At 41.6% G+C, this 72089-nt stretch overlaps 1 pseudogene; it reads right to left on the bottom strand.

The window, feature by feature from the left end:
• Nucleotides 1-14705: 14705 nt before the first annotated feature.
• On the bottom strand, nucleotides 14706-34820 carry LOC102240988 (annotated as a pseudogene).
• Between the last annotated feature and the right edge of the window lie 37269 nt (nucleotides 34821-72089).

Here is a 72089-nt window from a genome sequence, read left to right as displayed (position 1 = left end):
ACCACAAAGATGGGATAAATTAAGTATCAAAATGAATAAATGATTGTAATGGATTGAAGCACAGTGAACCTCTAAAAATCTATGAATCCATAAAGATACTACAAACAGAAAGCAAGCAAATAAATCCCATTTATCATTGGAGGTGTCTATCATATCAACTCCTTACTCTGAAAATTGGTAAATTGTATATATTTTAGGGTAGTCAATAAGCCCCAGGTGATGAGATAAGGGATTCTTTATAGATGAGTACTGGTTAGTAAATGTAGAAGAAATGATAAAATTAGAAAAATCACCATTTTGCAATCCCTAAGAAATAATAGATTTAACGAAGGATCATCCATGGGAAATACGGAAAGGTTGATAGGGAATTAGATTTACCTGATATCAAAGTACTACCTCCCCTCACTCCCCACCACCAGATAGGGAAAAGGTGGGGCATCAGGCGATGTGACATAAACCGGGATCAGTCCTAGCACTATACAGGTAGAACAGCCAGACATTATATACCTCTTGATGAAATGCAATATAAAGTACACAACACCACCTCCAAAATATTCTCATCCAAAGTATTTCACCCAAATCTAGTCAAGCTGTTAGGTACTACTTCCACCTTACAGGAAATGTAGGAGGTAGAAAAACAAAATAAATGACATCACAAGCGGGGGGAATCAAACAATTCAACATTTTATGGGACAACTGGTCTTGTACCTCAGTAAAACAATGTCATGAAAATGGAGAGGAAGGAAAGAGATGGATCCTAGCATAGATAATCCACAAGAACTAGAATTATGGAATTCTATCATTTTCTGGAAGCTGACTTTCTTTCTAGAACAGTGCCCAATGCAAGAACTAGGCCACACTGGGCACTCAATACATATTTGTTAAATGAAAGAATAACTAGTAAGTGGATGAATTCTATAGACGAGATTGAAGAGGCACAGAGGGCTCAGTGCTGTGCTCTATGGCAGGCAGCTAGTTGGGAGCAGAGCTAGGACTAAAAATAGATCTATCAGTTCCTAACCTGGTACTGGTTCATAATTCTCTATTTTTGTGATTTTTGTTAAGAGGCATAACAAGCAAATGTAATGTGTGGTTCCTGGTTGGATCCTGGTTTGAATAAACCAGCTGTAAAAGACATTTTGAGAACAACTGAGAAACTGAACAGGGACTGGCTATTAGATGACATTGAGGCATCTCTGACAATTATGTCAGGTGAGATATGGTATTGTGGTTATACAGGAGGCGGTCTGTCCTTACTTTCAAAAGATATATACTAAAAATTTTAGGGGTAAAGTGGTAATTTAAAAAAATACTCAGTGCAAAGAATTTGGTGGAGCATTTATGGTAACATGTTGATAAGTATTAATCTAGAAAATAGGCACATGGATATTTATTAGGCTATCATTTTGTTTAAAAATGTTAATATTAGATAGATAGATAGATAGATAGATATACATACCAATAGATGGACAGACAGATAGAGATCCACCCAGCAAAAGCCTAGAATTCTTTCATTTCTCAATGTTCCTGGTGAAGTGGTCAATTTTACCTAATTAAGACATGAATGTTGTAAAAGAAAAAATTCTCAAACAGCTTTTTTTTAATAGATATACAGACTATAGCAAGTCTTTTTTTAAAAAAAATATAGTTTATTGATTTTTACAGAGAGGAAGGGAAAGGGACAGAGAGTTAGAAACATTGATGAGAGAGAAACATTGATCAGCTGCCTCCTGCACCCCCCCTACTGGGGATCGGGCTGCAACTGAGGTACTTGCCCTTGACCAGAATCGAACCCAGGACCCTTCAGTCCGCAGGCCAACCCTCTATCCACTGAGCCAAACCGGTTAGGGCTCAAACAGCATTTTAAAAGAGCATTGACATTGACTTAATTCTTAGTAGAAATAACTGCATTTTTTAATATTTTTAAACTATATGCATTTGCACAACGTGTTGTGTTGGATAAATAGCTTAGAAACCACTCAAGTGTCCAAAAACCTTTAGAATGCGTTTCTCAAACAGCATGCAGGAAATGTTATTCCTCGTGATGTCCCATTAAGAAAACCAAGGCAGGAGGATGCCAAGGACAAGTGAGCTTCATAAACCCCAGGCCAGAGCAGCCTTCAGCTTTCCGCTGACGGTGAAGCCCAGGAGCAGCACGGGTCCTCAGTTAAAGTACTCTGCCTCACATTTGAATAGCAATTCTAAAAGGGCTAGCAACGTGGCTTCTGCTTCACTTTGCCGACCCTGAAGAATGAAGCTATTTGACGACTTGGTTAGCTGGGGGTGGACACAGAACTCTTCCTTCCTTCCTACCTAGCCTCCCCTGGGTCCACCTCCAGGTTCACCTGAGAAGGGGCAGCAGTCACATCCCACCTGTTTAGTGTTGGGAACTTTCCTAACCTGTGAGAAGAGATCATACATTTGAGCATGAGGGAGCATCCAGGAGACCACTGGTTTAGTTGCTTGAGGTTAAGGAACCAAGTTGTATGTGAGACAACTAAAGCAGGCAGAAGACAGAAAAGAGCACTGTGTTTGAAACTGGCAGACCTGGGTTTTAGCCTCAGTTTTGCCTCTAACTGTCTACCTGTCATCAACACAGGCCTGTCTCTCTACCTCTGTATCTACGTATCTCTCCACTTAGCTATCTATTCTCTCATTCCACAAATGTTTTTTGAGTGCCCAGTATATGCCAGGTACTACACTAGGAAGGCGTGTCTGCTTCCAGAAACACAGACTTCCAAAAGCTGAGTAAACTACTCATGAGTGATCTTTGCTGGGCTCCACTTCCCTCCTTCCCCTCCTTATGTACAGGTAACTGTAGGCACTTTTGAGAAGGCCAGATTTCTGCTAAACCATAAGAAAACTGGTGGGTGAATAGAAATGATCAGCATGAAAACATTGCATCCACTCGCTGACCTAGGATGCATACCTGCAGAGCACAGAGAGCAAGACACAGCCAGGCCACTCTGCTGCATGTGGCTTGCATAGTGCACCTGCTCAGGTGTTTTTCTTATAATAGGGACATTTCCCTCTATATCACTATCTTTATCAAAAGTGGAAAAATCAGGAAGAAGACAGAGGAATAGATGTTTTCGGGAAAATGGTATTGAGCATATATTGGTCCCTGCCCTCTGTTTTGGTTTTTGGATTTGGGGGTTTTTCACACACACACACACACACACACACACACACACACACACGCAATCTGACATCCACAGCTCTTGGGTTTGTGACGCCTCACTCTAGACTGAAGGGCAAGTTTGGTTATCCATACCCTGACTCTCCAAAGGGATGCTGTTCCCCAATGCCAGGGGTTCGGAGTAAAGCAGAAATGGAGGACTAGCAGAGGTGGCCCTCTTTCTGTAACTCCCAGCCACAGCAGAGACAGACCCATCTCCCACTCAGAACCGAGACCCAGTGGGGATGGCCTGGCCCAGTCCTTTCACTTAGTATATGAAGAAATCAAGCCTCAGAGAAGACAAGGGCTTGACTCAAGCCAGGCAGTGGAACCAGAACAGGCTGAACACTAGCGTGTTTCCTCCTTCCCTTTAAGATGCCTCAAGCTCAAGCTCAAGTGAAACTGCAACTTCTATTAAATCATGTTTCTCGTCATTTCTGAGCATCACAACTTTTTACGCACTGTTTCCGCTCCAAGTTGATTGTCTAAGTGAAATCTCTCGTTCTGTCCTGGCATTAGGAACCCAGACAAATGAGCCCACAGGAGCAGGCCCATTAGCAGGATGCTTTGCAAAGCTGCTTTAGTTTGCTAAGAAGCACTCGAGAGCCCCAACTTCATCTCATGTGGCAAGAGAGTGCCCGCTCTCGCGGGAATGTCACGAGTACAAAACAAAGGAGCTTGGGGTGGGCAGGAGAGCTCAGTGTTAAGAACATGGATTTAAGAGTCAAACTAGATCTGGGGAAACTTTTTCTTGACTCAGTTTCCTCTTCTGAAACACTGAGCATTTATTTCATATTGTCATTGGAATTTTTTTTAGAAACATACGAAAGAAGAAAGCCTTTTTATTTATTTATTTTTTAAATTGATTTCAGAGAGGAATGGAGAAGGAGAGAGGGATAGAAACATCAATGATGAGAGAGAATCATTGATCGGCTGCCTCCTGCACGCCCCCTACTGGGGATCGAGCCCACAACCCAGGCACGTGCGCTGGATCAGAATCGAACCTAGGACCCTCAGTCCGCAGGCCCATGCTCTATCCACTAAGCCAAACCGACTAGGGCCTGTCTTTGGAATTTAATAAGCTAATAAATAAGATGATGGCAGACATAGTAAGTACTGAAGAGACGTCAGTTACCATCGTTATAGCTAGGCAAACATTCTGTGCTCGGGCTGCTTTTCACTGTTTTTGTTTTGGAGAGACTAAATAATCATTATTACCTTTCTTTTTTTTTTTTTTTGAATTTTACTTTTAACATTTAGTCTTCTCAACCCCTCATTTTCTTTCTTTTTTTTTTTTTAAATTAAATCTTTATTGTTCAGGTTACATTTGTTCCTCTTTTTTTCCCCCCCATAACTCCCCTCCTCCCAGTTCCCGCCCCACCCTCCGCCCTCACTCCCCACCCACTGTCCTCATCCATAGGTGCACGATTTTTGTCCAGTCTCTTCCCGCATCTCCCATTCCCCTTTCCCCGCCAAGAATAGTCAGTCCATTCCCTTTCTATGTCCCTGATTCATTATAATCACCAGTTCATTCTGTACATCAGATTATTTATTCACTTGATTCTTAGATTCACTTGTTGATAGATGCATGTTTGTTGTTCACAATTTGTATCTTTACCTTTTTCTTCTTCCTCTTCTTAAAGGATACCTTTCAGCATTTCGTATAATACTGGTTTAGTGGTGATGAACTCCTTTAGCTTTTCCTTATCTGTGAAGCTCTTTATCTGACCTTCAATTCTGAATGATAGCTTTGCTGGATAAAGTATTCTTGGTTGTAGGTTCTTGGTATTCAGCACTTTGAATATTTCTTGCCATTCCCTTCTGGCCTGCCAAGTTTCTGTTGAGAAATCAGCTGACAGTCGTATGGGTATTCCCTTGTAGGTAATTGAGTCTCTTTCTCTTGCTGCTTTTAAGATTCTCTCTTTGTCTTTTGCTCTTGGCATTTTAATTATGATGTGTCTTGGTGTGGTCCTCTTTGGATTCCTTTTGTTTGGGGTTCTCTGCGCTTCTTGGACCTGTAAGTCCATTTCTTTCACCAGGTGGGGGAAGTTTTCTGCCATTATTTCTTCAAATAGGTTTTCAATATCTTGCTGTCTCTCATCTTCTGGCACCCCAATTATTCTGATGTTTGTACGCTTGAAGCTGTCCCAGAGGCTCCTTACACTATCTTCGTATTTTCGGATTCTTTTTTCATTTTGCTTTTCCGGTTGGGTGTTTTTTGCTTCTTCGCATTTCAAATCTTTGACTTGATTCTTGCGCTCCTCTGGTCTGCTATTGGGTGTCTGTATAATATTCTTTATTTCAGTCCGTGTATGCTTAATTTCTAGTTGGTTCTTTATCATAGCATCGAGGGTCTCATTAGTTTTCGTGACTCTCTCCTCAAGTTTATTGACAGCTTCTAGCACATTTTTGCAAGCCCTCAAAATTGCGATTTTTAGCTCTATATCCTCCATTTCTGTCATGTTTTTTTGTCTCCGTATGCTTTCATGCTTTCTTGGTGCACCCCCTAGTGGTCTTTGTGCGCAGTCTTGTTCTAGTTGAGCCTTGATTGTTGTATAGAGGGATTGAGGGATTTGACCACCAGGCCGACTGGCTGTGTGAATCAGCTGTGTCTGCCGCGGAAAACTTCTGTCCTCTGGGGAGGTGCTAATCTAGCCTTTGCCTGAGGCGATCCGGCAAATGGCTCTGCGCAGGGCTTGGGCGGGGCGGGCTCAACAGGGCGGGCGGAGGGAGCCGTTATGGTGCCCTCAGTCCTGTTCCCAGAGGCTCTGCTTCTCAGAACCCCAGGAACCGCTGCAAACCTCGGAGAGAAAGCTGCCTTCCAACTGATGCCAGACACTCCCGCTTCTCCCGTTTGGGTCCGAGTCCCCAGCGATTCGCCCGTATCTGGAGCTCAGAGTCTGAGACTCCCCCCTGACCGAAAACGACAACCGCGCTCTCAGCCACCAGCCCGCTTTGCGCGCGCACCTCCGCACCTGAGTTTTTTCCACACTGCGCCTCCTCTGAGCCTCGGTGTGCTGTTATTTTTCCTTCTAGTTGAAGAGTCTCTCCTCAGCCAGCCTTCCTGTGGTTTCTGGGTGTGTCCGTTCCGTCTTTTAGTTGTATTTTTGAAGTGGTTGTTTGCGGCAGCAGTCTGCGGTGTTTACCTATGCCGCCATCTTGGTCGAGCCTCCATTATTACCTTTCAAGAGTCATTTAGAAATTGAAGTTCCAACAGAAGTTTTGGACAATGATTATAATGAAAACATTAAATTTTCCAACATAAATTTATTTTTTTAACTCTTTAAATTTTTTTTTATTGATTTCAGAGAGGAAGGGAAAATACAGAAATATCAATGATGAGAGAGAATCATTCATCAGCTGCCTTCTGCACGCCTCCTATGGGCGATCGAGCCCGCAACCTGGGCATATGCCCTGACTGGAATCGAACTGTGACCTCCTGGTTCATAGGCAGACCCTCAACCACTGAGCCATGCTGGCTGGGCTATTCTTTTTTAAAAATCTTATGGGCCCTCAAGCCAAGTTTATCTCGGGTACCTCCCCTGGTATGCCACACTGGATGTGCTTATCAATGTTGCATGCCTTTCCCTCTGTCATCAGCCCACACAGGCACTGGGAGAACAATGTAGCAATCTCTCCTTCCCAAACTGGTACATTAACTGCATCATTTCATAACAAACTCACCTTCACCAGCGTGAACCCCAGTTTGCTCGTAGCCCCTTCTATTGCCAGCTCTCCCCCTGATGGGTCTGTGTCTGGAAGTTTGGAGCATAGTGGTCCCAGAATGTGGGGAAGCGGGTGCAAACTAGGTGGGGTTTGGGGGAGTTTGGAAGCATTTGGTGATGGAACAGGAGAGCACAGTGGTCTGATCTGGCACATTGATGGCGTGGCCATGTTGTGAGCCGCCTCAAGAACATGAAACAGGAGAAACAGCCCAACGGCAGCTGGGTGTTAACCCCACCCGTGAACTCTGGTATACCGTTACCCTGCCAGGAAGAGTTTGAATTCATCTTTATTAACCTACAAATTCTTGCAGAATGACTTTTCCTTGCAATCCTCCAAAACATTCAGCTCCTGTCAACTGCAGCCTAAGTCACTTTTCTGCCCGAGGCTATTGCTATCTCTGCTTTTGAAAACTGAACAGAAAGGAAGGGGGGAAGCCTAAGCGACACTTTCCTGTGCAAATTTGCAAAAATGCTTCCCAACCCCAGCAGTCCCCAGGCCCCCACAGAAGCGGCAACTGGCAGGCATTGCGAGCAGCCTATTGTTAATCCCTAAGGTTAACAAACTCTCCTGAGAGGGATTGTGAATTGTGGATTATTAGGATGAGTAATCTTCTCAAATGATTTTGTTAGGAGACTTGGCTCCAGAGAAAGCCTAAGGTTTATTCTAAAATCACTCGTTGCGGAAAGTTTTAAAAAAGATTGTAAAAGACTAATAACCAACAGTGGGATATCACTATGAACTCAAGTTAATTATATACATGGATATACCACGAAATGCTTATGGTTAATATTTCCTGGGTAGTGCAATAATGGCTAATTTTTCTTTCACTATTTTTTACCAATAGGTATTTGTTGCTTTTGTTTATAATGACTATGTATTCCTTGTTTAAAGAAAAGAATAAAATCAACTAAAGAAAAACAAATCGAAGCATTCTGGGAGCATAAGCAGGGGGAGGCTGGGCTACTGTAAGCAGAATGACTCTTGTTTTCATTGATGCCTACGAATGGCCCCTTCTCTCAGCCCACCTGCCAAGGAAAACCCCACTAAGACCCCACGGGGGCCTCACATGCTTGGTAGTGATATTTATATGTAGGACAGAGTGAGAGATTTCACTTAGACACTTAGACACGTTATAGTGTAGGTTTTATACTCTCATCTCCCTACATTTACAATATCCTACCACATTTGCTCCTTTCTTTGGTAAAGGGAATTCCCACAAGAAGAGCAAACGCTGAATTTTTAACAGTTAATTCTTTATGATTAGGAATGGAGACAGATTCTCGTTAGTGCTTTGCTGAGTGACATTCTCTCGGCTCTGTGATCTTTTCTCAGGCCACGCTGCCAGACGTGCCCTTTTAAAGGCAGTGGCGGCCAATGTGCTCCACCAACTGGCAAGAGAGTGAGAAGAGAAACCCACCAGAATGTCAAGGGCTAGTTGGTTGGTGAGAAACAGATGAAGCAGGAAGGAGAGGGGTCACCCAGCCTCATAACAATTTGCAGAGTAGGTTTTCAGTGCTCCCTTATATGTTTGCTTAACCTGCACGGATGTTGTAGGCCTTGGCTTCCATGTCACTTTGGGAAGCACACCCTCCGGACTCCTCAGATTCGCTGGTTCCCTGCTGTGCACTATTGCTGCACTTTTATTTTTCACTGTGGCATCGAGCACTGCTGCATCCAAATAACTGTTAGTGTGATTGTTGGTGTAACTGTCTCTCCCACTAGACCAGCGGTTCTCAACCTGTGGGTCGCAACCCCTTTGGTGGTCGAACGACCCTTTCATAGGGGTCGCCTAAGACCATTCTGCATATCAGATATTTACATTATGATTTATAACAGTAGCAACATTACAGTTATGAAGTAGCAACAAAATAATTTTATGGTTGGGGGTCACAACATGAGGAACTGTTTTAAAGGGCCAGAAGGTTGAGAACCACTGCTCTAGACTATGTCTGTCTTTTTGCTGTAATATTCTTAGCACCTCATTCTGGGGCAAGATATAGTTAAACATTTATCAAACAACTGAATGAAGGAATAAATGAATGAGTAAATGAATAAATAAGTAAATGAGATATTTTTCTAGCCTTTTTCTTAACTTCTTTCTGCTTTCCGGCATTCAACTTCATATTAATTGCTTACTGACCTCATGATAATGTAAATTTAAAAATATTTATTGTGCATCTGCCATGCAGTTATTATTGGATATAAATGGTCTTTCACACGTTTTCAGTGCTTTCCAAACCCTGAGGTGATGTGGTTGTTGCTTTCATACTAGATTTGAGGAATAGGAGGCTCAGCAAACTTAGAGTATCCTCTGAAAATGTATATCTATACTTTGAATATTTACAAAGGCAGTGTTTATTAAAGTCTATTTCATTTTCAAAAGTGAGCTATCAGCTGCTGAAGTGTATATACATTTTTGGGGACACCCTGTATTTATCCAGCCAAAGTCACAAAGAGATAGAACCATATGGCAGACGCTTCCCTCAGTACCCACTGACACTTGGGATACGGGGGCCATCTGCAACCGTGAGCACCGACCCCCACTAAGAAGTCTTTCCTCTGCAGAACTGCTGTTCCTGGGCCCCGTCTTCTTCAGAGGTTCATAGCTAGTAGATGTGATCAATGCGTTTAAACTCAGTCTAGGTAGATTAGTATTTTAATAGAGGTCGTTTAGATGATTTTAGGTGACACGAATTTTTATTTTATTTTAATAGTTACAAATTCACTTTAATGGGCATTAGAAAAAAAATTGCAAATAGATACCAAATCTATAATTTCATGAATATCATTGCTTTGGATGATGCTAAGTGTAAAGAAAAGTCCATTTAAAGAAAAATGTCAAGTAAATAGAAAAAAGTGGTTCAGAGATTTGGCAAATATTCCAAAGGAAGTATGTAAATAACTGAGTTTGGAAAACACAATTTTAACCCTAAAAATTGAAGAACTAGAGACATAACAGGTACTCAGTAAGGGTCCATTCTTCTGTTTATTTAGCAAAACCTGATTGAGCTTCTACTATATGTGTTAAGTGCTAGAGAAAGAGTGGTGAGCAACATAGCTAGGACCCTTACCCTCACCCAGCTACAGTCATTCACATGAAGGAAAAGAGGGAGGGAAGGAGAAAGGTATATTAAAGACAGGAATTTAAATGAATATATTAGGGCTAGGAAAGAAAGATTTTGAACTGGGTAATCCCTAATAGGTGCTGAAATCACACCACCTGGTTATATTTCCAATGGAGAGAAACATATAGATCATAAGGATTTACTTATTTCTCTTTGAAGATTCAAAAGAGATAGAACTTTTTCTATCAGTATGTATTGTTTTCTAGCAGTACCTGGATCCATTTGGTAGATATTTATTTTTAATTTATCTTTATTATATTACAGATGTCCCCTTTTTCCCCATTGACCCCTTCTAGTCTACACATTACCACCCCCCCCACCTCCCACATGCCCTCCCCTAGGCCTTCACCACACTATGGTCTGTGCCCATGGGTTATGCATATATGTATACAAGTTCTTTGGTTAATCTCTTTCCACCCCCTTGCCTCCCCACCCCCCTTCCCTCTGAGATTCATTTGGTAGGTATTTTGATGGTCATACCTGGATGTATTAGCCACAAATGTAAGCCAATGATGCCATGAACGACCACAAATGACACTGATAGCCTAGATTCTAGGCCCATGAAACTTTGAGGAATGTGGTGAGAGGGGTCCCAAGAAAGTTTGGATGTTTTCCTTCACGTGAAGGGAGGAAAACCACAGAAGCAAGAATATAGAGACCGTAGGGAGATTTCTAACAAAGACACTTGACTGACTATTAAAAGGAAAGTAAGTGCCTAGACATGCATATTGGAAAAGAAAGGACAAAGCCCTGAATGTCAGCTCAAGTTTTTAAGTCTGAAACTTCACCACTCCACGGGAAATCCACCCTTCCTTTGCAGTAAGCATTTCCCCCAGTTTACCATTGCTTCTTGATGAAGATGGATGGGTCCGCATCTGGCATTCTAATTACATTAGAGAATAATGACCAGTAAGATCTTGGGGAAGAGAGGATAATTTATTACTCACATTACTTCCACTCTACATAAGACGTGTTCAGAAGTAAACTGTCTAATTTCCCCAGAATTCACTTATTACTTGGAAAACAAAACACAGGAAGAGCCTCCCTGCTTTGGCCCTGTTACTGTGGGGTCATGGCAGGAGCCCTTAGCTATTTCCAACCATTTCCATCAACTTTCTACCTGGAGAAGGACGCTATCTGCAGGAGAAGGGGGTGGTTGCAGTAGCTACCATATGTTACAAGTTGACATGTGCTGGGGCTATTTAATTCTCCACATAAGCCTTGGGAGGTAAATGGAATTGTTCTTATTATACAGAAGGATCAAATAGAATATTTAGAAAATAACCTGCCCAATGTCACACCGTTGATACATGATGGAATGAGTTTAAACTCAAGTCTGACTCTGAATCACATGCTCTCTGATGCCCTGCTGCCCTCCTAAGTGACCACTTCCAAATTAGCTCCCATGATACCCAGCAACTATGGCTGGGGCATCACAGTGCCCAGTAGCAATTTGCTAGAGTTCCTTGGTATGCAATAATCATGACAAGTGATAACAACTTGCCCATCACTTTAATTCATTTCAGAGTCAATGCCGGGATTAACTAAAGAAGGGGTGTGGTGGTCTAAAGGCAGAGGGACTGGGGCCCTAGCATGAGAGGTTGGTGCATCCTCCTTTGCACATGTTTGCTCATCTCTTTTGCACAGGCCCTCTAGCTCTAGTCAACTGTGCTTCATGGGGGTGAAGCAGATGCCCTCTGCCATTCTGAGAGTTAAATTGGCCAATAGATTTATATCCTTCCATTTTATCCACCTGCTTGCTCTTTGGTGTTGGGAGCAGAGAAAGGAGGTAGCTTTGATGGGATGAAAACTTGACAACAGTGACTGCACCATTTTTTAGAAGGGGCACTTTGGCCAAATCACTTAACAGCATTACCCTCAGTTTTCTCATCTGTAAAACAGGACTGACGCACAGTACCTACCTCATGGGAAGAATTACATGTGAACGTGTGTGTGATGCACAGTACAGGACAAAGTAGCAGAGAGAACAGAAAAGAAGAAAACTAACATTTATCTGACCCCCCTTAACAGGCTAACCTTTCTATACCATCTCTATATATAAAAAGCCAGCGACTGGAATGCTGTAACAACCAGAATGACCGATCGCTATGACACCCACTGTGGCCAGCAAACTGGCCCGATCGAGGAGTGGGGCCAGCCAGCCAACCTCCTGTAGCCCCTCCCCCTGCCCAGCCCTACCTGTGGCCCCTGCCCCCAGTTGGCCACACCCCTGATGGGCCCCCACCACCCCAATTGGCCCGCCCCTGATCAGCCCCTCTCCCCAGTCAGCTCTGCCCCGATTGGCCCCCCCCACTCCAATCAGGGGCAGGGCCGGCTGGCCAGCCAACATGCTGAAGCCCCTCCCCCTGGCAGGCCCCACCCCTGATGGGCCCCCACCACCCTGATTGGCCCGCGGCCCTTCCCCGCAGCCAGCTTTGCCCCCAATTACCCCGCCCACACCAATCAGGGGTGTGGCTGGCCAACCAACCTTCCACAGCCCCTCTCCCGGCTGCTGACCCCTGATTAGCCCCCCCACCCCATTCAAGGGCGGGGCTGATCAACCCACTGCTCACAGCCCCTCCTCACGGCTGGCCTCACCCCCAATTAGTCCCCCCACCTCAATCGGGGGTGGGGCCCGCTGGCCAATCATTCATGGCCCCTCCCCGCAGCTGGCCTGGCCCTGATCAGGCTTCAATCGGGGAGGGCCAGCCAGCCAAACTCCCACTGTTTCCTCCTCCGGACAGGCCCGGCCCTGATCCACCTCAATTGGGGTTGGGCTGGCCAGACCCCACCCATGCACGAATTAGTGCACAGGGCCTCTAGTGTGTTTATAAACATGTACTAGTATGACTCTGTCTACATGGCTTTGTTTATTTCTGACAACAGTTTGCCTAGGTAGGTATTGTTACTCCCTTTTCAGATGAAACAGGACACAGCAAAGTTAACTGACCTAACCAAGGTTCACAGCTAGTATATAACAGATTTAGATTTGAATTAAGGTGAGTTTGACTTATTTGTCACAGTCCAACACTCCCTCTCAATATAAAAATTGGAGACTCTGTTATGTAAAAGACTGAGCTTTCTCTCACTGGAAATAATCAAATACAGATACTGGGTATAAAGTTGGGATTGATTACTAGTAGCTAGCAAGTGCCTTCAAATGCTAGAATGTGTAATTCTTTGAGTCTAATTTCCATTCATTCGTGGATTTATGCATTCATTTATTCAACACATTTATCAAGTACCTATTATGTATCAGAGCTGCTCTAGATGCCAAAGTGAAAACAAAACAGTACAAAAATAAATAAATAAAGATCATTTCAGAAAGCAAACGTGCTCTGAAGTTGCGTGAACAGGGTCTTAGGATAATGAGTCCCTGCTAGTTGTGGGTGGTCATGGGGAGAGGCCCCTGTAGATGGGGCACGGCAGGGAGGCTCCCTATGGAGGAGGTATCTGAACTGAAGCCCAAAGATGAGGTAAAAAAAAAAAATCAGCCACCTGGAGGTAGCAGGGAAGATCACCCCAAGTGGGAGGAACAATAAATGCAAAGGTTTTTGTTTTAAATACATTTTTATTGATTTCAGAGAGGAAGGGAGAGGGAGAAAGAGAAATAGAAACATCAATGATGAGAGAGAATCATTGATAGGCTGCCTCCTACACTCCGCCCCTCCCCCCACCTTACCAGGGATTGAGCCCGCAACCCAGGCATGTGCCCTTGGCCTAAATTGAACCTGGGACCCTTCAGTCGCAGGTGGACACTCTATCCACTGAGCCAAACCAGCTAGGGCTAAATACAAAGGTTTTGAGGCAAGAACAAACTTGCAAGTTGGAGGAACAGAAAGGAGGTGACTAGTGTGGCTGGAGGGGGCTAAGCATGGAAGGGGACACACGAGGAGCTGAGAGAAGCAGGCAGTAGCTGGGCCTCTTCAGAATTTTATTCTAGTCCTGGGACTCTTTCAAAAGAATCTAAAACTGAGGCTCTTGTCTCTGCTCCCTACCCCAAATGAATCATACAAACTCCTGGTATGTCAGCTTTCCATTTTTTTCACAGAATTGAGAAATTACAGCACTATAAGTTACCTAGGTCTTTGTGGATTTTGACCACATCCTACATAGATCCATACATTTGCATTTGGGCAAGAATGTGAATTCTCTCTGGCGGGCCCTAGCCAGTATCACTGAGAAACCATTGGGCTGTAGATCTGAAGTGTCCTTGTTAGTCACAGGCCCAGAAAGTATTTGCCTGCAAAGCCAATGATGTTGGGCTGTCCCTCACCCCCAGCAGTGGTTGGCACTCACAAGCACTCAAGCCCATGACAACACCCTGGAGAACTTTCCTTTGCACACAAACATACCATCACCTCCTCCAAACCTTTCCCTCCTCAGTAACTTGGAAGAACAAGTTCGGAATCTTGTCGTTGTGGTGTAAACTGGATTTAGACTCAGATACATGGATAATTTAGAATTTTATACTTTGCACGAAAGGAGTTAACCTTTTTGAGCTCAGTTTCCTCATCTACAAAATAGCAGTAGAAAAACAAATCCACAGTACGGTTGCAGAATAAAACATGATGGCATGTGTGAAAGTACCCTGTACAGTGCTGACCATGTATTATGTATTAAAATGTATATCTAAAAAAATTGGAACCGCTAAACCTTGCCACGTGAACCAAGGATCAGATAAGAAACACCACGTGGGAATAGCCGTAAGCCATTTGCATCCTGTATCTGTGGAACAAGAGAAGGGGAGGACAAGAGCAAACTCAAAACATTACTTCAAAATACAAATATCTCCAGTATCGAAGAAAATGTAAAATTTAAATATTAGACTCAGCTAAGCTTGGGAGATAGGAAAATGAATAATAAATGCAGGTAAAAATTTAAAGTTCTGTTTTATGCATACAAGGGGAATAATTAACTAATCTCAAACATGTAAATGAGGGCTTAGAAGCATTTTCAAATTACCACATCCAATTCCAGTTACATATGCGGAATTTGCTACATTATAATAATTAGAGGTTTTTTTTCACAAAAGATTTATTTATTTTGAATAGAAGTATTAAATATTATACTAATTACTGGTTATTTTACTTTGCACCCAGGGAAAAGAAATGAATATTCATTAGCTCCTTAAGCTACTGATCCTCCACCAACTAGACAGATTCCAACATCACCGCGAAGCTGTGGGTGGGTGGAAAATGCTCCCTGTAAAAGCAGGCTTGTGCTACAAATCACAGTGCCATCTATTCTGCTAATGTGCACATGCCTGAATCCCCAAGTGAATTCTGCTAGCACTGTACCCCCAGAGTTCCCAGAGGAGTGGCCAATAAGTGAGAATAACTGTTAACTTGATTGTAAGACAACAGAATTTCTCTGTCTACACAATTCAGTCATCTTGAACAAGATAGTTCTTAAAATATTAAACATGGTTTCACACAATAAAACTGACATCTCCATCTGTCCAAAACATACCTAGTTCATTCCAAAAGAATATTTCAACACACATATTCGGATCATTTTCCAGCTCAGCTTTTGATTCTACTCTAAGGAAAATAACTCCAAAAAAACCAGGCTTGAGATTCTAATTTATGAGGCATTTTCACCATAGCTCAATAGGCAAACAATGTTTTATCTCCAGTGAAAGGAAAATCTAAGTAGGCAATACATTTCTCAAGATACCAGTCTAATTAACTGAGAGAGAGAGAGAGGAAGAATGTGAGAAACACCTACCTGTTGCCTCCCATACATGCCGCAACCTAGGTATGTGACCCAGTTGGGAATCAAACCCGCAACCTTTTTTGGTGTACAGGACACCATTCCAACCAACTGAGCCACCCAGCCAGGACCTGTCTAGTTAACTTTTAGTCCTTGCTCTGTTTAGGGCATCTCTGTATTAGAGTCCATGAGAAGCTAGATTTTTACTTTTTGGTTTGTTAAGTTTTGTGAACCAACTTAGTGCTCCTGCAAATCACTACCCCAGAGTAGGAAAGGGGCTGTGGCTCTGGGGGAAAGCTGGTTTTACATAAAGGGCCTTCCGTTTCCCTCTTGGCTTTGCCTGTGATGTGACCTGCAGCTCCAGTGGGGCATCTTACAGGTGCAGAGACAGGTAACTATGCTACATTGGCCTGGGAGAGGGTGACCAGGTCAGGCTGTGCAAAATGATGTTGGCTATATGAAACTGCGTGAGTAGAACTTTGGGGTGAGGGTGGAAGTAAGTGAAACACAGTAGCTTGATAGACTTAGCTTTCCAGTAAAAATTCCTCACTGTCTAACACAGACATTAAAGAGGAAGCGTGTGCCTCTACAGGAGGCCCACATTTCTGGAGGTTAGGACAGAAAAGGACTCATTCAACAAATATTTATTGAGTCCCAAGCATATGCCATTCACTGCTGATACTTTAAGTGTGGTTCCCCAAACCAGCCACATCCACAGACCTAGAGCTACTTAGAAATGCGAATTCAAGTGTCTACCCCAGACCCTATCGGCATGTTGACACGATTCCTACATTAAACTCTGAAAACCACTGCTAGACACTGTGTTAGGTGTTCATCATTGATCTCCAATTAATGTGTATAAAATGAAAGTCCAGGTTACACATCTGCCAAAACTTGCTTATGGCACAACTTAAGATATAACTCTAATTCATTGCAAGGGATACAGCACAAACATCTACAGTGATGTGAGACAGTCAGGCACCTTTCATAAAGACCTCACATACCAAGGCCAGGAATAGCCTTGCTTCAGGGCAAACAAGCGTGCCTCAAGCCACCTGATGCAGGTAAACTAACCGGACTCCCCTTCCTCACTTCAGGTTGAAAGAATTTCCTATGCAGAAGCTCTAGTCTAGACACTAGAAAGACCTAGAAAATAAAGGCTGGTCTCATCTTGTTTCCAGCTGACAAGGAGAGAGGGCTAGTAGGAAAATTATCCAATTCATTTAGCCAGCTAATTTATTTAGGTCTTTCACTCGTCCATGGCCCTAGCATGGGAGACATCACCGGAGGTAGATAAACATAGGGGAGGGGTTGTCTCCACTGATTTCATTGGGCAGTTGTGTTACATTTTATCTTCATTTTCTGCTCTAATAGATCTGGTAATACTTCTTGACAGGTTGTGTAGAGCCACAGATTTCCAAAGCCAAATGGAAGTGACTTTAAAGATATTGTAGAAATTAATGACCCGTGAGGGTTTTCTATGGACTTATATCTACCCTCCCCGGAGCTTCCTCCATGTCAATCTTTATCAACTTGTCTATTCCCAGCATCTTATTTTTTCACCTTTAAAATTTTTTTAAATTACAAAAGCATTATTAAATTTACATTTTAGAAAAATTGTAAATACAAAAACATACATAGAAAAAGAATAAAAAATCTTTATTCCCCAACCTAAGGGTAATCACAGTTAACATTGGGATGCATTTTCCAGACCTTATTCTATGCATTTATAGGGTTTATGCATATATCCACCTGTAGTCGTTTACATATTTAAGCCACATTATGCTATTATTCTTTTTTCCTTACTTATTTTTTCCTTACTTTATTTTAAAAATATGTTTTTATTGATTTTTTAGGGAGAGAGGAAGGTGGAGGAAGAGAGAAACATCAATGTGAAAGAGAAATATCCATTGATTGCCTCCCGCATGTACCCCAACCGATGATCAAGCCCACAACCTGGGCATGTGCTCTGGCCAGGAATCAAACCAGTGACTTTTCAGTGCATGAGATGACATTCAACCAACTGAGCCACATTGGTTAGGGCCCCACTTTATCTTGGAGATTTTTTTTTCTCTCTCTCTCTATCACTATATACATATTTTTTTTTCTAAAGAGCTGTATCATGTCCTATTAACTAGATTTGCCTTAATTTAATAATTCCTCTATTGATAAAGATTTAGATTATTTCAAATCAATTTTTAACAATTATGACAATTTTCCCAGATTCCAGATATAAGAGCAACATATGAAAATCAAGAACTTCCCATACACTGCTAATAACTCATTAGAAATGCCATTTTTTAAAAAGCTCATTCACAGTGATAGAAAAGAAGAAATGTGCAAGAACAATGTGAAAAAATCTGTAAAATCTATTGGCAGATTTAAAAGAAGATCAGAATAGTAGAGGCATGTATACCTTGCTCCTAGGTGAGACCATACAATATTGTTAACATATCAATTATCTCAGTTATCCTTACAAAAATCAGTGCAATTCTAAAAAAAATGGTATTGGGATAGTTTATACAACTTCACAAACTGAGTGTAGTTATTCTAGAATAGTAAGTGTGAGAAACAACCAAATAAACTTAGGGAAGAGAAAGAAGACAGATACCCTCAATGTTGGGGAGTGAATTTGTTTTATCTTTAATATCACTACAACTTAGGAACCCACAGCCAGCAAAAGTATGTTTTGGACTGGAAAAGGGAAGGAGGCAGGGAGAGGGTGGGAGGGAGGAAGAGGGAGGGAGAGAGAGAGAGAGAGAGATAAAAATCAAATAAAATAAATTTGAAAATCAAAATTCCACAACACTATCACTATAAAAAAAAAAGTTCTTTGTAACTGTCAATTACAGTAAAAGTTTAGGAATTATTTGCAAGGAATAGATGTTCTCTGTTGGCTAAAATAAATAATACATATTCATACTCAAGCTTGTTAATTTCCCCCAAACAAGTACACATTTTCTGGGTTTACATGATATATTGATTCTTGAATGATGTCATCAGCACTTGAGTCTTTCTTCAGTTTAGAGAAATATTATTTTTATAGCCATGATTAATTTCCCATTTTTTCTTGTTTTCCCTGTCTTTATCACATCAGTTGTTATTCTCTCTCCTCTTCTTCCTCTTCCTCCTCCCCCTTCTCCCCCTCCTCCCCTTCTGCTCTTCTATCTCTCTCTTCCTCCACCCCCTCATCTTTTGGCACATTATTATTATTTTTTGTTAACCCTCAACTGAGGATATTTTTCTATTGATTTTCAGAGAGAGTAGAAGGGAAAGGGAGAGAGAAAGAGAGAGAAACATCGATGTGAGAGAGACACATCAATTGGTTGCCTCCCATACATGTCCTGACTGGGACTTGGGATCAAACTTGCAACCCAGGTACAAGCCCTTGACCAGGAATTGACCCTGAAACCCTAACCACTGAGAAAACTGGCCAGGTCTTGGCAAATTATTTTATTTTATTTTTTATTTTTTAATTGTTTTATTGCTTAAAGTTGGCAAATTATTTTAAAGAAAACCCAGACATCATGTAATTTCAGCTCTAAATACTTGAGTGTACATATCTAGAAAATATGATATTCCCTTTCATAACCATATTACCATTTTTACACACATAAGTAAACATAAATTTTCTTGGTATCATATAAAACTTAGACATGTTCAGATTTTCCTAGGTATTTAAAATGCTTTTCCATTTGGTTTTATGGGACCCAAAGAAGGTCCACATATTATATTTAATTATCTAAAGTCTTTCAATTTAGAATTGTCTCTCCTCCCTCCCCTTTATTTTTCCCCCCTTTTTCAGGTAATTGACTTGTGAAGAAATCAAATGTATTGTCCTACAGAAGATCCACAATTTGGGATTTGTCTGTTCACTTCTTTGTAGTGTCAATTGGTTATTCATTAATCGCTCATATCTTCTCCAAATTGAAGTTCGCTTTAAAGATTTTATTAGATTCTGGTTCAGATAATAAACAGTGCTTTATAGATCATAAACAGTACTTTATAGCTGGATGCCTGTCAGGAGGCATGCACTATCTGATGCTAAGATTAATCAATAGGTTTGGGGCATGATAGTCTACTTCTTCCAGTGGAAAGTTTCCAATAAAATGTCATCTAATGGTTTTATCCATTGATGATTATTACCTCAATCTACTGTTAACTAGAGGTTAAAATGCTGAATTTCTAATTATATTATTCTTTATATTTCTATTATGTGGAAATTTTCTGTAAAGAAATCTCACTCATCACCTAGGGTTACTTGATTACCCAATGAACTGTTTGTACATGAAAGACAACCTAAATGCTTAATCTTTCCTTATAATTGACGCTTTTTAGAGTAATAAATTATTCTAATTTCTCTTTTATTGAAACATAGTTGACATACAATATTATATTAGTTTCAGTGTACACATAGTGATTCAACATTTAAATATCATACAAAATGATCACCACACCAAGTCTAGTAACCATCTGTCACCACACATAGTTATCCTATCTAATAAAGGAGTAAATGCAAATTAACCATCACTCTGCAACAAAGATGGTGGCGCCCATAGTGGCTGGGGTGGGTTGCTGGCAGCATCGCCCCAGCAACGCAAGCCCAGTGTCCACTCTTCGGCCGCACGGAGGGTGGGGAGGGGCCTCTGGCCAGAGGCCTGGGTGAGGAATGCTAGGCTTGCATCACCCCCAGTGACACGAGCCCAGCATCTGCACCCTGGCTGCGCGGAGGAAGGGAAGGGGCCTCTGGACAGAAGCTGGGGTGAGGGACATTGGCGTCGTTGCAGGCCAGGCTGAGGAACCACCCCTCCCCTGTGCACAAATTTCGTGCACTGGGTCTCTAGTTACAATAGTAGTGACTATATTCCCTATACTGTACATTCAATCTCCATGACTTATCTATGCTAATAAAAGGGTAATATTCTAATTAGACCAGATCGACCAGACATCTTCTGGTCGTCCTGCCTTCCTTCCGAACAAAGCCACGGTGGTGGGAGCCGAAGCAGAGGCGGTTAGGCACGAGATCAGGCCGGTGCAGGGGAGCAAGCAGTTAGGGGGCGATCAGGCTGGCAGGGGAGTGGTTAGGGGGCGATCAGGCAAGCAGGCAGGCGAGCGGTTAGGAGCCAGTGGTCCTGGATTGTGAGAGGGATGTCTGGCAGTCAGACATCCCCTGAGGGGTCCCAGATTGGAGAGGGTGCAGGCTGGGCTGAGGGCCCACCCCCACCCCCCATGCACGAATTTCATCCATTGGGCCTCTAGTTTATTTTATAAATGGAAGTTTGTACCTCTTAATCCCTTTCACCCATTTTTCCTACCTTCCCAACCCCCTCTCCTCTTGCCACTAGATTTACCCTAATTTAATCATTCTTCTATTGAACAGGGTTTTTTTGTGTATCTATGAGGCTGTTTCTGTTTTGTTTGTTTTGCCTTTCACATTTCACATATACATGAAATCATATGGTATTTGTCTTTCTCTGTCTGACTTATTTTGCTTAAAATAATATCCCAAGTCCATGCATGTTGTTGTAAAAGGCAAAATTCCATGGTTTTTATGGCTGAGTAATATTCCCGAGTGTATGTGCACCACATCTTCTTTATTCATTAATCTATCAATGAACACTTAGGTAGCTTCCCTATCTTGGCTAGCCTATATAATAAAAGGCTAATATGCAAATAGACCAAATGGCAGAACAACTGGAACACTGAACAACCAGTTGCTATGACATGTACTGATTACCAGGGGGTGCGTGTGGAACATGGCAGGTATTGGCCATTGTGGAATGATGGAGCAGGTGAGCGGGGGCTCCAGACCAAGGTGGGGTGCCAGTCTCTGTCATCGGGGGAGCCTCTGGTGGTTACTGAAAATTCTTTGTGCCCACATGCCACGGTCCCACCTGGTGCTCGCACCTTCTGCTGGCACCGGAGCCACCGCTCACACCCACTGCCAGCCCTGGCCCTGTTTGCACCCGCAGTCAGTGCTGGAGCTGCCGCTCGCACCCCCTGCTGGCATCCGGTGCCAGTCCTGATCACTCAGCACCATCAGCAGGTGCGAGCGGCAGCTGCCGGTCCCGATTGCCCCCCAGGGCTTCTCCACCGCCCTCTGCTCCTGAGGGGCAATCAGGGCCAGCAGTCACCTCTTGCTCCCACTGCTGGAGCTGGCCCCAATCGCTCCACACTGTCAGCCAGTGCAAGTGGGGCTGGTGCTGTCAGCATGTGGGAGTGGCAGCGGTGGAAGCGGGGCTGCCGGCAGAGAGGGGACCAGGGGCCAAGGTAGGAGAAACCAGGCAGAGGTGCGGAGGATGGACCAAGACCCACCCCTGTGCCACTGCAGCCTCGCAGCCCACAGTTCCTTTCAAAGTGCACGAATTCATGCACTGAGCCCCTAGTTATAAATAATGCTGCAATGAACATAGGGGTGCATATATTTTTTCAAATTAGTATTTTCATTTTCTTCAGATAAATACCCAAAAGTGGAATTGCTGGGAAATGTGGCAGTTCTGTTCTTAATTTTTTTAGTAACCTCTACACTGTTTTCCATGGTAGCTATGCCAATTTACATTCCCACCAACAATGCACAAAGGTTCTGTTTTCTCCACATCCTTGCCAACATCTGTTATTTGTTGTCCTTGATAATAGCCATTCTGACAGGTGTGAAGTGATATCTCATTGTGGTTGTGATTTGCTTAGTGGTGTTGAGCATCTTTTCATGTGTCTGTTGGTCATCTGTATGTCTTCTTGGGAAAAATGTATATTCAGATACTCTGCCCATTTTTAAATTAAATTGCTTAGAGTATTTTTCATATTGAGTTATATGAGTTCTTTATATATTTTGGATATCATCCCTTATTAGATATATCACTTGCAAATATCTACTCCCATTTAATAGATTGACTTTTTTTAGATAATCCAATCTTTATTTTTTTTTAAAAAAGATATATTTTTATTGACTTCAGAAAAGAAGGGAGTGGGGAGAGAGAGAGAAACATCAATGATGAAAGAGAATCATTGATTGCCAGCCTCCTACATGACCCCTACTGGGGATTGAGCCCACAACCTGGGCATGTGCTCTGATGGGGAATATAACCATGATCTCCTGTTTCATAGGTTGACCCTCAACCACTGAGTCACACCCAATGGCCAGTAGGTTGCCTTTTTTTTTCCTTTTTTAAATCATCACCTGAGGATATTTTTCCATTGATTTTTAGAGAGAGTGAAAGAGAGAGGAAAAGACAGAGAGAATCACATCTATTGGTTGCCTCCTGCAGTAGCCCCAACCAGGGTACGTGCCCTTGACAGGAAGTGAACCTGGGACTCTTTGGTTCACAGGCCCCATGCTCTATCCACTGATCCAAAGCAACTAGGGCCAGTTTGCTAATATTTTGCTAAGGATATTTGCATTCATCTTCATCAGGAATATTGGCCTGTAACTTTTTTGGTAGTATTTTTGTCTGGTTTTAGTATCGAGGTAATACTGGCTCTGTAGAATAAATTTGGAAATGTTCTTCCCTCTTCAATTTTTTTGTAATAGTTTAAGAAGCATAGGCATTAACTCTTCTTTAAATATTTGGTAGAGGATTTATCCAGTGATGTCAGTGGTGTATTAAAGTTCCCAGATGGAAGAACATACCATGTTCATGGATTGGTAGAATCAACATCATCAAAATGTCCATACTACCCAAAGCAATCTATAGATTCAATGCACTCCCCATTAAAATACCAATGGCATATTTCACAGACCTAGAATGAACTTTCCAAAAATTCATCTGGAATAAAAAAAGACCCTGAAGAGCTGTAGCACTCCTGAGAAAGAAGAACAAAGTAGGTGGGATCTCAATACCAGATATCAAGCTGTATTACAAAGCCACTGTTCTCAAAACTGCCTGGTACTGGCACAAGAACAGACATATAGACCAATGGAATAGAATAGAGAACCCAGAAATCAACCCAAACCACTATGTTCAATTAATGTTCAGCACCCCCTGCTGGCATCCGGTGCCAGTCCTGATCACTCAGCACCATCAGCAGGTGCGAGCGGCAGCTGCCGGTCCCGATTGCCCCCCAGGGCTTCTCCACCGCCCTCTGCTCCTGAGGGGCAATCAGGGCCAGCAGTCACCTCTTGCTCCCACTGCTGGAGCTGGCCCCAATCGCTCCACACTGTCAGCCAGTGCAAGTGGGGCTGGTGCTGTCAGCATGTGGGAGTGGCAGCGGTGGAAGCGGGGCTGCCGGCAGAGAGGGGACCAGGGGCCAAGGTAGGAGAAACCAGGCAGAGGTGCGGAGGATGGACCAAGACCCACCCCTGTGCCACTGCAGCCTCGCAGCCCACAGTTCCTTTCAAAGTGCACGAATTCATGCACTGAGCCCCTAGTTATAAATAATGCTGCAATGAACATAGGGGTGCATATATTTTTTCAAATTAGTATTTTCATTTTCTTCAGATAAATACCCAAAAGTGGAATTGCTGGGAAATGTGGCAGTTCTGTTCTTAATTTTTTTAGTAACCTCTACACTGTTTTCCATGGTAGCTATGCCAATTTACATTCCCACCAACAATGCACAAAGGTTCTGTTTTCTCCACATCCTTGCCAACATCTGTTATTTGTTGTCCTTGATAATAGCCATTCTGACAGGTGTGAAGTGATATCTCATTGTGGTTGTGATTTGCTTAGTGGTGTTGAGCATCTTTTCATGTGTCTGTTGGTCATCTGTATGTCTTCTTGGGAAAAATGTATATTCAGATACTCTGCCCATTTTTAAATTAAATTGCTTAGAGTATTTTTCATATTGAGTTATATGAGTTCTTTATATATTTTGGATATCATCCCTTATTAGATATATCACTTGCAAATATCTACTCCCATTTAATAGATTGACTTTTTTTAGATAATCCAATCTTTATTTTTTTTTAAAAAAGATATATTTTTATTGACTTCAGAAAAGAAAAATATCACATGATCTCACTCATTTATGGAATATAATGAACAACATAAACTGATGAACAAAAACAGATCCAGAGAAAGAGAAGCATCGATCAGACCGTCAAACCTCAGAGGGAAGGTAGGGGAGGGGGGAGGTAAAGGGGAGAGATCAACCAAAGGACTTGTATGCATGCATATAGGCCTAACCAATGGACACAGACAACAGAAGGGTGAGGGCATGAGTGGAGGGGTCGGGGGAGTAATGGGGGGATAAGGACACATAAATAATACCTTAATTAATAAAGAAATTTAAAAAAAAACAACTCTTACCAGTTGGGGCCCCTGACAGGGGCTCCAGTGAACACAGTTTGCAGTTCATCCTAGAACAGCGATTTTCAGCCCATGTGCCGCAAGAATTTATAAAACACGCAATACCTGACTATTTTGTCAGGGGCACTGACCTCTTTTCCCTTAGATAGTCAAATAAAAAAATGACAACAGCCAACACAAAATAAATAAATAAATAAATAAATAAATAAATAAATAAATATTTGGTAGAATTCACTTGTGAAGACGTCTGGTCCTGGAGCTTTGTTTGTTGGGAGTTTTTTTGTTTTGTTTTTTTTTTTTTTTTTTTTTTTTTTTACTGATTTAATTTCATTACTAGTAATTAGTCTGTTCAGATTTTCTATCTCCTCCTGATTCAGTCTTGGAAGATTGTATGTTTTTGAAATTAATCAATTTCTTCTAGGGTATCCAATTTGTTTATGTATAATTGTTCATAGTATTCTTTTAAAATCCTTTGTGGTATTGGTTTTAACGTCTCCTATTTTATTTCTGATTTTTTAATTTGGGTCATCTCTCTTTTTTTCTTGATGAGTCTGGCTAAAGGCTATTAATTTTGTTTATCTTTTCAAGAAACCAACTGTTAGCTTCACTAATGTTTTCTGTTGTTTTTTAGTCTCTATTTCATTATTTCCACTCTAATGTTTATTATTTCCTTTATTCTACTAACACTTTTTGTTTGTTCTTCTTCTTCTAGTTCCTTTGTGTGTAAGATTAGATTGTTTATTTGAATTTTTTGTTTATTTCTTAAGGTTGACCTGCATTGCTATAAACTTCTGTTTTACGGTTGCTTTTGCTGCATCCCATAGATTTTGGAATACCGTGTTTCCATTTTTATTTCTCTCAATGTATTTTTTAATTTCCTCTTTGATTTCTTCATTGACCCATTGATTGTTTAGTAGCATGTTTTGTAGTCTCCATATGTTTGTGCTCCATATAATTCATTTCTAGTTTCATACTGTTGTGGTTGGAAAAGTTGCTTAATATTATTTTAATTATCTTAAGTTTATTGAAATTTGTTTTGTGAACTAACATATGACCTATCCTGGAGAATGTGCCATGTACACTTGAAAAGAATGTGTTTCTGCTATTTTGGGATGGAATACTCCATTTATATCTACTAAGTCTATTTGGTCTAATGTATCAGTTAAGGCCAATGTTTCTTTATAGATTTTCTGTTTAGATGATCTATCCATTGATATAAGTAGGGTGCTAAAGTCCCCTATTATTACTGTAATACTGTCAATTTCTCCTTTAGTGTCTGTTAATTTTTTATTTATGTATTTAGGTGTTCCTACATAGGGTGCATAGATATTTATAAGTGTTATATCCTCTTGCCAGATTGATCTCTTTATCATTATGTAATGGCCTTCTGTGCCTTGTTACGGTCTTTGTTTTAAGGTCTTTTTTCTCTGGTAGACAAAAGCTATCCCAGTTTTCTTTTCATTTCCATTTCCATAAAATATCTTTCTCCATCCATTCACTTTCACTGTGCGTATATCTTTAGACCCGAAGTGGGTCTCTTGTAGGGAGTATATATATGAGTCTCATATTTTTATCCATTCAGCCACCCTACGCATTTAGTCCATTTACATTTTAAATAATTATTGATACACTAGAGGCCTGAAGCAAGGAATCCGTGCATGGGTAGGGTCCCTAGGCCTGGCTGGCGATCGGGACTGATCTGCGGGGTGACCGGTGGGGTAATTGGGGGGCCCCGCTGGCACCCGCCTTGGCTGGCCTGGGGCCTGCAGGCAGCTCCTGTGTTGAGCGTCTGCCCCCTGTGGTCAGTGCGCATCATAGCAACCAGTCGTTCTGCTGTTTGGTCGATTTGCATATTAGGCTTTTATTATATAGGATATGTACTTATTGCCATTTTGTTCATTGTTTTCTGGTTGCTTTTGTAGTTATCTGTTCATTTCTTCTTCTCTGCTCTCTTCACGTGTGATGACTTTATTTAGTGTTATGTTTGGATTTCTTTCTCTTCATTTTTTGGTGCATCTAGTATAGGTACTTGATTTGTGGTTACCATCAATTTCACAATAACAACCTATGTATACAGCAATTGGTTGATGGTCACTTAAGTTCAAACACATTCTAAAAACATTACATTTTAACACCAGTATCACCATATTTTATGTTTTTGCCATCATATTTTATAACTTTTTATTTATTTAACTAATTATTGTAGATATAGATGATTTTAATATTTTTACCTTCATACTAGTTTTATAAGTAGTTGATCTATTACCTTTACTATGTTTGCTTTTATCATTGAGTTTTTTTTCTTTCATATATTTTCTTATTTCTAGTGATGGCCTTTTCTTTTCCACTTAAAGAAGTCCCTTTAATATCTCCTGTGAAGCCAGTTTAGTGGTGATGAACTCCTTCAGGTTTTACTTGTCTAGGAAACTCTCTCTTCTTCAATTCTCAATGATAACCCTCTGGGCAGAGTAGTTTTGATTGTAGGCTTTTGGGTTTTTTCTTACAGCACTTTGACCATATTGTGCCACTCCCTTCTGGTCTGAAAATTTTCTGCTAAAAAGTCAGCTGATAGTCTGGTGGTGGTTCCCTTGTACATAACTATTTGCTTTTTTCTCTTGTTGCTTTTAAGATTCCCTCTTTATCTTTAAGTTTTGACATTTTAATTATGCTGTGTCTTTGTGTGGATATCTTTGGTTTCATCTTGTTTGGGAATCTCTGTGCTTCCTAAACCTAAATGTCTATTTCCTTCCACAGGTTAGGGAAGTTTTCAGCTATTATTTCTTCAAATAAGTTTTCTTCTCTCTCTCTCTCTCTCTCTCTCTCTCTCCCCCATATCCTTGTGGGACCCTTAACTATCTTCATTAAATTTTTGTTGTTGTTGTTTTGGTGATTGTCACTACTCTGTCGTCCAGATCACTGATCCATTTTTTTGTCTCATCTAATCTGCTGTTGATTCCCTCTGGTGAATTTCTCATTTCAGTTAGTGTATTGTTCAGCTCTGTTGGTACTTTCTTATATTTTTTATTTCTTTTTTGAAGCTCTTACTGTGTTCATCCATTCTTTTCCCTGAGTTCAGTGAACATCTTCATACCATTACTTTGATCCCTTTATCAGGTAGATTGCTTATTTTCATTTCATTTAGTTCTTTTTCTGAGGCTTTGTTTTATTCTCTTGTTTGGAACATCTTCTGCTGTCTCCCGTATCACCTAACATTCTATGTTCATTTCTCTGTATTAGGTAGATCTCTATACCTCCAGGCCTTGAAGTGGTCTTATGTAGGAGATATCCTCTGGGGCCCAGCAACACACGCGCCTCTGGTCACCAAAGCCAGGTGCTTTAGGGTTGTCCCGTGTTGTCCTTCTGTTGCTGTAAGAGCATCGAGTGGGGCTGACCTCAGTGTAGCTGGCTGACTGAAACATAAGGGTGGGCAGGGCTTTCAGCAGGGCATACCCACTGGCATTAGCAGGATAGAAGGAAGGTCTCAAAATGGCATCCACCAATGCTGGCATCAGCACAGCAGAACTAGATCTCAAAAATGGCTGTTGCCAATGTTTTCTTTCCCAGGGAGAGTCAAGCTGCCTCCTGCCTCTCCAGCAGGTGTTGCAACATTTGTAAGTGGGACTCGTTCACCTGTGTCTATGCACTTTTCTCTCTGGTGTTTTTGCACTGGCTTCTATGTCAGGTGAGTCTGTGTGTGTTTTCCTTTCCCTGCATGCTATATTTTTCCTGGACATATTCCCCATTGGTTTTCAAAACCAGGTGATTTGGGGGGCTCGTGTCTCCTGAGAATGAGCTAAAGTTAGGAGTGCCTGATGTGGAGCTCAAGTCACTCACTCCTTAGGGAAATGTTTGCATTTAATTTGCTCTCCTTATTCCAGTTTCCTAAGGAGGAATCTTAGATGGTTAATTTTTGATCTAGCTTCTTTCCTAATATATGCATTCAATGTTACAAGTTTTCCTCTAATCATTGCTTTTGCTACAGTCCACAAATTTTGATAATTGTTTTCAGTTTCATTTAGTTAAAAATGTTTTAAAATATCTCTTGAGATTTCTTTGACTCATTGTTTATTCATTCAACAAACAATTTATTGAGTTTCTGTACTGTGCTAGGTACTAAGGATACAAAGTTGAATCAAATATTTTTTTCTTTCCTTAAGGAGCTCTATCTAGTAGAGTAGAATGATATGCGAGCCATCTACATTAATAAAGACAAAGATGCTAATTGACCGTACCTTTGCTATGCCCTAAGCCATGCCCACCTGCCAATCAGAGCGACTATATGCAAATTAACCCAACTAAGATGGCGGCCGGCAGCCACTGAGCTGGAGCAAGCAGGAGGCTTGGTTGCCCGGGCAATGGAGGAAGCCAAGCTTCCCGCCAGCCCTGAGCTGGCTGTGGTCTCCGCTTATGGCAACGAAGTTTCAATTATAGAAGACAAATAAATCCCAGATACCTGCTTCCAGCCAGCCTCCACTGGGAGCTTGGGTGGCTGGGGTTTGTGGCCAGCCTGCAAATAGCCATCAACCCCTTACCCAGGCTGGCCACACCCTCATGGGGTGAGGGTCTCCGCTGGGGTCTTAGCCAGCCTGAAAACGGCCCTCAGCCCCTCACCCAGACTGGCCAGGCACTCCTATATAATAAAAGGGTAATATGCAAATTGACCCTAACAGTAGAACGACTGGTAATGACTGGTCACTATGACACACACTGACCACCAGAGGGATGTCTGACTGCCAGCTTAGGCCCAATCCCCCAGGGAGTGGCCCTAAGTCAGCAGGTGGTCATCCCCCAAGGGGTCCCAGACTGTGAGAGGTCACTGGCCAGGCTGAGGGACCCCCGAGTGCACAAATTTTTGTGCACCGGGCCTCTAGTCTATAATAATAAAAGAGTAATACACTAATTAGGCTGGATGTCTTCCGGACATTATTCCGGATGTCCTTCTGACAAAGCCGGGGCTGGAGGGAAGCAGCCCAGGTCCCAGGTGCCTGCCAGTGGTCGGAGGAGGGAAGCCCGGGTCCCGGGTGCCAGAGGGAAGCCAGTGCCGGCAGCCAGGAGAAGGAAGGACTACTCTTGCACAAATTTTCGTGCATCGGGCCTCTCGTTAACTATAATGAAATACAATAATACTTACTAATGGAGATAGGCATACAGTATTCTGGGGAGAGAGATCAAGGAAGATTAAATCTGTTCTGGGGAGTCAGGGAATGCTATTTTAAACTACCCTTATTCAAATGCAACCTCTGTTTCTACAGCCTTTGATGGTTTCTGGCAGGATTAATTTACTTATCAGTATTTCCATACATTTTTAGATAAATCAACAATATCAGTTATAACATTTTACTATAATGACTTGCTTATAATTCTTTCACTTACCAAAAAGATGCCAGTTTCCTGAAAGCATGGCAGAGACCTCATCATCTCTGTATTTCTAGTACCTGAGCATCTGCAATTCAATGAACTCAGTAAATATCTTAATCTATAAGTATATGCACATATGGATAAATGAATAAGGTAGTATGATCAGTATATTCATAAAGAAAGCTGTATTACTTAACAACACAATAATCTGTGCAGGTATTAGAGCTATGATGTGCTGAATATGAAAACAGAGAGCCTTAGTTGAACACATGGGTGAATATCAATATGATATTAAAATTCATAATTTTTTGTTATTTAAAAAACAATTATAGATACTCATTTATCTGTATGTCTTGTAGAAACTTACCCCTATTTGATTAAACATTTTTATCCTGTTCAAAAATGCTCTTTCATACTAAAATGAATGTATAACTACTTTTGTCTCTTGCCTAAATTTTGGGGATCACTTGGTTATCTTGAGGCTAACACAGCCATTCAAGGTGGCCATTGTAACTCCAAGGAGATGAGTTCAGATGCATTTGGAATGACTGCCTTTAAAAACTATCCCTGAGTTGTGCTTAACTATAAGGTGGAGGGAAACTTAGCAAATCTCAAAGGGTAAAAACACCAAAGTCTGAGATTTTAATATTCTACTATACAAAGTATATCTCTAAGAGTCCTAACACATGCCATTTTTATGCTTCTCCTTGGAAATGGAATTAACATTCCTGTACTAACTGGAAATGGTAAATTCTTAAATTGTTAATAGCTTCCTCAGGCTTCTGCTCCTTTGCTGTGCTATCATCTTGGCTCTGAATTATAAAAATATTGCTATGTGTGCTCATCAGCCTACTATCCTAAGGCTGTTTCTACTACTGAAAACAACTTTTGGACAGGGGAATAAACTACAGGGGCCCACTCCTGGGAGGAAGTATTTTAACATAGAAACCATTGCACATTTTGTCCCTATTTTCTTGGATATTGACAGATAATGCATCTGGATTTAGGCTTATCAAATTTATTATGCTAAATAATGTCCTGCTTAGCATATAGTAAACCCTGCCTATTGTCATGGGTTCAGTGCTCAAGGGGGTGAGGGGATGAGTGTTAGTGCCTGCTGGTAACTAGTATGTAACTGGAGGAGGCATTGAATGGGAGAGGAAGAAGTGGAGCTCAAAAATATAAGAAAAAAGGGATCTTGATACAAAAACATAAATGCAACAAGCTTCAAGAAATTAATGAATAAATGTAGGCAGAGGGAAAATAAGGTAAGGAACTATTCAGATGAAGTAAACAGACAAGATGACAGTGGACAAATGAGAGTTCAGATTCCCAACCAGCACTGCACAGAGTTCCACATACATGTTCCATGGTGTCCATGAGAAAAACATGCTCAGCATCACACCCAACACACGTTTCTCACAAATCTCTTCACGAAGAGCCCACTGTATGCAAATGTAGATGTGCTCTATGACACTTAATGGAAACTTTAGACAACCTCCTGAGCAAGATTACATATTGTTTGTAGATACTTGGCCGTGCACTAACAGCACACACAATATGGACAGGAAAGATATATACAAACTCTGGGACAGTGGTTATTTCTAGGGAATCGGGAAGGGAAAGGAGTTGGGGGGGGGGATGGTAAACTGTAATTAAAACATTCTATTTCTTTTTCAAAATGAAACAGATACGGCAAAAAGTAAATGTTTCACGACTACTTTGGGTCTATTACTTTCTGTAAGTTTGAAACATTTTATAAATATAAAGATTGAACGTTTACATGTGTAAAGTAACGGGCAATGTATTCAATAACCCAAAAGCAAAAGTAATAAGTATAAAGTCTTTCAGCCCTTTCTTTTTAATGCTGCCTGATGAAAGCCAGTGGCAAATGGCTGAAAGAAATGCAATTTAGTGTAAGCAACTGGGTGAAAAGGAGAGGTGGCCAAAATGATGCCAACTAAAGTCCTGTTTTTTTGGTGATCTGGTCAACCCCAGTGATACAGAATACTACATTGTGTGGGATTGATGTTCTCTCCTCCAGAAAATACTCCCTAAATGAGATTATTCCTAACTGAGATATTGATAAGCAACAGACAGTCCTGGGTTCAAAGTTTTATTCCCTGCCAAGTGCTTAGTTCTTCTGTTAAATTCAGTGCCTTGGACACTTGGCCAAGCTGGCAGAGGACAGATGTCCCTCTCAGAGCTTTGTGGAACCTGGCTAAGACAAGTGCCTCGATGAAAGGCCCCTGGGGTAAGCAGTGCTGAGGGTACCAGTGGGCAAAGGTCGCTGGGTTCCAGGCCGGGTGGCAGCAAGGCACCAGATCTCTATGCAGAGTCAGATCACTGCCATTTCAGACTTAATTTCTGTTTCAAATGAACAATCTAATCAACCATAACTGTTAGTGTAGTATGTTTTTGTATGAAGTGTCATAAATGCATAAAACAGGGAGAAGTTTGGATAACTACATTCAATATTAAACAACAGAGAATAATAGCTCAAAGTCCTTATTATATTCTTTTTAAAAAACATTGAACATTTTACTCAAGATTTTGAAAGCACGAGTCTGTCTTAACTAGAGTCGTATTACAATGTGACTATTTTTTTCAAAAGAAATCTTAAAAGGATATGTATGTTTCCTTGCAAGCAAAACAGAGAAAAGGGTATTCTTATTGGTACTATGATTATTAAGCCACAGACACGTAAAATCCACAAAATGGGTTGGTGGCTTGGGAAATGCAATATCATGTCAAAGGTGCAGACTGTTTCCAACCGAAGCAAACCTCAACCCCTCCAGCAATGAACTGCCCTGAGATCTTGGTAAAGACAGCAAGGCCTGCTCTGAGGCCGGGAGATCGGGCATCGCGGCTGGCACTACGTGGATCATCCCGCCAGGTCCACAGGGGAGTCTGCGGGGTTTGGACTGCACCCAGTGTGAGGCACGTGCATCAGTGGACCAATTTCTGAATAGGTTTTTATAAATATGTATAAATCAATTACAGGCGCTTGAAATGTCTTCAGCTGGAATAACCTAACATTGTAAGACAATGTATTCACAGAGAGTCCAGGCCCAGGCTGGCGTCAGCAGGCAGTGCTTACGGTTTACTCAGTCTCTCTCAGCCAAAGCCACCTTCTCAGGACAAAATTCAGTGCTCTGACGCAATTGGCTAGGTTTTCCCCTGATAACCAGAGAGCAAAACCTTGTTATCATCATCATGAAGAAGAAGTAACTGGTGTGCGTGAGGTGCAAATTTATTAATCAGGGGTCCTCAAACTTTTTAAACAGGGGGCCAGTTCACTGTCCCTCAGACCGTTGGAGGGCCGGACTATAGTTTAAAAAAAACTATGAACAAATTCCTATGCACACTGCACATATCTTATTTTGAAGTAAAAAAACAAAACAGAAACAAATACAATATTTGTATTTACATGTGGCCCGCGGGCCGTAGTTTGAGGACCCCTGTTATTGATGAACGGTCATCATCTGGAACAATAACTGTAAGCGTGAGATTAAAGTGTGATAGACTTTTCCAATGGCTCCCTTATAACACCAGAAGGGATTGTAATCTTGAGCATATTTTGTGTTGGCATCTCTAGCAGTCAGGAAGATCTGGTACCAGAGCGTGGCATTGCTGTAAGTGTCCGGATCACAGTGCGGTGGCTGTACTGTGACGGGAACAAACCAGGGTTGGCTGTGAGCATCATGCAGGCTGCGAACGCCATCTGCTCACAGTGACTGAAGGGCACAGTCATCCGCATGCCAAGCAGCTGGCAGGGTAAAGGTAATGTTTATCTATCCGTGGGCTTCCCTGTGTGAGTGTCCAATCTGATGCCCTAAGATGGTCGAGTACAGATGGGTGACATTACAAGAGTACCCTCCAAAGGGTGTGAGTGGGTCCAGGGTGAGGGTGATTGCACCTGAGATGTTAACAGGGCCTGAATCCTCCAGTGCCTGTGGGGATGGGTGGACACTTTGCCTGCCCACTGGTCACTGTGATTTCCGGAGTCATGGTGTCATTTGTGAGATGCTTTAATGTTTCATTCTCTGATACACACAAGTCCAAGTCATTAAACAGCAGCAGAAAAGTATTCCCGTCCTCTGCCATTCCCGGTGACTTAATCTCCTTGATTTTGAAGAAATAGCCCAAGGTCAGGAAAGCTATTGCCAGGGCGCTTACACTGGTTATAAAGACCAGCAGGGGAGGCCGACTGATGAAGGCAGCGTCAGGTTCTCCAGGGGTTTGATGTCTGATCATCCACCCCATCCACCCCATGCCGTGGCGGGGGGCGGGGGGGGACCAGCAGTGTGCCCCTGGGCCAAGCCTGTGGCTGCTCTGACCTCACTCAGTAGTGCGACTGGGGCCACTCGGCACCATCCTCCCCACTGCTCCGGGAGCAACGCAGATGCAAGTACCAGAGGCCCTGCTAGTGCTTGCAACCACAGCACGCGTTGGTCGGGGTCTCACAGCCATGGTTTCCCCTTATTATATTCTTTATTGCTGTGTTATTTTAATTGCAACACCTTAGCTAATGAATAAACAAGTTCACGTCTGGGTATTTCTAGGCAATGTAACCAATCTGCCACCTTGATCATCTATGTCAGAGGTTCTCAACCTGTGGGTCGCGACCCCTTTGGGGGTCGAACGACCCTTTCACAGGGGTCGCCTAAGACCATGTCATATCAAATTATTTGTTGTTTCTAAGAGTTATATGAGGTCTTAGGCCAGTGTTTGCCTAAGTATTTGCATTAGTTGACCAGAAAAGTTTTAACCACAGTTCTAAACTAGTATGCTGACAGCAGACTATCTGCTTACTGTTTTCTTTATTGATGAATTCAGCCCTATCTCACCACTCCATACATGGGCTGTTTGCTTACCATCTAGAATATGAATGAGAGTCCTGATGCCTTCTACCTCTTATTGATTCCATGACTTACATTTTTCTGAAGGGCAGTTGCCTGCAACCTACCCTTTGGAACTAGTTTTGTATTACAGGTCTTTGAAAATAACACAAACTGACTCAATCTACATTAAATAGGGAATTTATTGGAAGGACATTAGGTAGTTCACAGGTGTCAAATAGAGAGAAGGATACCTCTGAGGTTCTAGTGATAGAAACTGGTGGACACTCATTGAAAGGTTTTAGCCTCTGGGATGAATCAAATCCAACAGAAGGTGAATGGGTGCTGGACAAGTGTGCACTATACTATCTATATAAGAAAAGCCTAAGTGATCGTTAAAGCGGAACCACCAGTCACTATGATGCACACTGACCACCAGGGGGCAGATGCTCAACACAGGAGCTGCCCCCTGGTGGTCAGTGTGCTCCCACAAGGGAAGTGCCGCTCAGCCAGAAGCCGGGCTCATGGCTGGCGAGGGCAGCAGCGGTGGAGGTAGCCTCAGCAGCCTCCATGGCAGCACTAAGGAGCAGCGACCTGAGTGGTAAGGAGCAGCGAGCAGGCGGGCGGTAAGGAGCGAGGGGTCCTGGACTGCAAGAGGGATGTCCGACTGCCGGCTTAGGCGGACATCCCCCGAGGGGTCCTGGACTTCGAGGACTGCGAGGACTGCAAGGAGAAAGAAAATTAATACCTGGGTGCATTAGAGGGAAACTAAAAAAACAAAACAAAACAAAACAAAAAAACAAAGGCAGAGAACATCTTAAAGTAGTCAGAAGAAAACCAGCAGGCAGACATCCCCCAAGGGGTCCCAAGCTGCAAGAGGGCGCAGGCCAGGCTGAGGGAGCCCCCCTGCAGTGCATGAATTTCAGGCCCTGGGCTTCTAGTTAAAATAGTTATATTGCTAAAAATCTCAGGAAAGCAGCCATAGCTCTGGAGATGTGAATACATACAACCCTCCTACAATGCTGGTCGACCCTGGCTATGGAAGGAAAGGAATGATGTTCCCATTTCTTCCATCTGGTCTTTTCTCGTCCATTTCCAGACTTCCTGTGAAAATGACTTCCACTAATTGCACATCTATAAAAATCACAAGGGATCCACATGCTTTTCCTTGCCCCCTATCCTCAGACTATCCCCAAGAATGACCATAACTGTACAAATTAGCTTTCCTAGGGGGGCCTTTATAAACATTCAAACAAGTGCCTTCATCTTGGTATGTTGTGGGTGTTAAAAACGTCTTGTGATATGAGCCTCCTGGGAGCACCAGGTGTAGTCCCCTCCCCTCAAGTCAGATATTTACCAACACTCCTTCATAGGCCAAAGAACCCTGTGGTATATACAGTGTGTCTGCACCATCAAAAGTTTGTGTCTCTAGTCTAGACCAGTGGTTCTCAAAGTATGATCTCCAGACCACCAGCATTGGCATCCCGTGAGGAACTTGTTAGAAATGCAAATTCCAGCCCTGGCCAGGTAGCTCTGTTGGTTAGAGCATTGCCCCAATATGCCAAGGCTGCAGGTTCAATGCCAGGAAAGGGCACATATAAGAATCAACCAGTGAATGCATAAATAAGTGGAACAACAAATCTCTCTCTCTCTTTCTCTCTTTCTCTCTTCTCTCTCTCTCTCTCCTCTCTCTCTCTCTCTCTCTTCCCATCTTTTTTTTCTCTCTAAAATCAATTAATCAATTTTTTTAAAAAAGAGCCTTGGCTGGTTTGCTCAGTAGTTAGAACATTGGCATTGGCCCATAGACTGAAGGGTTGCAGTTTTTTAAAAATATATTTTTAATGATTTCAGAGAGGAAGGGAGAAGGAGAGAGAGACAGAAACATTGATGAGAGAGAATCATTGATTGGCTGCCTCCTGCATGACCCCTACTGGGGATCGAGCCTGCAACTCAGGATGTATCCTTGACCAGAATCGAACCTGGGACCTTTCAGTCCACAGGCCGATGCTCTATCCACTGAGACAAACCAGCTAGGGCTGGGGCTGCTATTTTGATTCTGGTCGAGGGCACATACCTCAGTTGCAGGCTTGATTGGGGTGTATGCAAGAGGCAACCAATGGATGTGTTTCTCTCACATAGATGTTTCTCTCTGTCTCGCCCAGTCCCTTCCACTCTCTATAAAAAATCAATGGAAAACATATCCTCAAGTGAGGATCAACCAAAAAAAAAAAAAAAAAGAAAAGAAAAGAAAATCAAATTATAGAGCTTCACTTCAGACCTGATGAATCAGAATTCGGGATGTGAGTACCAGCAATGCTTTTTGTTTGTTTGTTTTTTGTTTTGTTTTTTGTTTTGTTCATCCTCACCTGAGGAAACCCTCCAGGTGATTCTGATACTTGCTAAAGTTGAGAACCACAGATCATTATGGCTCTGGTCATAGGAGAGAGTAGTGTAAAAAGTGTAGATTCCAGAGCCAGACTTTCCGGCTTCAAATTCCAGGTCTCCCACTAACTACATTTTATTGTACAAATTGCTTCACTTTCCTGTGCCTCTGTTTCGCTATCTGTGAAATGAGGTTAATAGTCACATACCTAGGCATAGGATGGTTGTAAGAATGAAATACATTGTTTTATCCATTGTTAGCTCCTTTGTGAGGTTTAACAGCTCACTGAGACTGCTCCTTCTGAGGAAGGGCGATCTGGCAAAAGCTCTGCCTTGGGCAAACCCCTTTGCTTCCCAGAGACACAGTGACTTCCTCTGTACATGGGACAATCACATCTGAACCACTCACATCACTGGGCTGGTGAGAAGACGAAGTGAGAAAACGTGTAAGTTCTTTGTAAACTGAAAGAGCTATTTAAGGCAAACATATGCCACACTCACCACCATGACTATGATTTCCCGTCATCAGGTGGAGTGTAAACCCCATGAACTATCTCTAGGTTTCTTTCCATCAGCTGATCATCGTGCCCCCTTGTTCAGAGCACTCGATTCATTCTGAGAGCAGAATGGTCTATAACAGTGGTTCTCAACCTCCTGGCCCTTTAAATACAGTTCCTCATGTTGTGACCCAACCATAAAATTATTTTCGTTGCTACTTCATAACTGTAATGTTGCTACTGTTATGGATCGTAATGTAAATATCTGATATGCAGGATGGTCTTAGGCGACTCCTGTGAAAGGGTCGTTCGACCGCCAAAGGGGTCGCGACCCACAGGTTGAGAACCGCTGGTCTGTAAGCTATTTCTCTAGTGTCTTGTGTAGTGCTTATTTTCCTCCTCCTCCTCCTCCTTCTCCTCTTCCTTCCTCTTGTATTTCTTTAGATGCCAGACATTATCTCTCCTCTTTGGTGACATCATTCTCACTAAATAAATATTTGTTCCTTCCCCAGTAGTTTCCATCTGAATTTAAAACATGCCATATTTAGCAGAATGACTTACTTGTTGATACCCTTTCAAACTTATGTAGAGGAAGGCTACTGAAGTTGCATTAAAATAATAACTATTTATTGAGCAACTATTAGGAACAAGGTACTATGCTATAGCTCCACATACCTTATTTCATTTGTTTCTCAAAACAATCCTGATGCAAGTGCTACAACTATGCCTGTTTTACAAATAAGATGACCATGGCCAAGAGAGGTTAAAGAACTTGGCCAGGAGACACCCAAGATGGCGGCATAGGTAAACACCGGAGTTTGCTGCCTCGCACAACCACTTCAAAAATACAACTAAAAGAAGGAACGGACATCACCCAGAACCACAGGAAGGCTGGCTGAGTGGAAATTCTACAACTAGAAGGAAAGAGAAAAGCATACCCAGACTCAGAGGAGGCGCAGTGCAGAAGTAAAATACTAAGGTGTGGAGTGCATGTGGAGCGGGCTGGCGGCTGAGGGCTCGGTTGCTGTTTTCAATCGGGAGGGAGTCTCAGGCTCTGAGCTCCAGTTCCGGGCGAGTCTCTAGGGACCCAGACTCATACGGGAGAAGCGGGACTGTCTGGCATCAGTCAGAACCCGAGGGCAGCTTTCTCTCCGAGGGGCTTGCAGCGATTACCCAGACACTGAGAAGCAGAGCCTCTGAGGGCAAGACTGAGAGCAGCCATAACTGCTAGCCCCGCCCTGTCGATCCCGTGGGACCTGCCCCGCCCAAGCCCTGCAGGGAGGCTTTTGCTGGATAGCCTCAGGCAAAGGCTAGATTAGCACCTCCCTAGAGATCCAGGAGCCAGGAAGCCCAGAGGTCAGATTGGGACCATCCAGTTTGCAGCTCCGTGGAAACATAAAGGACACACTCAGGGGGCAGACTCAGTGAGCACCAAAGCCCCATTGAAGCAAGTCTTGCCCCAGAGGGGTGTCTCCAGCACAGAAGTTCTCCCACTGCAGACACAGCTGATTCTCACAGCCAGTTGGCCTGGAGGTCAATTCCTCCCAGTGATAACTACAACAATCAAGGCTTAATTACAACAAGACTGTGCACAAAGCCCACAAGGGGGTGCACCAAGAGTGTCTACCTCAGGTAATTGGGACACTTAGCACAGAAAGGCACCCTATCGACACAGCGAAGCATAAAAAATGCCGAGACGAAACAGGACACAAATGACAGAAATGGAGGAAAGCAAACTGCAGGATATAGAGTTCAAAACCACACTTTTAAGGTCTTTAAAGAACTGTCTAGAAGCCGCCGATAAATTTAGTAAGGCCCTCGAAAAGACTGGTGAGACCGTCGATAAATGTATTGAGATCTTCAAGAAATCTAGTGAGACCCTTGATGTTGTGATAAACAACCAACTAGAAATTAAGCATACACTGACTGAAATAAAGAATTTTATACAGACTCCCAACAGCAGACCAGAGGATCGCAAGAATCAAGTCAAAGATTTGAAATACGAAGAAGCAAAAAACACCCAACTGGAAAAGCAAAATGAAAAAAGAATCCAAAAATACGAAGATAGTGTAAGGAGCCTCTGGGACAGCTTCAAGCATACCAACATCCGAATTATAGGGATGCCAGAAGAAGAGAGAGAGCAAGATATTGAAAACCTATTTGAAGAAATAATGACAGAAAACTTCCCCTACCTGGGGAAAGAAATAGACTTACAAGTCCAGGAAGCGCATAGAACCCCAAACAAAAGGAAGCCAAAGAGGACCACACCAAGACATATCATAATTAAAATGCCAAGAGCAAAAGACAAAGAGAGAATCCTAAAAGCAGCAAGAGAAAGAAAACCAGTTACCTACAAGGGAGTACCCATACGAATGTCAGCTGATTTCTCAACAGAAACTTTGCAGGCCAGAAGGGAGTGGCAAGAAATATTCAAAGTGATGAATAGCAAGAACCTACAACCAAGACTACTTTATCCAGCAAAGCTATCATTCAGAAGTGAAGGTCAGATAAAGAGTTTCACAGATAAGAAAAAGCTAAAAGAGTTCATCACCACCAAACCAGTATTATATGAAATGCTGAAAGGTATCCTTTAAGAAGAGGAAGAAGAAGAAAAAGGTAAAGATACAAATTATGAACAACAAATACACATCTATCAACAAGTGAATCTAAAAATCAAGTGAATAAATAATCTGATGAACAGTATGAACTGGTGATTGTAGTGGAATCAGGGACATAGAAAGGGAATGGACTGACTATTCTTTGGGGGGGCAAGGGAAATGGGAGATGCGGAAAGAGACTGGACAAAAATCGTGCACCTATGGATGAGGACAGTGGGTGGGGAGTGAGGGCGGAGGGTGGGGTGGGAACTGGGTGGAGGGGAGTTAAGGTGGGAAAAAAGAGGAACCAATGTAATAATCTGAACAATAAAGATTTAATTTAAAAAAAAAAAAGAACTTGGCCAAAGCTTTCCAGCAAGGATGGTTTATTTTTTATTTATTTTTTATTCCAAGAGTTCTTTCAATGGGCTCACCCTGTAAAACAAAATCATAAAATCATCTTGTCCTGAATTTCTTTGGCACTTTGAAAACCGAGCACATTAAGGTAGGGACAAAGGTGAATGAGCCAGCTCATGTCACACGCCTTTCAATTAAAAATCTGTGTTTGGGTTGGGTTTGAGTGACATTTAAAAAGGAGTACGCAAAGAAGTATTTCGTCCCTCACTCCCTCTTTGTCACCATAAAGATCAAGGCTGTGCTTCAGATGGGTACCTAACTTTCCCTAAATAAACTGAAACTAAATGACCACTTCCATCACATTAAACAATCATTGTTTTACTGAACTTACCACATTGCTTTATTTGTTCTCCAACCCCACCCCTAAGGCACATAATTTTTAACCAATTGAAATGACATCACTTGTCCATTCAAAAACATCTTTTATTAACTTTTATATGCCGTTCATCATTTATTTTTGTCTTTGTTTTTTTGTTTTTGTTGTTGTTTATCCTCACCCGAGGATATATTTTCCATTGATTTTTAGGAAGGGAGGGAGGGAGGGGGAAGAGAGAGAAAGAGAAACATCAATGTGAGAAAGACACATTGATTGCCTCCTGCATGAGCCCTGACTAGGACCAGGAATCAAACCTGCAGCTCAGGTATGTGCTGTGCTCTTGACCGGGAATAGAACCTGCAACCCTTCAGGGTGTGGGCTGACACTTTAACCACTGAGCAAAACAGGTCAGGGCTTGGCAAATTATTTTTAAAGAAACTGCACACATCATGTCATTTCAGCCCTACATACTTGATGAGAGAGAGAGAGAGAGAGAGAGAGAGAGAGAGAGGAGAAGAGAGAGAGAGTGGCGAGAACATAGATGTATGAGAGAAACATCAATGTGTGAGAAAAACATCCATCGGTTGCCTGCCATATGCACCCCTACTAGGGATCGAACCCGAAACCTTTTGGTGCATGGGGCAATGCTCCAACCAATTGAGCCACACCAAACAGGACTGCTTCAACTCTTGCAGTAGATTTTGCAAAGGTCCTTAGCTGGAGAGTATGCATTTATGGAATGCTAGTCTGGATGAAAATAGCATTATAACATAAAATGCACCATTAATACTTTAAAACCCAGTATGATTTATATTTATATAAATAACATAAAAGAAGCCAATTAAACCAAAGTCACTGGAGTGTAAATAACATAAAAACTTATTGTTCTGTGAGCTATGAAGATAAACTAATAATGAAAGTATTTATCATATGTCTAACAACCAAGCAGGTACGAGTGGGTTAAGCAGACTGCAGGGGGAAACATTTTTATTTTTTTGACATCTAAATTCAGGCCCAACATTTTGGCCCAATTCAGATCCATTTGAAATGTGACTTTATATCTGAAAGTTGCCTTTTGTCCACTTGAGTAATTAATAATTTTAAGTGTAACAAGGACATCTTGATTCAAACACTTTGTAATCTGACTGGGAGGATATTTAAAATTCATTACAGTACATTAAACTCCCAGTGAACAGTTAGCTTCATTGCAAAATAAATAAATAGCCACTTTGCTTTGATCAGCAGAAATTCTGATAAAATCAGCAAAACACCAATTAAAATGTGAAAAATGTCACCTACCGTAGTTATTCTAATGGAACATGGACTTAGAGGAAGGAACTGATTCAATGTTGATTTTCATGCCAGCTGTGGCTTCCAGATGTAAATCATTTTGCTTTTCACTGGTGTAGCTAGCTAACTCCTCCAGAGGCCCCGGATTGTCCTATGATTGAACTATTACATAACAAGGCAGCTCTGTTGGGGCTGCAGTTGCATTCTCTTCATTTTCTGGCAAATCATTGTTTCCTTAAATGTCTTACCATGACCAAATGATCCCCAGTCGTTCCTGTCGCATGTGGACACTGTCTGGGGTTGAGGCAGTCTCTCATGGAAGAATGATGACATGACCCTGTGACCTTGCTTCTTGTCATGTCAGTCATTTGAGTCCATCAGCACAATGCTGCTATCTGTCCACAATAATTCAGACTTCTGTCACAGCATGGCAAGCTCAAGTTCAGTACGTGTTTGCTCATTTCTAGTACTCAGCCTAGAGCTGGGTGCCAGGTGGGTGCTCAATAAACGAGTCCTGGGAGTGATACTGTTGTAATGAACTCGTTGTTAATAACAGGGAAGGAGCAAAGGGAAGGCCAAACATTATGGGCGTGTCATGTGAGCCGCTCTGCCAAAAAGCTGCAGCTGTAACTGCCCAGGGGTCTAACAGAGGGGAGACAGACACGTGCCCGATGAAGCTGGGGTGGCTTCAGAAAGGTACTTGTTTGTCAGTCAGACTTGGGAACAGATCATTGGCCAGAATGGGTGTGGTTACTGCCAGGGCATGAAATTTGAGATATTTCATCACCTAAACCAGAGGTGGGGAACCTTTTTTCTGCCAAGGGCCATTTGGATATTTATAACATCACTCATGGGCCATACAAAATTATCACCTTAAAAATTAGCCTGCTATATTTGGTCAAACATTTAATTAACTCACCCCTAATGCCTTGGCAGGGCCTGACCAAATGATTTGCGGACCTTATATGGCCCGTGGGCTAGATGTTCCCCACCCCTGACCTAAACAAAGGACTTAGCTCTCTTGGTCTCTCTTGGTTCCTCTTGTGCTCTTGGTGTGCTGTGCTCTCCTGCATCACACACATGGCCCACGGCCATGTGGACCCCACACACAATGGCCTGTAACCAGCCTGATGTTGAGCTGGACCTGGCTGCAGGACGAACGGAAACTCTGAACACTGGCTCTGATGTTAGCGCTACTAAAGCCCAATTACACTTCTTCTGTAACTGGATTAAGGGAAATGGGGCTTTGGAAACGTAGAGATGTAATTACACTTAAACAGAAATCATTCATCCTCCCAGGCAAGTCTTAGAACATTCTTTTTCTTGAGATATTGTAAGGACTCCACCCCCAGCACTCCTTGGGGAAAGGGATACGTGAACTTCCCCGATAACAGAAGGACGGAGGAGGCCCACCTGAACTTCAGTCTCTTTCAGTGAATTCTATGGCAGGTGCTCGGACCTCCTGCTCTCAGATTCCAGAAAGCAATTCTCAGGTCCTCAGACCTCCACAATAAAGGGGATAATTATGGTGAAAGAGGAAAAAACTGTTAATCGCACGCCCTTTTCATGGAATTAAAAGAAAAAATAGAATTGCTTTGAACTGCAAGATGTGTTTTCTTTCCTGTCTGTAGGCAGCTTCTTCCTGACAGAAACCATGAATTCATTTCTAGCAATTATTGTGGAATCTGCCAGTTCCAGCTACTTCAGAAATCAGTAATAGAAAAACAAATGTGCAAAAATGAAAACAATTGTGCTGTGTCGTGAGCACTGTTTTCTTCTTTTGATTTTTCCCCCCAAAATGTTGTTTCATCCCTTTGTATAATTACACGCAATAGATATTTAAGAAGAAATGTTATGATAAGACCCTCAGCATGGAACCTGGCCCATTTGCAAATGAACTTGCTTTTTTTGCAATTAGGAGATAGAGGCTATGTTCAAGCAAATTCACAATTGACAAACACCAAAATTAAATTTAAACACCTCAGGGCAACCATAATGAATTTAAATTTAGATGAAATAACAGTAATTTTACTGAGTAACAACTAATTGTTTGGGAGCTGCTTACACTCATTTGAAGTTTTGTCCAATTATTACCACTGCATTTCACACCTTGAATTTATACTTTTGCTATAGTTGGGATGTTCTTTTCAATAACAAGGGGGTGACAAAATTGGATCTCTCACCCTCTATGTTACAGGTTAATTACATAACCACACTCTTCCAAAGTTGCCTCTAAGAATCCTCACCTTTATTCTCGGTGACCCATTACCAGTAATAAATTGAGGGTGCTAGTTCCAAGGAAAAAGGCAGAAAAAAATGACAAGGCGATGACCTAGTGCACTTGTTAAGAAGACAAGTTCTGCATGTATGCCTCAAGATACACATTGCAAAAATCAGCCTTGAATATGTCTGTATGAATTTAAGACTGTTATTTGTACCTTTAAAGAAAAGTTAGACACATGATTTTATCGACAACTGGTCATTTGGTTTCACTTCATTAGAAAGCATGATGGTGTCGTGAAATCAGAAAGGTCTTTGTACAGACTCCAACCACCCGCCTCCACCGCATGTTTGCTGTGATCTCAGGCAAGTACCTTCACCTCTTAAGTCCCATTTTTCTGTAAAATGGGATAATAATATTCCTAATTGAAAGAATTGTGAGGACTGGATGATCATAAATATAAAGCATGTAGGATAATGCTCAGCACATAGTAATCACTCAATAAATTCCAGCCACTAGAATTATGCACTCTCATGCCATATTTAAGAAGCAACACCAGCCCTGCCAGTTGCACTCTCATGCCATATTTAAGAAGCAACACCAGCCCCGCCAGTGTGGCTCAGTGATTGAGCACTGAGCTATGAACCAGGAGGTCACAGTGGGTGCCACTTGAGCACTGAGCTATGAACCAGGAGGTCACAGTGGGTTCCACCCCAGGTAGGGGGCGTACAGGAGGCAGCTGATCAATGAGTCTCTCTCATCATTGATGTTTCCATCTCTCTCTCTTCTCTCCCTCTCCCTTCCTCTCCAAAATCAATAAAAATATATTTAAAAATAAAGCAACACCAGGCAAGTGAATAAGATGCAGGTCTTGGTCCTCCAAAGCCAGATGTAGCAGAGAAAAATACCGGATGCAATATTTGGGAGATACTTGTACTAAAGAGTTATTCAGTGTCTGTCTGAAATGCAAATTTTACGGGGCATCCTGTATTTTACCTGGCAATTTAGTGCTTAAGTTCTGACACTTAAAGACCTCACAATTTCATATTTTCCTTCAAATACTTGGGGATCGAGTAAAGGGCAGGTTAGAAATGAAATGTTTAGGTTATCGCCTTAATTCTTCACTTCATTTTGGGCATAGAGAAAGCAAGCTGCCACTGTCACTCCGGATGTCCTTGGGTACCATGACAAGCAATCAACATCACCTATGCTGGCTGATCATTCAGAGGCTATGATGCCCTTGTTTATAGCACCTTCAATTCCAAAGACATTTTTACTTGACTAATTCACTGTTTCATACCAGCCAGGGGGCGGGGAGGAAATCATTCAAACTAAATGCAACTCTGAATTTCAGTTACTTGGCTTGGAAAACAGCAGATAAATTGACAACTGCAAATGGTCTGATATGTGAATGATTCTTTTTCCACTTCAACTAAATCTATCGAGCACACCCAAATAATTTAAAAGTGCTGAAAATAAGCAGTATTGGGGATTAATGAAAGCAATATATTCACTTTGTTGCATTTATTATTTTTAAATTATAGTACTCCCTCTTGAAGGAATGCAATGAGGTTGAAATGAAGCAATTTTGTTGTTAAATATTGTCATTTAGAATAAAATGCATGAGACTCTGGAAATGAAACAGCACAGCTGCTGCTGTTTTCCATTTATCCTTAGTTTTTTTCCAAGTGAACCAAAAAAATAAAAAATGGTAATCGCAAGGAAGTTCGGCGTCTCGGTGGTCACAGGAGGGATGGATCAGACTTGGCACAAAAGTTGCCCCGGACGTGAGGACCAAGGAGGCAGAGATGGGTGTTCAGGTCCCTGGCACTCCTTCTGGGCTCAGCTAGCAATGGCTCTTCCTACTTGTGGACTGGCTCTGACTTTGCACCCCCAAGAACAGTGTGGGTCACGGGAAATAGAGAGATCTGGGCACCAGGATGTTCTCTGGGGTCACACACTCTATCCTCACAGAACTTAGATCTAGTAGAGGAGACAAAAACAATTAAAATATCTTCCTTCAGGTGATTAGTGTTGTGAAAGGAAAATGGACTTTTTGGCTGTGTGACTTAAGGCAAATTACTCATCTTCTCTGAGCTTCATTTGCCTTATCTAGAGAACGGAAAATAGAATCTACCTGCAGGGTCCTTGTGAGGACTGGAAATGATGCCTGCAAAGGGCACAGTTCCTGGCAAACAGAAATGGTAACTGTAATTGTTTTTATTGCTATTATTTCCATTATGTTTTCTGCTCTGTCTTGTTAGAAATGGAAACCAGTAAAGGTAGGGCTGGTAAAGCTTATATCTGAAATTCAGCACCACATTGCCAGATGACGTTCAGGATGCCCAGATAAATATGAATTTCAGATAAATAATGTATAATTTTTTAGCATACGTATGTCCCACACAATATATGGAACATGCTCATAACTTTTTAAAAAATCATTTATTGCTTGTCTGAAATTCGAATTTAACTAGGCATCCTGCATCCCCTGTCCCCAAACATGGCAACTTTAAGCAACTGGTCCCTTCCAAGAAGCCTGTTGAAATGAAAATCCTTCTGAGTCAAGTTCTCCTTTCCTACTAATTTTTGTGTGATGTTGATGCTTTCTTAATTTCCTTTTCTTTTTAAATTTGTGTGTGATAGCAACTTCTTCATTGGGGAAAAGATACGGCATGCTAATATTCTCAGGGTAGTTTGGTATTCCTTGGAGCAAAGTTGGTGCACATGGGGTCACTAGGAGAGTCTCCTCATCTGTAAAATGGGTGCAAAGTACAGTGACTCAGCTTACAGCACATTGTGACGGCAGGCTCTAAAGTATGTGGGGAACTAGAGGTGGAGCTCGGCACAGGTAAGTTATTACTATTATTCCCTAGGAAAGGAAAGCTATTATTGTTATTACTCAGTCATTCATTCAACAAACATTCATTGAGTTCTTATGATATGACAGACATAATCTGAGGCACAGGGAATAAAACTATAAGGAACTCTCCACTTGTTGGGAAGTTCTATATGGCACAGACCCTATTCCTCACAGAATTTCCTTTTTAATGGGAAAGAAAAACAAATATTTTACATCAGATGATGATAAATGCTAACAAGGGGGGGGGCAGGAGGGTGTGGTTAGAGAGTGACCAGAAGTCGCTATTCTCAATAGGGTGGCTGGGGAAGGAAGGCAGCGCTGCTGAGTGACATTTGAGCAGAGTCAGGGAGTAAGACTGGGGAAAGAACATTCTAGGAGGAGGGAACACTCAGTGCAAACACTCTGATGATGCACACGAGTGCTTGACATGTCAGCGGAAAACCATTATGGATAAGATTGATCAGGAAAACATATTTTGGTTTCCTTGAGTCAGTTTACCTGGAAATGCTGGCCTCACAGAGACCTCAGGTTCTCAATTGCTGCCCAGTGGGAATCACTGCTTACAAAGCTTCCATTGACAATCCCTTGTGTGTCTCAAGGTCTGAGAAAGTTCCACTTTGGGAGCCTATTTTTAAAGGGGAGCAACTACTCTCCCAGCTGTGGCCACTGCCATTCTCTAGGCTAGCCCCATGGAAATTAACAGGTGGTGTTCCCACAGCCACTGGAATATCGCACCAAACATAGGACCTTAAAGTGGGATGAGAGCTTCCAGCTTACCTCATCCAATTCTACCTGTTTTCTCTTTCAGCCATTTTTCTTCCTTAACTTTTAATTTCTACCCTTTGCCATCTTAAATGATTATTACAAGATTCTGTTCCTTCCAGTGGCTGGTCTACAACCTGACTTCTGGCACTTGTCCATTATCTCTCCCTCTTAGTTATTCTGCAATGGTGTGAGTTGGTAAGATGACCTTCAGGAGAAGTCTAAGTTATTCTTCTTCCCCTAGAGCTCTAGAAAGTGCTTTCAAGAATAGGGCAGAATTATTTAAAATAATCAAATTTGTTTGTAATATGTCAGAAATTATCCTCACAGAACTTAGATCTAGTAGAGGAGACAAAAACAATTAAAATATCTTCCTTCAGGTGATTAGTGTTGTGAAAGGAAAATGGACTTTTTGGCTGTGTGACTTAAGGCAAATTACTCATCTTCTCTGAGCTTCATTTGCCTTATCTAGAGAACGGAAAATAGAATCTACCTGCAGGGTCCTTGTGAGGACTGGAAATGATGCCTGCAAAGGGCACAGTTCCTGGCAAACAGACTGTAATTCTGTAATTGTTTTTATTGCTATTATTTCCATTATGTTTTCTGCTCTGTCTTGTTAGAAATGGAAACCAGTGGCTGGTAAACTGGTAAAGCTTATATCTGAAATTCAGCACCACATTGCCAGATGACGTTCAGGATGCCCAGATAAATATGAATTTCAGATAAACAATGTATAATTTTTTAGCATACGTATGTCCCACACAATATATGGAACATGCTCATAACTTTTTAAAAAATCATTTATTGCTTGTCTGAAATTCGAATTTAACTAGGCATCCTGCATCCCCTGTCCCCAAACATGGCAACTTTAAGCAGCTGGTCCCTTAGGAGAAACATGTAATACTCTTTGTAATAATTTAAGCAATAAAAATATATATTTAAAGAATAAAAATAAAAAAATATATTATGTGGGGAACTAGAGGTGGAGCTTGGCACAGGTAAGTTATTACTATTATTCCCTAGGAAAGGAAAGCTATTATTATTACTCAATCATCATTGTAATAATTTAAGCAATAAAAATATATATTTAAAGAATAAAAATAAAAAAATAAAGTATGTGGGGAACTAGAGGTGGAGCTTGGCACAGGTAAGTTATTACTATTATTCCCTAGGAAAGGAAAGCTATTATTGTTATTACTCAGTCATTCATTCAACAAACATTCATTGAGTTCTTATGATATGACAGACATAATCTGAGGCACAGGGAATAAAACTATAAGGAACTCTCCACTTGTTGGGAAGTTCTATATGGCACAGACCCTATTCCTCACAGAATTTCCTTTTTAATGGGAAAGAAAAACAAATATTTTACATCAGATGATGATAAATGCTAACAAGGGGGGGGGCAGGAGGGTGTGGTTAGAGAGTGACCAGAAGTCGCTATTCTCAATAGGGTGGCTGGGGAAGGAAGGCAGCGCTGCTGAGTGACATTTGAGCAGAGTCAGGGAGTAAGACTGGGGAAAGAACATTCTAGGAGGAGGGAACACTCAGTGCAAACACTCTGATGATGCACACGAGTGCTTGACATGTCAGCGGAAAACCATTATGGATAAGATTGATCAGGAAAACATATTTTGGTTTCCTTGAGTCAGTTTACCTGGAAATGCTGGCCTCACAGAGACCTCAGGTTCTCAATTGCTGCCCAGTGGGAATCACTGCTTACAAAGCTTCCATTGACAATCCCTTGTGTGTCTCAAGGTCTGAGAAAGTTCCACTTTGGGAGCCTATTTTTAAAGGGGAGCAACTACTCTCCCAGCTGTGGCCACTGCCAGTCTCTAGGCTAGCCCCATGGAAATTAACAGGTGGTGTTCCCACAGCCACTGGAATATCGCACCAAACATAGGACCTTAAAGTGGGATGAGAGCTTCCAGCTTACCTCATCCAATTCTACCTGTTTTCTCTTTCAGCCATTTTTCTTCCTTAACTTTTAATTTCTACCCTTTGCCATCTTAAATGATTATTACAAGATTCTGTTCCTTCCAGTGGCTGGTCTACAACCTGATCTCTGGCACTCGTCCATTATCTCCCCCTCTTAGTCATCCTGCAATGGTGTGAGTTGGTAAGATGACCTTCAGGAGAAGTCTAAGTTATTCTTCTTCCCCTAGAGCTCTAGAAAGTGCTTTCAAGAATAGGGCAGAATTATTTAAAATAATCAAATTTGTTTGTAATATGTCAGAAATGGCAGGTCTGATCAAATAATTGAATTGATACCCCTCCCCCAGGAACTGGCTTTTCAGGTCATTTCACTATGGATATTCCCTTTGCTGAGACCACATTTCACTTGTAGTGACTACATTCCACTGTCTCCTCTCCCGGTATGCATAAAGAAGTCTCCACCCAGAAAAAAGCCCAACAAAAGTCCTTTAAAAGCTGCTGACTCCCATCAATGGGTGCTGGAGCCATCATGGCTCAGCCACCTGGTGTGCGGATGATAGAATAAATTCGTAATCCCTCACCATTCTGGCCTCGTGTGTTCCTCCTTCGGCGACCTAACAATCACTATATTAAAGTGGTTCTTGGATTCAGTAATTGTATCTCACTCTTAAATAGTGTAAACACTTCTTTCATTTATATTACTTTCTTCTATATAAAGTATAAAGATCAGCTTCAGTAAATTAACATGTTAGGATCATGTTCAGTGCTATAAAGGGCTTCTTATTTTTAAAGTTCTTTTTATTCTTTCAGTAGTAAATATTTGATCACTGTCGTGGTCAGTAGATTAGATACTAGCACGTTTTCCATGCTGCTGCTCCTATCAAAATCAACCCTGATGCCTCCACTTTATTGGGGGCACAAAAGAGTCCCTTTGATAGAGTTTCTGAAAGTTTAGCAAGAGCAATTGAAGACATGGAGCAATGGTTCCTTGAACCCTGCACAAGGACGTGTTTATGCCTTTTTGACTGTTTTTAGCAAGACTTTGGAGTAATTTCCTGTGTTATTGACAACAAAGAAACCCACTAATGGAAAAGAGTCATTCAGGCTAGAAATTCCCTACACTGAATCCTTTAACCTACTGAGGGATATGCAAAGGTGACGTTATGGGAAGTAGCTAGGTCATCCTTTGGGGTGGTGAAACTCTACTTTTTGCTGGCAGCTTTTTCCCCACTCCAGTGCTTACCAAGGCTTTCCATTTCTATGTGAAATGGCCACCATCTCAAGTTCCTTTGCATTGAGATGCTTGGCTACAGTTTCTATCATCCTCAGATCTTGTTTAAACTCTCAAAATGGGAATAAAACACAGTGAAATGGCCACCATCTCAAGTTCCTTTGCAGGCTGGTTGTATCCAGGAAACTTGCCTAACAAAAGCAGTGCCATCCTGTGCCTATGGAAGCACCAACTTCTCATTGTAATTATCCACCTTAAAAAAAATTCTACCCAGAAGCGGAAGTGCTCCTGAACACTTTGTGACATTGAAGATGAATCTCAGCCTCCCAGAAGTTCTTTCCATTTCACAGCAAAAATACAACATCTCCTCCCACCCACCAAAATAACCTGGAGAGGAGAATGATTGCTATTCTAGACAAACACGATGAAAATGTAGTGTATTGATTAGTGAAGAAAAATAAAGTTTCCTCTCCATGCTGTTCAGTTATCCTGCTCATTTCTTAATAGTCCTACATCCATAAAAGGCCAAAGGACTCTGACCTTGACAAGCTAACTGAGCAGGAAAAGGCAATCATGTGTACAAGGCTGTCACCCACCCTACAAATTATGATAAAATATACCTCAGGGTCGGAAAAAAGAGTTGCATATCTCCAGTGACACCCACAGTAGTACGCTTAAGGATTTGAATAGAACAGCAATTTATTTTGCACGACCATGTTTTATGGTTATCATCAAGCATTATGTCTTCAGAGACAGAAAGGTGGTGTTTTTATGGACTCTGGCTCCTGGTTGCATTATCCTCACAACTCAAAGATTACCTCTTGCTCCTTTTTTAATTCCCCCTTCTCACCCCCAACCCTTACCCCTCATTTAACAAAGCAGCTGTTTTTGTAAAGAAAAGAGGGGAAAATAACTTGAATCCGAATTACATAAAGGGCACAAAGTGAACAGATTTCCAACCCTGAATAGTTTCGAAATGAATGATTATCTGGCTAATTAGTGAAATAAATAATAATAATTGCCTGTCCCTCCTCATTAGAGCCCTTAATAGTAAATGGAACTCCAGTGCAGAGTTCCAGTGAGCTGGCTTCACGGCACAGGGCTCAGGTCTGTGTTGAAAAAAAGAGACACAACTCTATCTTGCAGGTGCCCACGTGCCAACCCCAAAAACCAGAAGAGCAAAGAAAATAAGGGAGGCTTCAGGATCTGCAAGGGAGATGGTTTGGGACATAGAGGGAATATTTCTGGCTTCCTTCCATGCTTAGGATTATATTCCACGCATCCAAGAAACAAGAGCTATAAACATAGAACACTGGGGCCAGAGCAGAGCTCATCCAACCAGCAGCATCCATGTTCTTCAACTCTGACCTAATCCATCTGCAACATTATCCGCCCAGGCTTCTCATTAAACCTGTGAGCCCTGGGCTCCCTCCCAGACCCCTGACTCAGCAGCCCTGGAGTGGGCCCAGGGTCTGCCTGCTCAACAAGATTACTGGGCGCTGTACATGCACCTGAAATTGGAGCAGCTCCGATAGGCAGCGGCTGGTGAGACTGGGCCGTGCTGTGAAATAAAGCATGTCTCTTCCATGTGGGGAGGATGCGACAGCAGGAAATATCAGCAGATGGGACCGTCCTCCTGTACAGAAGGTTACTCTGTGGTTCAGCCACAACATCCTCCTGCCGGGGCTCCTCTCTGCACCAGCCTCGCCACAACCTCTGAAATGAGCAGAGAACCTCGCCGCTGTTTTGCTCCCGGAGTCTGTTCAGCCAAACCCATTACTCAGCACGGAAAGCATTTGGCTGGCTTCTAATGAGGCAGCAGGCCAGCTTTCAGGGGTCTGTTCTCAGTGTGATGTATGAGTGGAGAGCCCTGCTAATGCTCCTCAGTAAGAGTTCCCACTACTCCGGCAACGGTCCTGTAAAGCTTGACGCTCAAATCATCTTCTTTCTGTTTGGAAATCCACCCCTGTTCAGGTGCTAGCAGGGAATGGGAATACAGTGATTGTCTTTAACCTTCTCCTGTTTTCTAACTAAACCTTTCAAGACTCCCTGGGTCTCTAATCCATGCTGCTCTCTCCACTCTGACACATTTGCCCCAACCATGTGAAGTAATTAGTCAACTTCACTATAATGTGCTTAGCACTGGGGAGGCAGAGGTGTTTCTTGAGCTTGAAGAACGTATAGTCTAGCCTGGGAGACAGACTGGCAAACAGACAATTATAATACCACAGTAATCCTGGAATAAGCTGAGGAGGAAACTTGGCGGAGTCTCCAATGATGAAGAGGAGATGCTCAAAAGGAGAAGGAACAATGCTCAAGAGAAGAAGATGCGATGAGAAGAGCTTTCCAGTGAGAGAAGTGAGGGCTTATGTTGGGGCCAACTTAGCCAAAAGACTCCAACTTGTCCGAGCTGCCCCCAGAGGCACCATGCCCAGGGCCCAAGATACATTTAGGGGACTGCAGAAATGTTTTAGCTCTAACTTATTCTAAAATCAGAAGGAAAAATGAATACAATGATAATGAATATAGAATAATGATCTAGCCTGTGTTATACTTATCTTTGTTTAATAGAAGAAGAGGTAAAAGTGTCCAGGGTCTTCAAAAGCCATATTGCATTAGTCACAAGCCCTGGCTTATGCGAAGATACAGGTGAGCGATCAGGTCTGAAAGCGCAGGTGACAACACCTAAAACACACCAAGCCCTTCTCGGTGCGAGGCTCTTTTCTGAGAGTATCACCCTCTTTACCCCTCACAACCCTGTGAGGTAGGTCGAATTACCACTGCCCCCATTTCACAAATACTGAAGTCAGAGCAGGAGAGGATAAGTTCCTGAAGTCATAAAGAAAATGATACACTCATTTGAGGTCACCCAGGGGACAGGCCACTATCGAGGCGCTACTACCCTGGAGTCCACACACTCAAACTCTCTGCTGGCGCTCCCCAGTTATTTAATTATCAGTGATGAAAAGCTTATTTTCTTTCTTTCTAATCAGTCATAAACCAATACCTTTCTAAAAAAACAAAAACAAAAACAAAAAAAACCACACACACATACACACACAAAACCACCAAAACAATAAAAATGAATTGCTAGAAAAGTGAAAAATGAAACAAAAACATACAAATGGTAAGCCCAATTTTTAAACAATTAAATTCCACAGACATAAAATCACATTTCAATAGGTATGCTTACATGTAGCAGCCATGGCAAATTTATTTATTTATTTATTTATTTTATTGTTGACAATATTACAGACGTCTCCCATTTTCTCCACTTTATCCCCCTCCACCATACCTCTGCCCCCAGGTCTTCACCACCCTATTGCCCATGTCTACGGGCTATGCATACAAGCATGTAAGCTCTTCGATTTATCTCTCCTCATCCTCCCCACCCCCACATCGAGGTATGTTGGTCTGTTCCATGCCTCCCTGCTTCAGGTTTTATTTTGTTGGTCAATTCATTTTGTTCATTATATTCCACAAATAAGTGAGATCACGTGAAATTACCTTTCTCTGACTGGCTAATTTCACTTAGCATAATAGTCTCCATGGAAGTTTCTCAGAGCTTACCCTCAACATCTCTGCTCACCTCCTCTCAGGCTGTAACAAAGAGCTTGCAGAGCCCAAGGCCCGTGCACCACACGCGAGGAGCATGCTGGGTGCTCTCCTGCCGGCCCCGCAAGGGACAGTTTGCTTCCTTTCACAGCAGTGGAATGGAAATGAGGCATGCAAAGGAGGATGCCACTTCCCCAAATGCTGGTGAGAGGGCGGAGAAGGGGAGGACTGGGAGCTCAGAGTGAATTGGGGTGCATACTTTTTCTAACCAACTTGAGGGTGCTCTCTGTGCCAAGCACCTGCCTGTCACAAGCAGAGCTGGGGCCATGTAGCCTGAGCCTCCCGTCTATGGTCATCTGGGATTTGGGGATTTAGAATTTCTTGTTAATGGCAAAGTCTGGAACATTGTTGGGCACTGTCATGAAGGGAGAAGAGCAGCCGAGGGTAGAGACACTGCCCATAGGGATCCACGCCACATAAGCGTCCACCCAGAAATGGACCCACACAACCACTCTGACGATGCCAATAGACACCTCCTGAGAAGGAGGGGGACCGCCTCTGGGAGGCAGAGTAGTCACACCGCCTAAGAAGTTATGCAACAACGTGTTCTCATCCTAAAGCCGTGGGAGGCGTGGGGCTGCCCAGTGGGTTTGGTGGCCTGTTATGCTGAGATGACGACTTCAGTGCTATCCTCTATGTGCTTTACAGATAGTTACCTTATTTGATTCTCATGACAACCTTGAGAAATAGGAACTGTTGATTTGCAGAGAGAGAAGTGGAGGCATGGAAATGGCGCATAGCTTTTGCAGGGTCGCACAGCTAATGAATGGCGGGGCTGAGTTTAGAATCAGGTGGCACAGATAAGTGCTTAATATAACTTATTATATTAATTTGACCCATATTCTTCCACATAGATGCTTTGCACAGCCCATTGGAGGGCCCTCTTTTTCAAGGTTATGAGCAGAACTTCAGATATAAGAGAGAGGCAAGCTGGCATTAGCAGTACGCAAAAGAATAGCTGTAAAAACCATTTACATAGGAAGGAATTGTCATTATTTTATTCAGTCCTCTGCATTGCCCGAAAGCAGTTTTGTATCATACCCAATTACAGATGAGCAAAGGATGCCCTCAGTTGCCACAGTCACATGATTGATTTAGGCTCCATCAGAGATAGGAACCTGCTATTTCCAATTCTTTGCTTCTTCCCAATCACCATTCTATGGAGTTTGGGAGCAAACTACTGCTATCTGGAGCCCACCCCTCTCCTCCACTTCCTCCTGAAGAAATACTAGTATAGTTATGCCGGGTCCTCTCTACCCACTCATCTCGTCTAGGTCATGCCTGAGGCTAAAGATGAAAAACATCTAGACAGTTTAAAGCTTAGTTGCAAATGGTAGGGTTGAGAAAGGTTGCCCTGCCCCGTGCAGCCTCCTTCTCTGTAATCAGACAGTCAGAGCCTCCCAACAGGCACGGACAGTTTGTAGAAGCTGAGCTGAAACCCAGCAACCCAACTCCAAGCTGTAATAATTACTGAAATTTGTCGAGAATAACAATAGCTCAGTAAAGCCCAGTGTTTCCCTAAAGGGCAAGGATAATAGGCCTATAACTTCAAACGTGTAAGAACCATTTGTTATTCATGTCAGTTCCCTCACCATTGCCAGCCACATCAATCTTCTTCAAAGGGGGACACTGGAACGAAACACTGAAGTGTAAAGGGGAAAAATAGTCCTATAAGGTGAGCAGCAGCAGACAGCAAAGCCACTCCGTGATTCTGCTTGTTGCTGCCCAGGATCTGTAACGATTCATTAGGGTTCACCCTTCATGCCATGCCCATGTGGCTCCAACTCCCTAGTAAGGCAGGGAGGTGGGTCAGAAGGAAGACAACACCACCGAGCCATTTCTGGATATTTTTAGAAGAATAACGCTTTTTTCAAGAATTTTTAACCACAGAGATCTAGGCACTCTTTGCCGATTCAGTTTCAACTCAGAAACAGCGCCCACTTTAAAAAATGTACACACACCCAGGCAGCCACACCAGTTGCAGGACTTAGCTTTCAAAGTTACAGAAGTGTCTCCAGCAGAAAGGATGCTTAGGAAAAGGCAGGAGCCAATGACAGAAGAAGGACAATGCAACATGGACGGAGGTGACTCTGGATTGAAGGCTCAGACTGTGGGTGAACCTCTTCCCAGAGAAGAAATACATGGTGTTGGTAGTTTTAATGGCATCCCCTCTGCCCTTTTACTCAAATCATGAATGATGATTTATAGGAGGCATTTTCCATCGCAGTCACAGATGGGCCACCACATACCTTGGTTTCCTTGTTCTATGCACAGGAAAGAGAAGGGAAAGTAAAGATCTCTTCCCCTGATCCCCCACGTCCACCACACACACATACACTCTGGTTTGCTTGGACATGGCCTCAGAAAACAGGAGCCTTGGTGAGGTCCAGGTTTCCCAGCTCTTGGCCTTTGGGGGGAAACAAGGCTCCTTCTAGGAGGATCCTGACCAAAGGTCCCAATGCGTGGGAGACTAACTTCATGTTTGCTTCCATTAAACAGGGTGTTTGATCCTCCCCTCTGCCATCAGTGTGGAGCAAGCCACACACCCTTCCAGGCTCAGAGAAAGGAAACCCCAGCCACGGGTTCCTCCTGGTCTCTCCTGAGCGGGTGACCTCTGCAGCCTAGAGCGAGGCTTCCTCTTTCAAACGTTGCCTGGGAATAACTTGAGGAGGAGGCTGAGTCCTGCTGCCAGGGTGGGAGAAGGTCTGAGCCCACACATGGTCAGGGCAGGCCCAAGAGACAGTGGCCCTGGTCATGCAGAAGCAGAGCAGGTGCCAACAGCTGCCTAAATAAATTATCTGGGTTTGTCAGGCTCATACCTCAGCAGCTAAAAACTGGTTTTAGTTCTAGGGTATATTTTATTCTCTTTAGTAATTTTTATAATTTCTAAATAAAAACAACTTACATGCCAATTATAAGATATATTAGCAGTAGACATGTACAAGTGAAAAATAAGAATGCTTCACTCTCTCCCCACCTCATCCATCCTACTCAACACTGTTAATATGTTGGGGCATTTCCTTCCAAAACATTTTCTAAGCACATCTCCCAGCATACATTACTGTAGTTACATGCTCCCAGTTTCTCTACTGATTCTGCCTCTGAACCCTGTGCCCCTCTGAATCTGCTTAGTCTCTTGTGGTACCCTGGTCTCTAACGTTGGATACACCCTCAGCCTCATGTCTGCCACGGGTTCAGGCTAGGTTCTCACCCACAGCAGCTTTGCCTTGACTGCTTGGCCTAGCTCTCAGTCAGTTCAGCCATTTATTGTGTCTGAGCTGTAGTTTTGGCAACTTGAGAGCCTCTTGTTTTTATTTTTTTATTATTACTATTATTTTTAAAATATTTGTATTGGTTTCAGAGAGGAAGGGAGAGGGAGAGAGAGATAGAAACATCAATGATTAGAGAGAATCATTGATTGGCTGCCTCCTGCATGACCTCCTACTGGGGATTGAGCCTGCAATCCCAGCATATGCCCTTGACCAGAATCGAACCTGGGACCTTTATTCTGCAGGCCGACGCTCTGTCCGCTGAGCCAAACCAGCAAGGGCAGAGCCTCTTGTTTTTAAAGAGTTGCCTGGCCTTCCTCTCATCAGCAATAGAAGAGAGTTGGCCATGGTGTCTTTATAAGCCAAAATGCAAATAAGAAGTTGTGAAGAAGACCTTCTAGCCTAGAGGAAACAAATAATATTTCCTGGATTATAAGAAAACCTGGCCTACAAGATTTAATAACAGGTATTTTGGTCAGAAATAACAAAATACTATATTAAGCATATTTACAAACTGTAAGGTGATTTTATGAATTATGAAACATTGAAATGTTTTTCTTAACATGCACTTTTGAATCAAGAAAATATGGTACTTTCACCCATTTTTCATGATGTGAACTAAGATCTCACATACCCTACCCCCATCTTTTGACCCTGTCTACCCCAATGTCTCATCTTAGATATCTATGATCTTACAAGATGAATAGTCTCAAATACTGGATGTTTGACGCGAACATGAGTTGGGACCTGAATGAATCTAAATCATCTTGATGTTTTGCACTGGGAAACCCATCTTTGCCATGAGAAGGCTGACTGGAATGATTTCCTCATTAGGAACCTTGCCCACAGCCCTTTAAAAATGAATCATACCTGTAGGTGATCCTTCTCTTCATCATTGGCAGAAATCATGGGTCTTAGTCACAAGTCTAGAAGTTGACGATATGGATAGAATCTGGAAATAGAAAGTTAGGGAAGAATTTGAAACTAAGTGTGATTTCTCATGTTTCAGGATGAGGTTCCCAAATGAGTTATGTGATGAGGCAGTAACTGGTCAGATAGCAACAGGCACCACACACCACTTCTTAGCCTCGCCTCACCAGTCAGCATGTAATTCCTCTTACAAACAGTTTTAAGTGCCACTATATAGAGGGTAATCAAGCAACAAGGTTGGCATGATGAGTGGGTGTGACCTGAGACATACAAAATATCACGACCCCACCCAACCTGATATGTCATCTATAATTCTATCCTGAGAAATTCATTTATTTGCACTTATCTGTCCCTGAGGAGAGCAATATCTTAAGCTATTTTCATTTAACTAATTCGTGATTAGGAAGCTACTAGAACCCAAGGGTGAGGAACAAGATATAAAGCAAACATCAGGAAGGTGAAGATGGACATTTAAAAGGAAGTTAATGGCCCTAACTGGTTTGGCTCAGAGGAATGCTTAAATTATTACAAAGAGTATTACATGTTTCTCCAATAAAACATATTTTTTAAAAAATGAAAAAGAAAGTTAATGTGTCAAAAAAATCAATAAAACATATTTTTAAAAAAATAAAAAAGAAAGTTAATGTGTCGAAAACAAATAGCAGTGCCTTCTTCATCTTGCGTATGGTTTGCCCTTTAAAAAAAGTTTTCTTCTTAGCAGAGGAAAACCCTTAGAATGAAAAATGATTCACAATAAGGCATCTGGAAGAGTACTGATTCTAAGCAGATAGATACTCATATATTTTGGAACCAAGAGGAGAAGTGCTTATGGATTCCCGCCATCCTGAACCTCTTTTCCAGACAGCCTTGAATATCCATGACAATGTTAATACTCATGAAGAGAGATTATGTCAGGGAATAAGAGCAGGGATTGAATCCAACCAAAAGACAACCTCGTTTGGTTTCTGGACCCTCCCTGCTGTGGGGCTAATTCCTAACAGAAACAACAGAAGTATTAAAAAATTTAATAAAGTAACCAATTAGATATTTCAGTGAGCCTCCTTAAAACATTTTACTATTTGCATTGATTATTGTGTGGCTACTTATCGGGATACCCATAAATCTGACTGCATTAGGTTCTCAGGCCTTTATTTCAGATCATTTCTCCTCCCTGTGTGGACTTGCCCAGGAAATGAGATTTAATGAGTCACCATCCTCCCTGGTAATCACAGGAGAGCTCATTAGCTTTTTGTCAGACTTGTACCTACTATCTGCCCTCAATATGCCTATGACTTCTTTTGAGTTGAATATGATATCGTCAAAAGGGAGAGCTCAAAAGAGCATGCCTGTGCTGAATCCTGTGGACTTGAAACACTATATAAATATTTTTACATATCCTAAAAGGCAACTGAGAGTAGAAGGGGAAAAATAACAGAAACACAACATCCCCATTGATGGCATTGCTATTTAGATGACACATATCATTTTTTAAAAGTTTGACATTTACACCTTGCAAATCTGTTTAAATGCTTAACCTGAGTCAAAGCAAGAGAGGATTCAAAGTATAGAAGAAAACAGTCTAATAATTCTTAGAGTTCATCAAGTCTGGGGAGTCCTCTATCACACATCTTAGGACACTTCACCAAGGTCTCCTACTCTCATGACCTTTGGTGTTTACTGGAAGTGACCAGAGGCTCTCACAGCATTTCATAGGAAGGAATAAAACCCTGATTACTCTCAACCAAAAGCCTGAAGTGATTCTCCACAGACAATCTGAGTAATGTTTGATTCATCAGGCACTGATATTGCCCATAAAGGAAGTCATGACACGGATGACCTTCAGCAGATATCATCCGAGTGATTTCTCATGTGGAGCTTTCCTAAGTACAGGGTTCTCATTTGGGGCTTCCCAAGGTACAGAGAGTAACCTGGGTGATGGTGTTGCTCTGTGTGGCCGAATGACAGCCAAGGACCAGTGCCAAGCTCCCAATTAGTGTTCATCAAGCTAAACAAGGGCCAGACACCTAGGTGAGATGTATAACAGTTTTAGCTTTAATGCCCTTAAAGTCAAACAAAAGTGGTTCTTAACTTTTTGGTTGCATATCTTTTCAAGAATCTGATGGAAAATATGGACTGGTTCCCAAGAAAAATCCACCACCCGCTTACAAATGTGTGTGTGTGTGTGTGTGTGTGTGTGTTGGGGTACAATTGTGTGGGGTACAATTCCAGAGAGCTCTCAAACACTCTGATCTTATTTCTAGACCTACTTGAGGCCTCTGGACCTAATATTAGGACTTATATAGATTATGATATCAAGGGATGTAATATAAAGTAACATTCATTGAGAGCTTACCAAATGTCAGGTACTATTACATCTCATTTAACCCCTACAGCAACTTTAAGATGTATGTCTGTTACTGTCCCCATTTTACAGATAAGGAAACTGAGGCACAGATTATTTAACAAAGCATCTAGTTAGTGGAAGACTTAGGGCTTTGATCCTGTCATGGCTCTGAATTCTGTGCACTGAACCACTAGATTATGCTGCCTGTCTTATATAACACGCTTTAAAATCTTAAGGCATGCTCACTTCTGTGTTCTCATTTCATTTTTGCAATCTCCTCCAGGAGTTACATTAGATGGAAATCTCCATTTGAGTGGGTGTTGAGGACATTTCCAAAGTGGACTACGAGATTTGCTTTATACTTTTGTAGATAACAAAGTCGCAGTTGCTAAGATTAAAACTTAAAAACCAAATTTCTGATTTGAGCCTCCTTCCTCCATTAACTACAGGTTATATTCTAACACCCCAGGAATATTCTAATTCCTCTCTTCACACTGTCCACTGCCTTGAGGACCAAGTCAGCATGGTGAGGTTTTGAAGCCACGTGGTGCTCCCTGCAAAAACCCAGCTTCCTGCAGTTCCCAGAGCATAGTTTTGTTTCTATAAAGGAAAAGGCATAAAGAAGAGCAAGAGGAGGAAAGTTGTCAATCTGCAGAAAATAACAGCACTGTGTGCATTAGATTGTGCTGGATGCAGCTGCACCCCATCTTTGTCCTTATGTATAGCTCTAAGTCTAACTGACATATTTTAAAATATTTAACACTCCCTTAAAACCTCTACCAGCATGTACTGCCCCGTAATTCACAATTATTCAGTGTCAGAGGTTGGTCCCAGCTTCGTGTTCCAGTGAAATGGCAGACTGCACTGGCATGCCCCAATCTCCTTCCTCTAAAATGGCTTAGAAATGCTGGAGGAATTGTAGCAAAAATATTTTGAAACAGAATGGAACTTGAAAAAATTAGAAAGAGAGAGCAGAGAAGAAAGGCATTCCCAGACACTAGAAATGAAGAGAAACAGAGCCAGAGTTGCTGCCTTGCCCCTGGTGAAGTGACGCTCTGGTGCCCAGCAGGTGTGGATCCAGATGGAGGGCCAAATGGCGAGAGGTTGGGTTTAGATGCCCACTTAACAACAGGAAAGGCAGAACAGGGAAGGGTCAGGGAACTTTGTCTTTTACCAGGTCCAAGTGGGAAATCAAAACCCCTCTCCTGTTCGGGTGTGCAGGGTGCAGAGTCTGAACTCCTGTCATCCGCCCATAAGGAAACCTCAGTGAAGAAATTGAAATAGCAAAGGTTGCAGACCAATAGAACCGTAATAAGAAAATATAGCCCTAGCTGGGTTGGCTCAGTGGATAGAGTGTCGGCCTGTGGACTGAAGGGTCCTGGGTTCGATTCCGGTTAAGGGCACTGCCTGGGTTTGCGGGCTCAATCCCCAGTGGGGGGCATGCAGGAGGCCGCCAATCAGTGATTCTCTCTCATCGTTGATGTTTCTGTCTCTCTCTCCCTCTCCCTTCCTCTCTGAAAAAAAAAATGAAAAGAAAGTACAAAAGTACTCATACAAACATTTTCACAACCCAAGGAACACGCCTCTCCCTTCCTCTCTGAAAAAAAAAATGAAAAGAAAAGAAAGTACAAAAGTACTCGTACAAACATTTTCACAACCCAAGGAACACAGAACATCCCCAAGATGGTGACTGCCCCTTGCTGAGAGTAAGCTCACAATTGAAAAAAAAAATTAGAGCTCACAAGGAGAAATGATCCCCCGAAAGAAAGAGTAAGCAAACAAAACCAACAGCAAGATTATACTCTAAGAATTTAAGATAATAGAACCATCTGAAACAGGCAAGAAAGCCAAGTACATTCAAACAACTAAAGACATGAAAGATTAGAAGCCATGATACAAGCACAGGAGCCACAGAATACAAAGAAATAGATTTGAAAAAGTCACATTGTACTTCTGGAAATGAAGGAAAACATAGAGTCACTGACATTTAAACTTCACAAACAGCGTATTACTTTCCTAGCCCTGCTAGACCATAACAGATAACCACAAACCGAGTGGCTTAGAACTACGGCGATGTGCTGTCAGAGCTGTAGAGGCTGCTGGTCTGAAATCAAGGTGTCAGCGGGCGGTGGGTGGGGCTGTGCTCCCTGCAGCCTGCAGGGGAAGGATGACCTTCCTTCCTCTCCCAGCCTCTGGGATCCCAGATGGTCCTTGGCTTGTGGCAGCATAACTCCAGTCTCCCATGGCACTCTCCTCACGTCTCGTCAGGCAGTCTGCACTCCGGGTCCAAATGCCAGCCCCATCCCCGCTTTTTATGGACACCCGTCAGCTTGGGTTAGAGCCCACCCCAATGACATCATTTTAACTCAATGGTTTCTCTCAAGACCTTATTTCCAAATAAGAAAATATTCTAAAGGAGTGGGGGTTAGGACTTCCATGTTATCTTTTTTGGAGGACACAACTCAACCCATGAATAGGTTTAATATTAGATCAGATACAATAGAAGAGAATCAGTGAAAGAAAAGATAAATCAGAAAATTACTCAGAATGCAACATAGAAAAATTAGGAGATAGAAAATATTTTTAAAAGTTCAAATTTATATAGGGCAAAATAAGATCACATATATATGTCATGCATGTATACACATGTACATATGTACATATATATCTATATCTTAGAAGTTTCATAAAGATAGAGTAAAAAGGATGAGGAGAAGCACTATTCAATGAGATAATGGATGAGGTTTTTCCAAAATTTATGAAAAACGTATCCTTCATTTTAGGACACATGCCAAGAGCAGAGCAGGGCAAATAGAATCCATAGCCATATATATCACATAATGAAAATGCTGATAGTTAAAAATGAAATCTTAAAAGAAATGAGGGGGGAAAGATTAACTATAGATAAGGATTAGATTGATGGCAGATTTCTCATCAACAAAAACAGAAACCAAAACAACACTAATCAATGCTGGTAGAAGTCGAAATAGTGTTTAACTGTTGCGAGGCTAGTAGCTGGCAGGGGACATAAGGGGGGCTTCTGAGGTGCTGTCCATGTCCTATTTCTTTGTCTAGATTTTGATTGCATGGGCTCATTGACCTGTATACTCATGATATGTGAGCTTTTCTATATGTGGATTTTAGTTCAATAAAAATTTTTACAAAAAGACCAGAAGATAAAGGAATAATATCTTCAAAGTACTGAGGAGAAAAAGTCAGCAAAATGATCTCTCAAAGAGCATGATAAAACAAAGACATTTTTCAATTAAACAAAGAGTGTGAGATTTACTATGTACCGACTATCCTGAAAAGTACATACATAGCAGCAAGAAATTGAACCCATAATGAAGGAACAGCATTGTAAGGAGCAATGGTGAGAAAGAAATTGATAAGCATGTGAGGTAAATATAAATAAACACTTGCTGAAACACCCACAGTAAAGATTTCTAGTTTTGAACCAATGAAGAATTAATATCCTGAAAATATCATGGATGATAAGAGGGATCTTTGGGCACAAAGATTCTTATATAATTTGGGAAAAGGGAAGAAATGTTAAATTTTGGCTTCAAGTTTGCATATTAAAAAATGAATAAGCACTGAAAGATAAAAAATAGAATGTATAAATTTCAAACCAGCAGAGAGGGGAAAAGAAATAAAGAAAATTCAGTCTATCCAAGGGAAGCCAGTGAAGGAGAAAAACTAAGCCAATAGTATAAAAAAGTCAACAAATAAGTGTTGACTTATGAAAAGGGAGCCCTCGTGCCCTGTTGGTGGGAACGTAAATTGGTACAGCCACTATACAAAATAGTATGGAGGTCCCTCAAAAACTTAAAGATAGAACTATCGTACAATCTTGCAATTTCACTCAGGTGTTTATCCAAAGGAAAAAAACACACCCCACTAATTTTAAAAGATATATGCACCTTTATATTCATTGCAGCATTATTTACAATAGCCAAAATATGGAATCAACCTAGATGTCCATTGATAGATGGATGGATAAAGAAGATGTGGCATATAGACACAATGGAATATTACTCAGCAATAAAAAGGAATGAAATCTTGCCATTGGCAACAACATGGATGGACCTAGAGGGTATTATGCTAAGTGAAATAAGTCAGCCAGATAAAGACAAATACCATATGATTTCACTTATACTACGTGGAATCTAAGAAATAAAAATGAACAAACGAAACAAAACAAAACCAGACTCATAGACGCAGAGAATAAACTGATGGTTGCCACTTGGGAGGGGATTCAGGGGATAGGAGAAAAAGTTGAAGAGAAATTAGAGGCACAAACTTTCAGTTATAAAATAAGGGCCAGCACAGGAAATATAGTCAATAATATTGTAGTAACTTTGCACGGTGACATATGGTTACTAGACTTAGTATGGTGATCGGAACTTAAGGTATATAAATGCCAAATCACTATGCTGTACACCTGAAACTACTATAATATTTATGTCAAGTATACTTTAATAAAAAATTAGACAAAAAAGAGAAAATACTAAGCCAAGAAAAGGCAAGGCATACTGAAACAAACAAAATTGAGAAAAAAAATCCAAGTAAATTGTGATTTAAATCATGAAATTTAAATGAATTAAATTGACCAAATAAGAGAGATATCCTTCGATTTTTAATAATTCAGTTATAAGCTGTTTTAAAGGAGAAATGCAATAAATATAATGACATAAAAGTTGAAAAGTAAGGAATGAAAATAGATATGCCAGTCAAATACTAACCAAAAGAAAATTTTAAAGTGCTAGTATCAAAGAAAAATAATTTAAGGGGGGGAAAACACCTTACTTGGAGTCAAGAAGGGTCATTAGTTTATGAGAAATGAAGTGATAATTCTCAAGAAGATATAATGATCATGAAATTGAATGAATTAAACAGCATTGGCTCAAACTATATGAAGAAAAAAATTAACCAAATTCCAAGAAAAAGTTGATAAATTCTCCACCACGCTGGGAGATTGTTTAAACACCCCTGTTTTAGATTTGATACGTCTAGTTGATGTGCATACATCTCATCTTCACAACAAAACTGTAAGGTCCTTGAGATCAGGGTGTGTATCTTCTGCCAAGTTCCCCAGCATATGAGTTGCATTTTCCCTCCCCACAAGAGTAACAGTATTTAACCCCTTCTCATATAATAGATGGAAGACTGAGTGCTATAAGCAAATGCATGGCACATATTGTAATACATGTGGTAATAATTTATTACTGATAGACACTTTTTTAACAAGCAAAATTATGACAGGTAGAATAATTAACGAAGACATAAAATAATGGATTGAAAAGAGAAACGAATGTATTATCCCACTGTACTTCTTTTGCAGCATTTATGAGACACCGGGCTTATTTATTAAATTATAAAATTACTGTACTAACCAGAGGATCACTTATATTCATTCTAAACGGGGAAAAATACAGTTCTTCTAAAAATTAAGAAGCTGCAAACAGAATTCACATTTGATGAACACAAGACAATAGCAATGATGCTACCCTCTAGTGGCACAGCTCAGCAACCCAAAAAGTTGTATGTCTTAGAGGTCATTTTCCTAACAAAAGTATTCAGCTACCATTGATGGTGGTGTTACATTCATGTCTGCTGTTATTGTCATCAATATCATCATTTTCATCATGATCAGCCTATAACGAAGTGTTTGGTGACAGGTAGCAATTTCCAGACCATCAGCTGTGGCCAGGGCTACAAGGTCACATCATACAAAGAGGTAGTTTATAGTCAGGGGGCAGTGTAACCATCAGACACTTGGCTTCCTGGCCTTTCTAGTACTTCATGCAAAAGCAGATCTTTGCAGATCAGTAATGTGAAGTTCTATCCTAGAGAACACTGAGGTTATTCATAATGGAACAGAATGCCATTTTCAGATGGCCCTCAATTTAAAAAAAAGAAGGAAGATAGACATTTCAGTTATAACTCAATAGGCCCATCCCATAGGTATGTCCCACATGGTTGATTGAACGTATAGAAATGAATGTTGAAAAGGAGTTAAAGTTCCTATTTTATTTGCCAAGAGATTCTCTTACAGTAAATGCTATAACCTGTAGGTAGCAGGCGGAAATTGCACCATATCTTACTTTAACAAGGATAAAAAATGGAATTTGTTGAGAAGGTGTGGCATATGGTTTCCATCAGGGTAGGTTTTCCTCCGAACTCAGTGCACTAGAGCAGGCTTTGCACAATCTACTGCTTTAACAGAAAACCGCATATCTCATCCTACACAGGAACTAATACTCTTTGTAACTTGAGTAACCATGGCTTTAGGACATTTCAGTTGTGTCTTTTAGACCAGTCCAGTGGAATGCTTAACCAACAATATTAACTCTTTTTAATGAGTTATAACTAATCAGTGGGAAAGGGAGCTGGAGTTGGTGACAAACATGGAAGGAATGTGATCAAAGGCAATTTGAAGATGCCCTGGCAGTCAAAATGCAATGATCAAAATATCCTGCTTTAAATGTTTAATGTGTGGACTTCACACAAAAGGAAATGGAGCAAATTGTGATTCCAAGCCAAACACAAATCCAATTAGTTGCCAATCTACCTATTATGTTCTTTTAAAAAATGTTTAAAAACATTGTTGATTGTTAAAATCACAGTTAGCTGTCATTTCAAACCCACTAGAATGTTGAAAATAAAAAGAAATTGTACAGCCCTGGCCAGGTAGCTCAATTGCTTAGAACATCATCCCAATGTGCAAAGGTTGTGGGTTCAATCCTTGGTCAGGGCACTTACAAGAATCAACCAACGAATGCATAAATATGCGGAAAAACAAAAAAGTGAATGTTTCTCTCTCTCTCAATAAAAAGTTTTTAAAAAGACATATGATACTGAGTGTTGACAAGGGCATGAAGCATCTAGAACTCCACCCACACTGTTGGTGAGAGTGTAAAATGGAACAAGTTAGAGAACCATTTGGCATTTTCTTATATAATAAAATCTACATATAACCTATGACCTAGTAAGTCCACTCCTAGGTATTTAACAGAAAATAAATAAAACTGCAGGTCTATGAAAAGATTTGTACATGATGAGAAAAAAAGTTAAATTTTGAAGAAGTCCTACTTATTGGTTTTCACTTTACAGTTCATGCTTTTGTATCTTATCTAGGAAAAGTTTTGCCTATCCCCAGGGTTGAGAAGATTTTACTAATTTTCTCCTAGAAGTTTTATTGTTTTCACTTTCATATCTACATCATGATCCATTTTGAGTTAACAAAGGGACTGGTGCATAAATGTTCATAGAAATTCTACTCATAACAGTCCAAAACTAGGAACTATTGTACCAAGTGTCCATCAATAAGAGAATGGATAAATACAATGTGTTATATCCATACAGCAACAAAAAGGAATGAACAATTGATACATACAACATAAATTAATCTCAAAATCATTATGTCAAGTGAAAAAGGGCAAACACAAAAGAGTACTCTGTATGTTTCCACTTATATGAAGTTTAACAACAAGCAAATGTAACCCATAGATAGAAGTCAGAACAATGGTAGCTGGGGCATAAGCATGGGAGGATGCCGACTGGAACGGAGCACAAGGGAAATTTCTGGGGGAGATGAAAATGTTCCATACCTTGTTTTGAGTGATAGTTACTCAGGAATTCATTTGTCAAAACTCTTCAAACTGTATACACTTAGGAATTGTGCATTTTACTGCTATACATTATAACTAAAAAAAAAAAAAAGGAACTTTGCTGATCTCAATGCTGACATTTGCTCTGATGAATTTAATCCGCTAGAGAACACCTTCCAAGGCACAAGGCTACTTAACTGGAAATGAAGTACAAGTATTTTCAGCTTTTGGGGCCTTGTCCTTGTACAGTGTTGTCACAGAGAAAAACTGTAAAGCAGAAAAGTAAAACCAGGGCAGTGTGGAGTTACATCTCACTTTTCCAGTGGCTGCTATTCAAAAATGCACTAATGATGGGATCTTAAATCTCTGCCACTTTCTTCCATAGGAATAGTTGAGTTACAATGGACGGGATCCATTTTTTATTAACTTAATACTAAATCGTTTTATTTTCAAAATAGAAACATGCAGAAGCCCAGATTTCATTTTAAATTCAGTGTTCCTGTTTCATCCATTATTCATCTACACTGCACTTTCTTGGTTTATGATTTTACTAAATTTCTTCATTTGAATTATGGCCTTGTGGTCAACAGCAGGCGATATATTATTCTTATATAATTTTTAAATACAAAGGCAAATGGCACGGAACAATTAGAATCGATGGCTTGGGAGTCTAGCTCTCAGATGTCACCGGCAAACACCGTGCTCTTGACTTTAACCTATGGGTTCCACTTCATGTGGGTTGTATTCTTCATACATCAGGGGTTTTTATAAATTTACTATTCAATCCAGCAGCCCTACTTTGTTCGCAAAATAGAAGCAAAACAAATATGTCAGGGTAATGATGCCAGGACTCTCCCTTATTGAAAAAAGCAGTTTATTAATACCTTATTGCTACAAGCTAGATCTTATTATCATCTTGGGTCATTTAGAATCTTATTAGGTATTCTGCTGGTGGATGAATAATCCTGTGATAAATTCTTTGCCATGTCCTTCACAGTTGTCATAGCAGGATCATAAACAGCATTTATAACAATCTAGCCTAGAGGAAGGGCTGACGATGGTCTGCTTAGCATGCAGGAAATATTCAGATTGGCTGTGTCTGGTTAGACACAGGCCCACAAGAGAGATCCCCAAGTTAAATGTAGCATGGGTTTCTCTGAAGATTCCCCTTCAAAAAAATGCATGAGGTCAGGGACATGGGGACCAAACACATTTTGGAAGCCACAGATGGTTTCTTCCCATCAGATCTGCCAGTAATAGGGGGAGGCCCAGGCACAAGCCATTTTATTCCTGACAGGCTGTTCAGGTATTTATTTGAAAACTCCAGATCAAGGTACAAGTTATTTTATATTGACTGATTTTTGTTCTCTTTTTTAAGTTCACATGCAAAACTGTGATCCACCTCTGTTACTGCTCTGTGTTTAATTAGTGCACTTGAGGGAAAGATGAGTTGAAAGAGAACAAGATTATTATATGGGTGTAATTCCCAGCAGAAGCCAGGTACTTTTTAAAAATTATTGATTTCAGAGAGAGAAGAAGGGAGAGAGAGAGAAACATCAATGTGAGAAACACCAATCGGTTGCCTCCCCGACCAGGGAACTAACCCGGAATGTGGGTATGTGCCAGGACCAGAAATTGAACCCCCCACTTTTTGGTGTACAGGATGACACTCCAACCAACTGAGCCACATGGGCCAGGGGTATAAGCCAGGAACTTTTGCTGTATGCCAAAACTGTATATTTCAGCACTTATAAAAATCCATGTTAAATATGTGTGTATAAATGTTGCATATATATAATTTTTCCTGTTCAAATAAGGAGAACTATGGGTAGATTAGTACAAATCTGCCACCACTATTCTTAGAAAAAATCCATACAAGAGGCAAACAATCTGTTCCAATATTTCTCCAGCTTCAACTCCTACTACTCCTGGCCACCCACCTCACAATTAATCCACAATTAATTTTTCATTATTCTCTAAATATGTCAGGCCCTTCTAGTCTGGGCTTTTATAAAAGCTTTGTGTTTGCCCAGAATGCCCTTTGCTCTTTTTTCTTTGCCAGATGTCCCAAGTTGAATTATCTCAGAATCAGAACCGGAAACAAGCATTTGAGGGAAAGTAATTTATTCTGGAGGTGACCCCGGGAAGCACAGGTAGGGGGTTGAGGGTGTGGTACAGGGAAGACCCATAATCCTATAGTGAGTGCAAATTGTGAGCAATGGAGGCTCACAATCCCCTGGAGATCTCTGACAGTGTAGAATGCACCTCAAACTGCCCACCTCCCCAAAGCAAGGAGGCTGGGGTATTTATCACCTGCTCCATTGGCTGTTGTGGGCTTCTCTTGGTGGGTACTTCACTCCCCAGAACTTGCAGGCTACTCCCTGCACTAGTTGAACTTTATCTTGACAGGTTAGAAGTAGTGGGGTCAAGGAACATCCAAATGGTGAATGCCAAGGAGATGTAAGACACTGACAGCATCTACTCCCCAGGCTGTCTTCTGTAATCTTCAAGTCTTAGTCTAAGTGCTATTTTCTCTGGGAAAGCTTCTTTGATTCTGCCAGTCTGGGTTAGATGGTTCTTCACTTGATTCTCGTAGCGTGATGCTTAATCATGGCACAT

This window comes from Myotis brandtii, unplaced genomic scaffold (genome assembly GCF_000412655.1).
Source record: "Myotis brandtii unplaced genomic scaffold, ASM41265v1 scaffold144, whole genome shotgun sequence".
Taxonomy (NCBI): Eukaryota; Metazoa; Chordata; class Mammalia; order Chiroptera; family Vespertilionidae; genus Myotis; species Myotis brandtii.
The sequence above is the reverse complement of the archived record's forward strand: the minus strand, read 5'-3'. Positions and strand labels throughout refer to the sequence as shown.